Below are 72,089 nucleotides of genomic sequence, written 5' to 3' on the forward strand. Positions count from 1 at the left end.
TGGTGTTTTTAAAGGCTGGTGTTTTTAAAGGCTGGTGTTTTTAAAGGCTGGTGTTTTTAAAGACTGGTGTTTTTAAAGGGTGGTGTTTTTAAAGGGTGGTGTTTTTAAAGACTGATGTTTTTAAAGACTGATGTTTTTAAAGGCTTGTGTTTTTAAAGACTGGTGTTTTTAAAGACTGGTGTTTTTAAAGGGTGGTGTTTTTAAAGACTGGTGTTTTTAAAGGGTGGTGTTTTTAAAGGCTGGTGTTTTTAAAGGCTGGTGTTTTTAAAGGCTGGTGTTTTAAAAGTCTGGTGTTTTTAAAGGGTGGTGTTTTTAAAGACTGATGTTTTTAAAGACTGATGTTTTTAAAGGCTTGTGTTTTTAAAGACTGGTGTTTTTAAAGACTGGTGTTTTTAAAGGGTGGTGTTTTTAAAGACTGGTGTTTTTAAAGGGTGGTGTGTTTAAAGACTGGTGTTTTTAAAGGGTGGTGTTTTTAAAGACTGGTGTTTTTAAAGACTGGTGTTTTTAAAGGGTGGTGTTTTTAAAGGCTGGTGTTTTTAAAGACTGATGTTTTTAACGGCTGGTGTTTTTAAAGACTGATGTTTTTAAAGGCTTGTGTTTTTAAAGACTGGTGTTTTTAAAGACTGGTGTTATTAAAGGGTGGTGTTTTTAAAGGCTGGTGTTTTTAAAGGCTGGTGTTTTTAAAGGCTGGTGTTTTTAAAGACTGGTGTTTTTAAAGGGTGGTGTTTTTAAAGGGTGGTGTTTTTAAAGACTGATGTTTTTAAAGACTGATGTTTTTAAAGGGTGGTGTTTTTAAAGGGTGGTGTTTTTAAAGGGTGGTGTTTTTAAAGACTGGTGTTTTTAAAGACTGGTGTTTTTAAAGGGTGGTGTTTTTAAAGACTGGTGTTTTTAAAGGGTGGTGTTTTTAAAGGCTGGTGTTTTTAAAGGCTGGTGTTTTTAAAGGCTGGTGTTTTAAAAGTCTGGTGTTTTTAAAGGGTGGTGTTTTAAAAGTCTGGTGTTTTTAAAGACTGGTGTTTTTAAAGGGTGGTGTTTTTAAAGGGTGGTGTGTTTAAAGACTGGTGTTTTTAAAGGGTGGTGTTTTTAAAGACTGGTGTTTTTAAAGAGTGGTGTTTTTAAAGGCTGGTGTTTTAAAAGTCTGGTGTTTTTAAAGACTGGTGTTTTTAAAGGGTGGTGTTTTTAAAGGGTGGTGTTTTTAAAGACTGGTGTTTTTAAAGACTGGTGTTTTTAAAGGGTGGTGTTTTTAAAGTTTGGTGTTTATAAAGGGTGGTGTTTTTAAAGGGTGGTGTTTTTAAAGACTGGTGTTTTTAAAGGCTGGTGTTTTTAAAGACTGGTGTTTTTAAAGACTGGTGTTTTTAACAGGTGGTGTTTTTAAAGGGTGGTGTTTTTAAAGACTGGTGTTTTTAAAGGCTGGTGTTTTTAAAGGCTGGTGTTTTTAAAGACTAGTGTTTTTAAAGGGTGGTGTTTTTAAAGTTTGGTGTTTTTAAAGACTGGTGTTTTTAAAGGGTGGTGTTTTTAAAGATTGGTGTTTTTAAAAGGTTGTGTTTTTAAAGGCTGGTGTTTTTAAAGACTGGTGTTTTTAACGGGTGGTGTTTTTGAAGGGTGGTGTTTAAAAAGACTGGTGTTTTTAAAGACTGGTGTTTTTAAAGTCTGGTGTTTTTAAAGGGCAGTGTTTTTAAAGACTGGTGTTTTTAAAGGCTGGTGTTTTTAAAGGCTGGTGTTTTTAAAGGGTGGTGTTTTTAAAGGCTGGTGTTTTTAAAGACTGGTGTTTTTAAAGGGTGGTGTTTTTAAAGGGTGGTGTTTTTAAAGACTGGTGTTTTTAAAGACTGGTGTTTTTAAAGTCTGGTGTTTTTAAAGGGTGGTGTTTTTAAAGACTGGTGTTTTTAAAGGCTGGTGTTTTTAAAGGCTGGTGTTTTTAAAGACTGGTGTTTTTAAAGACTGATGTTTTTAAAGGCTGGTGTTTTTAAAGACTGATGTTTTTAAAGACGTGTTTTTAAAGGCTGGTGTTTTTAAAGACTGGTGTTTTTAAAGGCTGGTGTTTTTAAAGACTGATGTTTTTAAAGGCTTGTGTTTTTAAAGACTGGTGTTTTTAAAGGCTGGTGTTTTTAAAGGGTGGTGTTTTTAAAGGCTGGTGTTTTTAAAGACTGGTGTTTTTAAAGACTGGTGTTTTTAAAGACTGGTGTTTTTAAAGGGTGGTGTTTTTAAAGGCTGGTGTTTTTAAAGACTGGTGTTTTTAAAGACTGGTGTTTTTAAAGGGTGGTGTTTTTAAAGGCTGGTGTTTTTAAAGACTGATGTTTTTAAAGGCTGGTGTTTTTAAAGACTGATGTTTTTAAAGGCTTGTGTTTTTAAAGACTGGTGTATTTAAAGATTGGTGTTTTTAAAGGGTGGTGTTTTTAAAGGGTGGTGTTTTTAAAGGCTGGTGTTTTTAAAGGCTGGTGTTTTTAAAGACTGGTGTTTTTAAAGGCTTGTGTTTTTAAAGACTGGTGTTTTTAAAGACTTGTGTTTTTAAAGGGTGGTGTTTTTAAAGGGTGGTGTTTTTAAAGGGTGGTGTTTTTAAAGGCTTGTGTTTTTAAAGGGTGGTGTTTTTAAAGACTGGTGTTTTTAAAGGGTGGTGTTTTTAAAGGGTGGTGTTTTTAAAGGGTGGTGTTTTTAAAGGGTGGTGTTTTTAAAGACTGGTGTTTTTAAAGACTGGTGTTTTTAAAGGGTGGTGTTTTTAAAGGGTGGTGTTTTTAAAGACTGATGTTTTTAAAGACTGATGTTTTTAAAGGCTTGTGTTTTTAAAGACTGATGTTTTTAAAGACTGATGTTTTTAAAGGCTTGTGTTTTTAAAGGCTGGTGTTTTTAAACGGTGGTGTTTTTAAAGACTGGTGTTTTTAAAGGGTGGTGTTTTTAAAGTTTGGTGTTTTTAAAGGGTGGTGTTTTTAAAGACTGGTGTTTTTAAAGGGTGGGGTGTTTAAAGACGTGTTTTTAAAGGGTGGTGTTTTTAAAGACTGGTGTTTTTAAAGGGTGGTGTTTTTAAAGGCTGGTGTTTTTAAAGACTGGTGTTTTTAAAGACTGGTGTTTTTAACGGGTGGTGTTTTTAAAGGGTGGTGTTTTTAAAGACTGGTGTTTTTAAAGACTGGTGTTTTTAAAGGGTGGTGTTTTTAAAGACTGGTGTTTTTAATGGCTGGTGTTTTTAAAGACTGGTGTTTTTAAAGACTGGTGTTTTTAAAGGGTGGTGTTTTTAAAGGGTGGTGTTTTTAAAGACTGGTGTTTTTAAAGGGTGGTGTTTTTAAAGATTGCTGTTTTTAAAGGGTGGTGTTTTTAAAGGGTGGTGTTTTTAAAGGCTGGTGTTTTTAAAGACTGGTGTTTTTAAAGGGTGGTGTTTTTAAAGTTTGGTGTTTTTAAAGGGTTGTGTTTTTAAAGGGTGGTGTTTTTAAAGACTGGTGTTTTTAAAGGCTGGTGTTTTTAAAGACTGGTGTTATTAAAGACTTGTGTTTTTAAAGGGTGGTGTTTTTAAAGATTGGTGTTTTTAAAGGGTGGTGTTTTTAAAGGCTGGTGTTTTTAAAGACTGGTGTTTTTAAAGGGTGGTGTTTTTAAAGGGTGGTGTTTTTAAAGACTGGTGTTTTTAAAGTCTGGTGTTTTTAATGGGTGGTGTTTTTAAAGACTGGTGTTTTTAAAGGCTGGTGTTTTTAAAGACTGGTGTTTTTAAAAGGTGGTGTTTTTAAAGGCTGGTGTTTTTAAAGACTGGTGTTTTTAAAGGGTTGTGTTTTTAAAGACTGGTGTTTTTAAAGACTGGTGTTTTTAAAGACTGGTGTTTTTAAAGGGTGGTGTTTTTAAAGACTGATGTTTTTAAAGACTGGTGTTTTTAAAGGCTGGTGTTTTTAAAGACTGATGTTTTTAAAGGCTGGTGTTTTTAAAGACTGGTGTTTTTAAAGGCTGGTGTTTTTAAAGACTGATGTTTTTAAAGGCTTGTGTTTTTAAAGACTGGTGTTTTTAAAGGGTGGTGTTTTTAAAGGCTGGTGTTTTTAAAGGGTGGTGTTTTTAAAGGCTGGTGTTTTTAAAGGGTGGTGTTTTTAAAGGCTGGTGTTTTTAAAGGCTGGTGTTTTTAAAGACTGGTGTTTTTAAAGACTGGTGTTTTTAAAGGGTGGTGTTTTTAAAGGGTGGTGTTTTTAAAGGGTGGTGTTTTTAAAGGCTTGTGTTTTTAAAGGGTGGTGTTTTTAAAGGGTGGTGTTTTTAAAGACTGATGTTTTTAAAGACTGATGTTTTTAAAGACTGATGTTTTTAAAGACTGATGTTTTTAAAGGCTTGTGTTTTTAAAGACTGGTGTTTTTAAAGGCTTGTGTTTTTAAAGTGTGGTGTTTTTAAAGGGTGGTGTTTTTAAAGACTGGTGTTTTTAAAGGGTTGTGTTTTTAAAGGGTGGTGTTTTTCACTGGAAGTCTTTTAAAGTACTAAATGGCACATTAACACTGCTTCATTGATGTTACTGATTTTTTTTTTCATCACACCTTTTCAGCTGTTCATCACACCTTTTTCAGTTGCCTACACAGGTGTATAAGTTGGATAACTATATGGATATCATCGATGGACAGTACAAAAGTTATGGTCCATTGATGTATCATTTTTACCTCCACGAACGAAGGGGGGCGAATGTTGTTTCACACCTGTGCCTGTGTTTGTGAGCATGATACCTCAAAAAGTTGTGGCCGGATTCGGACGAAATTTGGTGGACAAGTTGGGTGTGTGACGCGGACGAAATGATTCGATTTTGGTGAAGATCATTTTCCGGATACGAAGTGATTCGTCACCATTGAGAGATAGGGCCAAAACTGATGATATTTCAAAAAGTTGTGGACAGATTCAGATGAATCATGGTGGATGGGTTGGGTAGGTAATAAGAACAAGCGGATTCGATTTGGGTTCAGGTCCGAATCTAGATCCGGCCTATCAGTGGGATACAAAACGTGACCTGTTCCGCCTGGCAGAGGTATGCGCCTACCGAGTGCCCTTCTTGTATTAGTAAGGGCATTTTATGAGATATTTCACAAATCTGTTAACTAAATTGTTACCAAAAAATTTCTTCACCAATGTTTGTAAAGGTGTGTAATAACATGTGTTAAAATGTTGAAGTTCAACTCCCGTGGGAAACCCAGAAAAAAAGCTGTTGAATTCGGGTACCGAAAAATTATTTTCGAGAATTTTTATTTTTTTTAATGGGCCCTTAAGTAACTTATGAGGGGTCAAATAAGGGTTTTTCATGATTCTGAGTTGATTGTTAACATTTATATTTTCACTTTTACATTTACACACAAAGTAGCTTTTATTTCACATACATATATAATACTCAAGAGTTATTTCTCATTCACAATGTCAGAAGTTTCAACAGTCATTGTCTATGTCTTCTTCAGACTCAACAACATCATGACTGCAGTTTCTGCATGTAATGCCATTACAGACTCCACAGGCCGAGATGCACGTGACCCCATTCTTCTTGCAGCTGCATCGCCGGTTGCTGCAATCTCCATGACAATTACAGCTCGTGAACTGCAATAGCTCCTCAGGAGCCGTGGGGTCCAGTGTTGGAACTGGCTCATACCCATGCACACCTATTGTCCATCCATAGTCACTGGGGTTCAGAGACATGCTCTGTAGAAGGATCCAGTCCCGGGTCTGCAGGTAGGCACGGAGTGAATGTTGTGCAGCTGCACCCTCTGTTGGAGGTAGAGTCTCTGGTTTGATCACTCCTGCCGCTGCCTTCCTTGAGAACATGTTGTACCGAATTTCACCCAATGTAGTATCTCGTCCATGGTAAATGTACTTGAAAATCGCAGTACCAGCCTGAATCACTGTTTCCTTGGTGGCTTCTGTGTCAAGGAAGATGTCGATGTACTCAGCCGCGTCCCTGTGTGTGGTGGGGTATGACTTTGGACCTAAATCAATCAAGGCAATATCATTGGATATGAACTTGAGTGCCGTCTTTATGATCTGAGTCTTCTCATCTCCATGGTCAAGATTAGCATGATGCACTCGCAGAATATTGTCGGTGCCATCTTTGAGACAGAGTACATCTGCCCTTCTTTCCTGTGTTGTGAAATACAAGGTGTCTTCGTATTTCTCTAGAAGTTTTATCTTTAGCCAATGCTTTGAATAAGAAAGGCTCTTCTCTGGTGACTGATCAAACTCCTGCAGCTTTTCATGGACTTGGTCCATGTTCATTACCCCATGCTCTAATTCTGAGTCTAACCATTCGCAGAATTCAATAAAAACTGCCTCTCGCTCCTCATCAATACTCCTCTGTCCTCTCTTCCTTTTTCCTTCCTCATCAGTCTTGGACAAACTGTCACCTCTCGCAAACATAAGTTTGCATCGCAAATGGTACAGTGTTTCTTCTGCTACCAAGTCGTTGATCCCTTCCAGGCGTCCAGTGACTTCAGTGCCCCAGTCATCCCCGCGACTCCGTGCTGTCTTCAGCAAGCTTGCCTTCAGTGTATCTGCAGGCAAATTATCTGGCACTCTGTATTTCTTTCTAGCTTGTGCTGGATTATTTTTGTAGAGCTGGGCTGGTTGGTTGCAAAGAATGCATACATCCTTATACAGGAGGTCAACTGACTGTGATCTTCTAGAACTGCAGCCAGTTGATGAACTGAACTCACAAGTAGTGCGTCTTCTCTTCAACTTTGATGACTCTTTCTCTGCCTTTGATGCTTGAGCTGACTTCTTGGTGGTTGCAACAAAGTTGTTGTACAGATCATTTTTACACTTCTGGTGGTACCTCAGTTTTCCTTCCTTTTGAGCCTCCTTCATGTCATACGTTCCACAACAGTAACATTTTCGACAGTTTCTGCTTGTTTCAATAAAGTTGAGTATCCCTTTGGAGTTGCCTGTATGAGCCTTTCAGCTGGTGTATCCGAGCGTGCACAGATGAAGCAATTGAGCACAGGTGGAGTAACGTCTTCATCCATATTGCTAGACTCCATGTCCTGCAAAGTAGAAAATGAGATATATTTAGAAATTATTTTTCCACAAAGGAGTGTCTGTGGTGAAATATAAATGTTAACAATCAACTCAGAATCATGAAAAACCCTTATTTGACCCCTCATAAGTTACTTAAGGGCCGATTTAAAAAAATAAGAATTCTCGAAAATAATTTTTCGGTACCCGAATTCAACAGCTTTTTTTCTGGGTTTCCCACGGGAGTTGACCTTCAACATTTTAACACATGTTATTACACACCTTTACAAACATATTGGTGAAGAAATTTTTTGGTAACAATTTAGTTAACAGATTTTCATATGTTTCCCTTACTATAACTGTCTCCCAGTCTCTGACATCGACTGGGAGAAATTTTTGCCCACTCCTCCATGCAGAATTCTTTCAGCTGTGTGATGTTCGAGGGGTTTCTTGCATGCACAGCTCGTTTCAAATCCCCCCACAACATCTCGATGGGATTTAGATCCGGACTTTGACTTGGCCATTCCAGAACCCTCCATTTCTTTCTTTTCAGCCATTCCTTTGTGGATTTACTGGTATGTTTAGGGTCATTGTCATGTTGCAAGGTCCACCTTCGGTTGAGCTTCAACTTTCCGACAGATGGCCTCACATTATCCTCAAGCACCCTCTGGTACAATGAAGAATTCATAGTGGATTCGATGATGGTGAGCGGCCCAGGCCCTGATGCAGCAAAGCTGCCCCAAACCATAATATTCCCACCACCATGCTTTGCATTTGGTATCAGGTTCTTATGGTCAAATGCTGTCTTTGGTTTTCGCCAAACATGTCTTCTGGTACTGTGGCCAAATAGCTCGACCTTTGACTCATCTGTCCAGAGCACATTGTTCCAGAAGTGCTGGTCTTTGCGTTGGTGTTCATTGGCAAACTTTAGTCTTGCCCTGATGTTCTTTCTGGACAGCAAAGGTTTCCTCCTGGTACACCTCCCATGTAGATCAAATTTGTGCAGTCGCTTTCTAATGGTAGACTCGTGCACTTTGACATCAACAGTGGCAAGAGCTACCTGTAGGTCCCGTGATGACATTCTGGGGTTCTTAGAGACTTCTTTCAGCATCTTGCGGTCTGCTCTCGGGCTGAACTTCCTGGGGCGGCCTGGCCTGAACAAGTTGGCAGTTGTTTGGAATCTTCTCCAGTTGTAGATGATCTTCCGGACAGTCGAATGATTGATTTCAAATTGTTTGGAGATCTTTTTAAATCCCTCCCAGACTCGTAGGCATCTATAACCTTCTTTCTGAAGGCCTCAGAGAGCTCTTTTGATCTAGGCATGGTGACGTCACACACTTCAACAACAAAGGTGTGCTGTCCAGGTGTGCTGTTCGCCCCGCCCCCATTATCTCCTTGCCATCCACCGTTTGCCCTGTTCACGTGACTCGTGGCGGTCCCTCTCGGCTCTCCCCCCGTTGGTATTTTGTGCATATAAGATTGTTCACGGTTGTGTTTAAATATTATTTAAATATGTTTAACCTTTCCCCTTCAGTGTTTTATTCAGTGGTATATTACAACACGCTCTTTTTCTTCCTATTTAAAAGGCTTTTCTCAATTTCCTCTCCAACTCATTCCACTTCAAAAAAAAGAAATTCAATCTCTTATACGTCTCCCTCACTACATGGTCTAAATTCACATTCATTCCATCCCTCCTCCATCGTTCTGAATCGGATTGCTAACTTGAAAATCACAACAAACCCAATTTGTTATCAATGTTCGTCTTTCATTAATCATCCACTTTCTAAACTCCCCTCTTGCCCCTCCCATCCAAATCCCCCCCCTTGCACCTACACTCCTAAACTCCCCCCTTGCCCCTCCACTCTTAAACTCCCCCCTTGCCCCTCCACTCCTGAACTCCCCCCTTGCCCTTCCCCTCCTAAACTCCCCCCTTGCCCCTCCCCTCCAAATCCCCCCCTTGCCCCTCCACTCCTGAACTCCCCCCTTGCCCCTCCCCTCCTAAACTCCCCCCTTGCCCCTCCCCTCCAAATCCCCCCCCTTGCCCCTACACTCCTAAACTCCCCCCTTGCCCCTCCACTTCTAAACTTCCCCCTTGTCCCTTCCCTCCTAAACTCGCCCCTTGCCCCTCCCCTCCTAAACTCCCCCCTCAATCCTCCCCTTCAAAACTCCCCCTCAATCCTCCCCTTCAAAACTCCCCCCCAACCCCTCCCATTCAAATCTCCCCCCATATCATTCCTCTCCAATTCTCCCTCCTCCCCCCTCCTCCTCCTCAAAGCTGCCTCCTCCCCACTTCGTCTCCCTTCTATCTCATACCTCCACCCCCCCCAACCTTCTACTTTCCTCTGCCCCCCCTCAAACAACCCCTCACTGTGCCTCATCCCTTCACCATCAAACCTTTCATCCTCCTCATCCTTCCCTTTCTTGGAACTCTTCTGCAATCTCTGACACACTATCAACTGCTCTCCCTACCTCCCCCTCTCATCCTTCATCTTACCCTACTCCTCCCCTCCCCTGTCCTGTACCCGATGCTCCCCCTCTCTCTTCATTAACGGTATGGACCTCAAACATCCGGGGCCTTCGCTCAAACCTGACTGATCTCTCCATACAGGTTGCTTCTAACAATCCAGACTTGATCTGCTTAACAGAGACTTTCCTCCTTCAAGATGTCTCTGATTCCTTAATATCTCTTCCTGGTTACTCCCTCCTCCGGTATGATAGACCTGAGCCTCGGCCTGGTGGTGGGGTGGCTATCTTTATCAAAAACTGTCTTCCTCACTCTCCTTGCACTGCCCTCTCTCCTCCTCACCCCCAGGAGTACCTCTGGCTACGGCTTCCTCTCCGCTCCCACCTTTTGTTCATATGTGTTCTGTACCGTCCCCCAAACAGTGATGACTCCATCTACATTTCACTGTCTGACAACATGGACCAACTTCTATCCACTCATCCCAACTCTCTCTTCCTCATATGTGGTGACTTCAACTGTCATCATGCCACCTGGTTGGGTGTGGGTTCCTCTCTCACCAGTCATGGCACCTCAGCAAAGGACTTCTGTGACTCACTGGGATTGACACAACCTGTCAATTTCCCGACCCGGATAAGAGCCAACGGAGCATCTTCTCTTCTTGACTTGGTTATGACAAACTTCCCTGCTAATGTCTGCTGCTCTTCTTCTGCTCCAATCGGTTCTTCTGATCATGTGCTTGTCAAAGTGGACATCTCTCTGGCCATTCTCAGAGAGCCTCCTCAGCGTCGACGAGTCTGGCATTTCACTCAGGCCGACTGGGACGGTCTTCAAGCAGCCATCAATCGTCTGGATTGGTCTCCCATCTCCACTGCCTCTGACATCAATTCTTCCTGGGAATTCTTCCAAAGCAAACTGATCTCTCTCATGCACAGATTTATCCCATCTCGCCTTCAGTTGTCTTACCCTTCCTCCCGTCCATGGTACACTGAATCTTGTGGTGAGGCAGTTGCCCTGAAACAACTTGCCTTTGCCTCTTGGAAGGCTAATCCAACTGAAGGCAATCTCAGTTCCTTCCACCAAGCTCGGAACAAGTGTGTGTCTACCCTCAGGAGTGCCAGGAAGCACTATCTCTCCTCACTCAAGAATGAACTCTCAAACCTGTCTCCTTCCTCCAAATCCTGGTGGCGTCTGGTCAAATCCGTTTCTGGTGTTTGTTCCCCCTCCGTCCCCTCCCTTTCTTCAAATGGCCACACAGTTGACATCGCACATGACAAAGCCGAATGCCTCAACTCTGTGTTTGCCTCAAAATCCTTAGTCCCAAACCCATCTCTCTCTGTTCCCACCTTTCCCAGTCGAACCCAACTGCTCCTGGACTCTGTGTCCTTCTCTCCTGACAAGGTGGAGGAGTTTTTGTCAATCCTTGACTCTGATTCTGCAACTGCACCAGACGGCATCAGCCCACGGGTCCTAAAATCCTGCTCTGCCGCTCTATCTCACCCTCTCTCTGTTCTTTTCACCCTATCTTTTGCTCAAGGTCGTCTGCCAGCATCCTGGAAATCAGCAAACATTACCGCTTCACACAAAAAAGGTGCAAAAACAGATCCTTGCAACTACAGACCAATCAGCCTGCTCCCAATTATCAGCAAAGTCATGGAATCCATCATTGCTTCGGATATGAAGTCTTTCCTCTTCTCCAATGGCTTGATCTCTGATCATCAATTTGGTTTCAGACCAGGTCACTCTACTCTGGACATGCTGCTTCTGCTGTCTCAACAATGGATGGAGGTCCTCAATGCCAAACAGGAAATCAGAGCTGTCTCCCTTGACATATCACGTGCCTTCGATACGGTCTGGCACCCAGCTCTGCTCACCAAACTCTCCTCCTATGGTATCCATGGAAATCTCCATGCATGGCTTGCGGACTTCCTCTCTGGTCGTAGTCAACGTGTGGCCCTGAATGGATTTCTCTCATCTCCCCTTCCTGTTCAGGCTGGAGTTCCCCAAGGCAGTGTGCTGGGCCCTGTGCTTTTTCTGGTCTTTATCAATGATCTCTCCGACTCTCTGGAAAATCCTCTCTATCTCTTTGCTGATGACTCCACTCTCTGCCGCTCCATTCCTCTTCCCTCAGATCGGCAGTCTGCAGCCTCCTCACTCTCTGAAGACCTGGACAAAATCACAGACTGGTCAAACAAGTGGAACATGTCTTTCAATCCTGACAAATCTCACACTCTTACTATGTCTCTCCGAAAAGATCGACTGGACAACCCTCCCATCTACTTTCTCAACAATCATCTCCAAGAAGTTCTGTCGCTCAAGCTTTTGGGTCTCACTATCTGCCATGATCTTTCTTGGGAAAACCACATTTCCAAGCTGGCCTCCAAAGCCAGTCGCCGACTGGGCATCCTCCGTCGTGCGAAGTCCTTCCTAGGCACACCTGAGCTCCTCACCACATACAAGGCTTTCATCCGCAGCTCAATGGAATACTGTTCTCCCCTATGGGCTGGTGCTCCTGCCTCACACCTGGCTCGGCTTCACGCTGTTGAATCCAAAGCTTTCAGAATCATTGGAATCTCCCGCGATGAAGCTATCTCTGAGGGCCTTTCACTCACTCACCGCAGGCAGGTAGGTGGTCTTTCCGTCTTCTACCGACTCCTCTCCGGCCTTGCTCCCTCAGCTCTCTCTGTGCTCTGTCCCCCAAATATTCCTACAGGTCGCACAAGATCTGCCAGCAACCCTCTGATGGTTAAACTGCCGAAATCTCGGCTCTCTGCTCACCTTCACTCTTTCATTCCTCTTTTCTCCCGCCTCTGGAACAAACTCCCACACTCCCTTCAATCCCACTCCTCCCTCCAGGTCTTTAAAACAGCTGTTCACCACCATCTCTTATCTTCCTCCATCCAAAACCTTGATATTTTCTACCCCCACTAATTCACCCCAGATCCACCTTGTTTGAAATTCCAACTTCTTTCCTGGAAGTCCTGGCAGCGTCCATATGTTTTATGCCTCTCCCACCCCCCCCCCTTCCCATGCCTCCCCCCCTAAAGCCCTCTCCCTCCCACAGATCTCTCGATGTCTCCATGTCCCTGCTCTCAAATGTTGTGTTTGTGTCCTTCCCCCTCTCTCCCCATCTTGTCTACCGCTCCCGATGTTATTTGTTTTATGTGTCTGTTTGTCTTTCTGTGTGATTAATGTTCGCTCTTTCACGAGCCTCGATCTTGTATACAAAAAAGAAAAAGAAAAAAAAAAAGAGCAAACCAAACGAAATGTCTGAGGTTTAAATAAGACAGGTTCCTCCAAGATCCTCTCTAACGATGTTCTAATCATTTGCACCTGAGCTGGTGCACCTGATTCTAATTTTAGGTATTTGAAGTAGTGATAAATGTAGGGGTGTACTTACTTTTTCGACATGCGAAATTTGCATTTATGTTTATTTAAATTATACAATGGACTACAAAATGTAAATGTTTCATGATATTTGTTATATTATATCACCTTTATCTGTCAATATTGTTGAAATGAAGATCAAATAGCTGTATGTTGAAAAAGTCAAAACTTTACATGGAGTGTACTTACTTTTTCACGTGACTGTACAATCATTAACATCGTGTTTCTTCAAGCAGTAAACTCTGCTTGCAGAGGGGGATATACTATTCGTATTCATTTTGTTTTGTAATAACATTATGCTTTTGTTATTAGAAGCAGCCTTGGAAAAATGCCACGATAAAGCTATCTTAACATGGATATACACCTTGACTCACAACCCCATTGACGGGGAAAACCCCTTTGCTCCCTTGGGGAGGGGCGCAAATGAATTCGCTATTACCTTCACTGGGTGACCCTTGGTCCTCCTGTTAAGTTTGGTTGAGATTGGATAATTACAACCGAGTGTATCGTGGTCAAAAATTGTCAAATTGCGTATATTAGTATGATAATTAAAAATGAAAAGCTGAAACGTCTCGAGTCAATAAGTATTGAAGCCCTTTGCTATGGCACTCCAAATTGAGCTTGGGTGCATCCAATTTCTTTTTGATCATTCTTGATATCTCTGCAAAATCATGTCCAATCAATTGAATTGGGCACAGGTGGACTCCAATCAAGTTGTAAAGAAACACACCTTTCCATAAAAGGTCCTACAGTTGACAGTGAATGTCAGAGCAGAAACTCCACCATGAAGTCCAAGGAACTGTCTGCAGAACTCCGACATAGAATTGTGAGGAAACATAGATCTGGGGAAGGGTAGAAAACAATTTCGAGAATGTTGAAAGTTCCCAAGAGCACAGTGAGCTCCATCATTAGGAAATGGAAAGAATATGGAACTACCCAGACTCTTCCTAGAGCTGGCCGTCCAACCAAACTGAGCAACCGGGCAAGAAGGACCTTGGTCAGGGAGGTGACCAAGAATCCAATGACCGCTCTGACAGAACTACAGAGTTCCTTGGCTGAAATGGAAGAACCTGCCGGAACTACACCAGCCTCTGCAGCACTTCACAAATTTTGGTTTAATGGGAGAGTGGCCAGACGGAAGCCACTCCTGAGAAAAGGGCACATGACAACACACCTGGAATTTGCAAAAAGACACGTGAAAGACACTGAGAGTATGAGGCAAAATATTTTGTGGTCCGATGAGACGAAAATTGAACTCTTTGGCCTGAATGCAAAGCGCTACATATGGCGAAAACGGAGTACAGCTCATCACCCATCTAACACCATCCTTACAGTGAGGCATGGTGGTGGCAGCATTATGCTATGGGGATGCTTTTCAGCGGAAGGGATTGGAGACTTCTAAGGATAGAGGGAGCAATGAATGGAGCAAAATACAGGCAAATCCTTGAGGAGAACTTGCTTCAGAGTGCAAAAGAAGTTGGACTGCGGTGAAGATTATTATTACGTTCTGACAGGACAATGACCCCAATCATACAGCCAAAATAACACTGGAATGGCTTCAGGACAAGAATGTGAAAGTCCTTGAGTGGCCCAGCCAAAGCACAGACTTGAATCCCATTGAGAATCTGTGGAAAGACTTGAAGATTGCTGTTCACTGATGCTCCCCATCCAACTTGACAGGGCTTGAGAAAATCTGCAAGGAAGAATGGGAGAAACTCCCTAAATTCAGATATGCAAAGTGGATACAAACATACCCCAATAAGAATCGAAACTGTAATCACTGCCATAGGTGCTCTATGAAGTATTGACTCAGGGGTTTCAATACTTGTGTAAATTAGATATTTCTGTATTCCATTTTTAATTACTTTGTAAAAGTTCTACAAAAAAAAACAATTCCACTTTGACATTATGGGGAGTTATTTGTAAATCAGTGACAAAATTCTCAATTTAATCGATTTTAAATTCAGGCTGTAACACAACATCATGTGAAAAAGTCAAGGGGTGTGACTGCTTTCTGAAGGCACTGTACATGTCAACGATACTTCCTGTATATGTATTGAAATCTGGATGTAGTACTAAGTGGTCTGGAATTGTTATTGATAACATTGGTGAGATGATGTTCCTTGTGAAGTTGTCAGATGGTAGATGCATACGTAAACATGTTGATCAACTCAGGTTACGTCATGGGGAGCCAACCATTGAACCAGCTCACATGCCTATGTCACCCACTCCTGTATTAACACCACCTGTATTTGAACCTGAGATGCCTCCTCAGGTAAGCCTTTCACCCGCCAATGTATCTGAACCTTCTCTTGACCCTGCACTCTCAATTCAAAAGCCCACAGCAGCCGCAAGCAAGGACAGCCCTCCACTGACCCTTAGAAGGTCAGCTCGTGTCCTTAAACCTCCCGAGTGACCTCCTGAGATTTGCAGGGAGCGGGAGGAGATGAGATGTATCGAGTAGTTTAAATACCAATGTGCATACGGGTGCTGTGGATGTGGAAAAAGGCGTCATGTGACCCGTTCTTGGTCCGTTGCCGTACCGAGCCTGAGTGAACTAAACCAAGGCTATCATTGTCTCGTCAGAGTCTCCGTCTCTCTCTCGAGTACATTACATCTATTTGGCTTTCGGCATATTGGGTGCTACTCGTCGCTAGCGCTGCTCGTGGCAGTTCTACCTCGTCTTTCCACCGACTTTGTCACTGGCTCTCGTCTCGCACCTGGTTTCCAAAGCGGACTACATTGAATCCTGTGTCCACCCTGCACATCAGAGAGAAAAGGGAAGTCCCTGTCTACATTCTTACCTTGTATAAGTGTGACCTGTGGTGCCTAGTGTGTGAGGATTTGCTTTATTTATCATCATTATTTATAAATAAGTTTGCATATTCCCATTTACCTCTTTGTGTCCTTTTTTCATTCACTTGGTTCATACCATTTATTATGAGCGTCTTGTCAACTCTCTTCCCTGTACTTTTTCGATACAAAATAAACCTTTTAAAGGGTAATACAACATGTTGGAGCCGATTGCTTTTCGTGTGTGTTTGCCGTCGATTTGAGCCCAATCGAATGAACCTTGGGGGAAACGGTAAAGTTGCAGAATTTATTGAACGCAGTGCAATAAAAGACCGTTGGGCCATCTGCCGGGACAAAAGGTCCTGGTGTTGAGGGTACTGTGTTAGAGGAACCTCAGACATGACAATATCTATAACATGTATGTGTTAGTACTCTGATAACCTGCTTGACTCCTCTATGTCTATACATGTATGTGATAACTTTGATACATCGTGTTTAATCATTTGCACAACAAGCATTTTAATGCCAGTAAACTTTTGTGTGTATTTTTAGACCTGTTGGTTATAAAATTGCACAAATAAGTGTTGATGTTACATTCCTTTAAAATAACATAAAAGTTCAAGAATGGTTGGACTCTAATGATCAATCGTTTTTTTTTTTTAGTGACCATTGGTGATGATGCGAATGAATGGAAAAGGAGCGATCGGTGGGTTTAGCCGAGAAGCCGGTTCATTTCACGCGCTGCTCGGTGCACAGAAGGGAAGTGATCGAGGCTTTGCGTGGACAGGGTGACCGTGGGAGATTAGACCAGGAAACTGGCCACGCGGTGTTCGTTCTGCTCGCGAACTCCGAGACAATGCACAGCTCCAGCGAAACGACAGCATAGCTGCCATTATCGCACGTCCGTTACAATTCCCCTGCCGGTCGTCGTTGCATCCGTTTTAAATGTTTGACCCTCGACACAAATGATCTCCGGATTGGCTGAAAAAACAGCAACTAAATGGATATCCTGGTCAGTGCGACAGCGTGGGAAGGTCATCACAATCAGAACGATATCCAATCATGGTGTCGTTAATTCTTTAGTTTGGGATTTGAGTTCAAATGTCGATGAAAACCGTCAGTAAAGCCAGGTGTCTAAGGATGGACAAATCACTCGCACGCCATGCATGTTGGTCGGACACTCAGATTTGTCTTCCAGGAGGAGAATGTTGCTACTATTTCCCTCTTTTCTGGTCCAGGGATTTTTAGCAGTGTTGTATTTTCAAAGATGGCATTTTAATGCCCATCAACAGTTTCCCTGAGAGGATGTTCACAGTCGACCGCAAAGTGCGGAACGGCATCACCTCGAGATGAAAGCAGGCGAGCCAGGGAGATCGCCTTCCCCACGATCGTCATTAATGAGCCAGCTGGGTTTTTCACCAGTAATTGCACAGCAATGGCAATTCATCTGAGACGAGCTTATTTTCAATTGACGTAGAATCTAAATCCTCAATACTGCGACCTTGTGGCTGGGATTGAACCCAAACCCATTGGGATGCCGGTCCGCTGTCCTTATCCTTCGACCCACATATGTCAGGATTAAAGTGTTTCAGGAATAGCTGGCGGATTGTCTATCGCCCGATATTGAACTTAACTTTAAATGTTGTTACAGTAATTCATATTTCAAGATAATTCTTATAATTCACTTAACCATTAACAGGCATTCATACATTATGACCTGGCTAAGTTCTGAAATAGTTACCCTTATTAATGACATCATGTCATATGACAAACACAGATTTTGCTATATAATGAGTTTTGTCATCATTTTCACAATGCACATTAGCCAGTAAATACAAATTTGTATTAATATTGTATTAATACACTATTATATGCATGTAATCCCGTATTAATATATGCATGGAATCCTGTATTAATACACTATTATATGCATGGAATCTTGTATTAATACACTATATATGCATGGAATCCTGCATTAATACACTATTATATGCATGGATTCCTGTATTAATACACTATTATATGCATGGAATCTTGTATTAATACACTATTATATGCATGGAATCTTGTATTAATACACTATTATATGCATGGAATCTTGTATTAATACACTATATATGCATGGAATCCTGCATTAATACACTATTATATGCATGGATTCCTGTATTAATACACCATTATATGCATGGAATCTTGTATTAATACACTATTATATCCATGGAATCTTGTATTAATACACTATTATATGCATGGAATCTTGTATTAATACACTATTATATGCATGGAATCTTGTATTAATACACTATTATATGCATGGAATCTTGTATTAATACACTATATATGCATGGAATCTTGTATTAATACACTATTATATGCATGGAATCTTGTATTAATACACTATTATATGCATGGAATCCTGTATTAATACACTATTATATGCATGGAATCTTGTATTAATACACTATTATATGCATGGAATATTGTATTAATACACTATTATATGCATGGAATCTTGTATTAATACACTATTATATGCATGGAATCTTGTATTAATACACTATTATATGCATGGAATGTTGTATTAATACACTATTATATGCATGGAATGTTGTATTAATACACTATATATGCATGGAATCTTGTATTAATACACTCTTATATGCATGGAATCTTGTATTAATACACGATTATATGCATGGATTCTTGTATTAATACACTATATATGCATGGAATCTTGTATTAATACACTCTTATATGCATGGAATCTTGTATTAATACACTATTATATGCATGGAATCCTGTATTAATACACTATATATGCATGGAATCCTATATTAATACACTATATATGCATGGAATCCTGTATTAATACACTATTATATGCATGGAATCCTGTATTAATACACTATATATGCATGGAATCCTGTATTAATACACTATTATATGCATTGAATCTTGTATTAATACACTATTATATGCATGGAATCTTGTATTAATACACTATTATATGCATATAATCCCATATTAATACACTATTATATGCATGGAATCTTGTATTAATACACTATTATATGCATGGAATCCTGTATTAATACACTATATATGCATGGAATCTTGTATTAATACACTATTATATGGATGGAATCTTGTATTAATACACTATTATATGCATGGAATCTTGTATTAATACACTATTATATGCATGGAATCTTGTATGAATACACTATTATATGCATGGAATCTTGTATTAATACACTATTATATGCATGGAATCTTGTATTAATACACTATTATATGCATGGAATCTTGTATTAATACACTCTTATATGCATGGAATCTTGTATTAATACACTATTATATGCATGGAATCCTGTATTAATACACTATATATGCATGGAATCCTATATTAATACACTATATATGCATGGAATCCTGTATTAATACACTATTATATGCATGGAATCCTGTATTAATACACTATATATGCATGGAATCCTGTATTAATACACTATTATATGCATTGAATCTTGTATTAATACACTATTATATGCATGGAATCTTGTATTAATACACTATTATATGCATGGAATCCTGTATTAATACACTACATATGCATGGAATCGTGTATTAATACACTATTATATGCATGGAATCTTGTATTAATACACTATTATATGCATGGAATCTTGTATTAATACACTATTATATGCATGGAATCTTGTATGAATACACTATTATATGCATGGAATCTTGTATTAATACACTATTATATGCATGGAATCTTGTATTAATACACTATTATATGCATGGAATCTTGTATTAATACACTCTTATATGCATGGAATCTTGTATTAATACACTATTATATGCATGGAATCCTGTATTAATACACTATATATGCATGGAATCCTATATTAATACACTATATATGCATGGAATCCTGTATTAATACACTATTATATGCATGGAATCTTGTATTAATACACTATTATATGCATGGAATCTTGTATTAATACACTATTATATGCATGGAATCCTGTATTAATACACTACATATGCATGGAATCGTGTATTAATACACTATTATATGCATGGAATCTTGTATTAATACACTATTATATGCATGGAATCTTGTATTAATACACTATTATATGCATGGAATCTTGTATGAATACACTATTATATGCATGGAATCTTGTATTAATACACTATTATATGCATGGAATCTTGTATTAATACACTATTATATGCATGGAATCTTGTATTAATACACTCTTATATGCATGGAATCTTGTATTAATACACTATTATATGCATGGAATCCTGTATTAATACACTATATATGCATGGAATCCTATATTAATACACTATATATGCATGGAATCCTGTATTAATACACTATTATATGCATGGAATCCTGTATTAATACACTATATATGCATGGAATCCTGTATTAATACACTATTATATGCATTGAATCTTGTATTAATACACTATTATATGCATGGAATCTTGTATTAATACACTATTATATGCATGGAATCCTGTATTAATACACTACATATGCATGGAATCGTGTATTAATACACTATTATATGCATGGAATCTTGTATTAATACACTATTATATGCATGGAATCTTGTATTAATACACTATTATATGCATGGAATCTTGTATTAATACACTATTATATGCATGGAATCTTGTATTAATACACTATTATATGCATGGAATCTTGTATGAATACACTATTATATGCATGGAATCTTGTATTAATACACTATTATATGCATGGAATCTTGTATTAATACACTATTATATGCATGGAATCTTGTATTAATACACTATTATATGCATGGAATCTTGTATTAATGCACTATATATGCATTGCATGGAATCCTGTATTAATACACTATTATATGCATGTAATCCCATATTAATACACTATTATATGCATGGAATCCTGTATTAATACACTATTATATGCATGTAATCCCATATTAATACACTATTATATGCATGTAATCCCATATTAATACACTATTATATGCATGCAATCCCATATTAATACACTCTATATGCATGGAATCCTATATTAATACACTATATATGCATGTAATCCTGTATTAATACACTATTATATGCATGTAATCCCATATTAATACACTATTATATGCATGTAATCCCATATTAATACACTATATGCATGGAATCCTGTATTAATACACTATTATATGCATGGAATCCTATATGAATACACTATTATATGCATGGAATCCTGTATTAATCCCATCAGCCAGCTCTTTTTGGTTGGTATCCTGATTCCTATCCATTTTAAGACTTTTAATTGCACCAACACAAAGTCATGGACATAATTCTGATTGTCTGTTATCTTTGGGTACAAAGTGTCCACCAGTCTTCATTTTTGTGTCTCTTTCACTTTGTGCATTTTTATTACCAACAACCTCCATTTTGACTCTCCAAGGTCGTATTTTGCAAGTGTGCTTGTTATTAACTGTATAAATTCGCTACTTCTACTCCATCTGTGACATTTAAAACATCTTGCGTTTGAAACCTCTTGGGTACAACTCTTTATGAACCTTGACAATTGGATAAAATATAAAAATATGACTCTAAGATAAATATTGAAGACAAGCTTAATCTTATTTGTGTACTGACCCTTTAAAACATAAAAAGCTTGCTTTCCGTTTTTCTCCAACATGATCACAAACAATTTCATTTTTATCTAAACAGGCAATTGATGTTTTCCGTTGCTTGTTGTCTCTTTGTCCATCTGCGTTGTACGCATCATTTGCAGGCCCCTGTTTTTCATAAACGTTGTCTTCCTGCAAGCAGAATAAGCATCATCAATGCAATAAAAGTAACTACAGCTGTTATTATTATTATTATTATTATTATTATTACTACAATAATTCCAATCATATTGTGGTGTATGAATCATATTGTGCTATATTTATCTTCATTATAATTTCTGGCCTATTAATTAATGAAAATTCAGTGAAGCTGAATATTGCCCTTGTGAATCTTTATCTAGACTTCTGTAGAGCGCACCAGCTAGGGCTCTCATCTGCACCAGCTAGGGCTCTCATCTGCACCAGCTAGGGCTCTCATCTGCACCAGCTAGGGCTCTCATCTGCACCAGCTAGGGCTCTCATCTGCACCAGCTAGGGCTCTCATCTGCACCAGCTAGGGCTCTCATCTGCACCAGCTAGGGCTCTCATCTGCACGAGCTAGGGCTCTCATCTGCACCAGCTAGGGCTCTCATCTGCACCAGCTAGGGCTCTCATCTGCACCAGCTAGGGCTCTCATCTGCACCAGCTAGGGCTCTCATATGCACCAGCTAGGGCTCTCATCTGCACCAGCTAGGGCTCTCATCTGCACCAGCTAGGGCTCTCATCTGCACCAGCTAGGGCTCTCATCTGCACCAGCTAGGGCTCTCATATGCACCAGCTAGGGCTCTCATCTGCACCAGCTAGGGCTCTCATCTGCACCAGCTAGGGCTCTCATCTGCACCAGCTAAGGCTCTCATCTGCACCAGCTAGGGCTCTCATCTGCACCAGCTAGGGCTCTCATATGCACCAGCTAGGGCTCTCATCTGCACCAGCTAAGGCTCTCATCTGCATCAGCTAGGGCTCTCATCTGCACCAGCTAGGGCTCTCATCTGCACCAGCTGCTGCTCTCATCTGCACCAGCTAGGGTTCTCATATACACCAGCTTGGGTTCTCATCTGCACCAGCTAGGGTTCTCATCTGCACCAGCTAGGGTTCTCATCTGCACCAGCTAGGGTTCTCATCTGCACCAGCTAGGGTTCTCATCTGCACCAGCTAGGGCTCTCATCTGCACCAGCTAGGGTTCTCATATGCACCAGCTAGGGCTCTCATATGCACCAGCTAGGGCTCTCATCTGCACCAGCTAAGGCTCTCATCTGCATCAGCTAGGGCTCTCATCTGCACCAGCTAGGGCTCTCATCTGCACCAGCTAGGGCTCTCATCTGCACCAGCTGCTGCTCTCATCTGCACCAGCTAGGGTTCTCATCTGCACCAGCTGCTGCTCTCATATACACCAGCTTGGGTTCTCATCTGCACCAGCTAGGGTTCTCATCTGCACCAGCTAGGGTTCTCATCTCTACCAGCTAGGGTTCTCATATGCACCAGCTAGGGTTCTCATATGCACCAGCTAGGGCTCTCATCTGCACCAGCTAGGGCTCTCATCTGCACCAGCTAGGGTTCTCATATGCACCAGCTAGGGTTCTCATCTGCACCAGCTAGGGCTCTCATCTGCACCAGCTAGGGCTCTCATCTGCACCAGCTAGGGCTCTCATATGCACCAGCTAGGGCTCTCATCTGCACCAGCTAGGGCTCTCATCTGCACCAGCTAGGGCTCTCATCTGCACCAGCTAAGGCTCTCATCTGCACCAGCTAGGGCTCTCATCTGCACCAGCTAGGGCTCTCATATGCACCAGCTAGGGCTCTCATCTGCACCAGCTAAGGCTCTCATCTGCACCAGCTAGGGCTCTCATCTGCACCAGCTAGGGCTCTCATCTGCACCAGCTGCTGCTCTCATCTGCACCAGCTAGGGTTCTCATCTGCACCAGCTGCTGCTCTCATATACACCAGCTTGGGTTCTCATCTGCACCAGCTAGGGTTCTCATCTGCACCAGCTAGGGTTCTCATCTGCACCAGCTAGGGTTCTCATCTGCACCAGCTAGGGTTCTCATCTGCACCAGCTAGGGTTCTCATCTGCACCAGCTAGGGTTCTCATCTGCACCAGCTAGGGTTCTCATCTGCACCAGCTAGGGTTCTCATCTGCACCAGCTAGGGTTCTCATCTGCACCAGCTAGGGTTCTCATCTGCACCAGCTAGGGTTCTCATCTGCACCAGCTAGGGTTCTCATATGCACCAGCTAGGGCTCTCATCTGCACCAGCTAGGGCTCTCATCTGCACCAGCTAGGGCTCTCATCTGCACCAGCTAGGGCTCTCATCTGCACCAGCTAGGGCTCTCATCTGCACCAGCTAGGGCTCTCATCTGCACCAGCTAGGGCTCTCATCTGCACCAGCTAGGGTTCTCATATGCACCAGCTAGGGTTCTCATATGCACCAGCTAGGGCTCTCATCTGCACCAGCTAGGGTTCTCATATGCACCAGCTAGGGCTCTCATCTGCACCAGCTAGGGCTCTCATCTGCACCAGCTAGGGCTCTCATATGCACCAGCTAGGGCTCTCATCTGCACCAGCTAGGGCTCTCATCTGCACCAGCTAGGGTTCTCATATGCACCAGCTAGGGTTCTCATCTGCACCGGTCGCTCCGCTCCTCTGCTCTTCACAGGCCAGGCCTTTCCAAGCTGTTGGTTGGATTTCGGCACATTTCGGGTGTCTATTTTCCACAAGAACAGCCTGGTCTTATTCCGATACTCGGCTCCATGATATCAGGACAAACGTAAGTTGAGCCCAGATTGCTGGCCAAGCTTCCTGCCTTGGTTGTCCGTTTTATTTACTTTGAAAAGGAATGCAAAGAAAAGCAGACAAAGGAAAAGTTAATTTCTGGAAAAATCGCCATCATTCGTGTATTGCATTTCGGAAAGCTCAAGAACAGTTATAAATAAGTATCTGAAAGGCTCCAATGAATTAAAACAGTGATATGTAATAGATGGACAGGTAAAGAAGAGTATTCATTACTTTTTATTTGAGTAGTCAGTGAGTGGCATTGTGAGAACGAATTCAAACTGATAGAGACAAACACCCAGGGATGAAAGACAATGCAGACAACAACAAAGCACCTGCCTATCTGTTTGTCTTTGGAAAAATCTCTACCTTTCAATTCCAACCGTCTCTCACCACCTGGATTATCAGGTAATGCAAATTATGGAGATCAAACAGTTGTCGTATGCATGTTGAGAAGTCATGAAATGTTTCTTGAGGATTGACTTGTAAAAAGATAAAATGTTTATGATTATTTCTAATAAAGTCTTTGTTTCGATTAGATAATGGTTTAACTATCTGACAACCAATGCGGGATACAGGTGTACCTGGAATCATGATGAACTTGAACACGTTTTGTCTGAACGGTTGGAAAAAGGTTAAATCACAGTGTTGATGTTGATATCCTTTTAAACCTTTCTCTCTTATGTATATCATCCAGTCAAGCTCAGGTAGCACCTCCAACCTGAAACTGTCTTACCTACTCTTTGTTAAACTCACCTCTCCCTCCACCACCCACACCATTACCAATTTATTCTGCAGTACCTGTATAATGATCCTATCACCTGGCAGGACAGTTTAGAGGTACGTATATTCGGCTTTGAGCTGTCTCGCCTGGGTCGGAATCCTGATCCACCTATAAACCATCCTATTGTGTTTTGCATGTCATCCGTTAGAAGGACGTTGTGAGACCAGAGGACACCTGTCCTCTGCATTGGTCGTTGGTGGACGTTAAAGATCCCAAGGTGTGTGGTTCACGAAGGGTAGGCGAGCTATTACCGGCACCCTGAACAAATTCCTGCCCTGATTTACAGCGGGGAAGGTAGTGGTACATCACCCAGTGTAAATCTTGCCAAACATTGCCTCAGAAGCTCTGGCACTTCATAGTGGCCACAAAGGTTTTTATACAAGTTATGGGTTTTTATACAAGTTATGGGTTTTTATACAAGTTATGGTGGCCACAAAGGTTTTTATACAAGTTATGGGTTTTTATACAAGTTATGGGTTTTTATACAAGTTATGGGTTTTTATACAAGTTATGGTGGCCACAAAGGTTTTTATACAAGTTATGGGTTTTTATACAAGTTATGGGTTTTTATACAAGTTATGGGTTTTTATACAAGTTATGGGTTTTTATACAAGTTATGGGTTTTTATACAAGTTATGGGTTTTTATACAAGTTATGGGTTTTTATACAAGTTATGGGTTTTTATACAAGTTATGGGTTTTTATACAAGTTATGGGTTTTTATACAAGTTATGGGTTTTTATACAAGTTATGGGTTTTTATACAAGTTATGGTGGCCACAAAGGTTTTTATAATAAGTGATGGGTTTTTATACAAGTTATGGGTTTTTATACAAGTTATTAGTCTAGTAGGAAGACTAGGTCCCCCTGCACCCCCCGGAGATATACTTCTAATCAGTGTTTCTAGATTGGACAAAATGTGTAGAAAATGACTAGCTATGGCCCCAAGCTGAAAAAATGTCCCACATACCATTTTTATGCAAATTACTGCTGCAAATTTTATGCAAAATTATGCAAATTTTATGCAAATTTTTGATGAGGAGTAGAGTTGAGGGGTCTTTGAGGGCTTCATCGAGGTGCTCTCGGTTGCAAGACTGGGTCATTCTGAGAAGCACAGCAGGGTCAGAGATCATGATGTTCTCCTCCTCAGTGAATCTCTCCATCAACAGCCTCTCCATTGCCTCACACACTGTTTTGAGGCAAAAGAGGGACTTTGCGTAGGCCTTTCCACTGAGAACACCTTTGAGAGATCCACTTGTTACTAGTTGTGCCTCAAAGAGAATCTCTGCATATCCAGAACCACGCATCTTGTGTCCAGTGAGCATCCCGATGTAGTTCATGGATGTGTGGAAGGGTCCAATCGTTACTACATGACTAGCAAATTCATTTGGCCAGCGCCAGATGATGGGAAGGGCTTTCATGCAGACACCCAGATCAAATGTATTCAGGACCCATCTCTGACCCACCTCAGCAGTTGCTGCCTCGGAACGCTTCAGTAGCTCACGAACAACTGCGTTGTCTGTGATCGGTCTGTGCCTGGTGCCTGCATGGCATGGCAATGGCCTGCAGCCTGTGCCTGGGCTAGGGGGTTTCACCTCTGCAACTGGTTCTCCCCCACCCAGCAAATCAACAGTCGACTACTGCACGCCTATCCACCAACCGATCACAGACAACGCAGTTGTTCGTGAGCTACTGAAGCGTTCCGAGGCAGCAACTGCTGAGGTGGGTCAGAGATGGGTCCTGAATACATTTGATCTGGGTGTCTGCATGAAAGCCCTTCCCATCATCTGGCGCTGGCCAAATGAATTTGCTAGTCATGTAGTAACGATTGGACCCTTCCACACATCCATGAACTACATCGGGATGCTCACTGGACACAAGATGCGTGGTTCTGGATATGCAGAGATTCTCTTTGAGGCACAACTAGTAACAAGTGGATCTCTCAAAGGTGTTCTCAGTGGAAAGGCCTACGCAAAGTCCCTCTTTTGCCTCAAAACAGTGTGTGAGGCAATGGAGAGGCTGTTGATGGAGAGATTCACTGAGGAGGAGAACATCATGATCTCTGACCCTGCTGTGCTTCTCAGAATGACCCAGTCTTGCAACCGAGAGCACCTCGATGAAGCCCTCAAAGACCCCTCAACTCTACTCCTCATCAAAAATTTGCATAAAATTTGCATAATTTTGCATAAAATTTGCAGCAGTAATTTGCATAAAAATGGTATGTGGGACATTTTTTCAGCTTGGGGCCATAGCTAGTCATTTTCTACACATTTTTTCCAATCTAGAAACACTGATTAGAAGTATATCTCCGCGGGGTGCAGAGGGACCTAGTCTTCCTACTAGACTATATGGGTTTTTATACAAGTTATGGGTTTTTATACAAGTTATGGGTTTTTATACAAGTTATGGGTTTTTATACAAGTTATGGTGGCCACAAAGGTTTTTATAATAAGTGATGGGTTTTTATACAAGTTATGGGTTTTTATACAAGTTATGGGTTTTTATACAAGTTATGGATTTTTATACAAGTTATGGGTTTTTATACAAGTTATGGTGGCCACAAAGGTTTTTATAATAAGTGATGGGTTTTTATACAAGTTATGGGTTTTTATACAAGTTATGGGTTTTTATACAAGTTATGGTGGCCACAAAGGTTTTTATAATAAGTGATGGGTTTTTATACAAGTTATGGTGGCCACAAAGCTTTTTATAATAAGTGATGGGTTTTTATACAAGTTATGGGTTTTTATACAAGTTATGGTGGCCACAAAGCTTTTTATAATAAGTGATGGGTTTTTATACAAGTTATGGGTTTTTATACAAGTTATGGTGGCCACAAAGGTTTTTATAATAAGTGATGGGTTTTTATACAAGTTATGGTGGCCACAAAGGTTTTTATAATAAGTGATGGGTTTTTATACAAGTTATGGGTTTTTATACAAGTTATGGTGGCCACAAAGGTTTTTATAATAAGTTATGGGTTTTTATACAAGTTATGGGTTTTTATACAAGTTATGGTGGCCACAAAGGTTTTTATAATAAGTTATGGGTTTCTATACAAGTTATGGGTTTTTATACAAGTTATGGGTTTTTATACAAGTTATGGTGGCCACAAAGGTTTTTATAATAAGTTATTGGTTTTTATACAAGTTATGGGTTTTTATACAAGTTATGGGTTTTTATACAAGTTATGGTGGCCACAAAGGTTTTTATAATAAGTTATTGGTTTTTATACAAGTTATTGGTTTTTATACAAGTTATGGGTTGTTATACAAGTTATGGTGGCCACAAAGGTTTTTATAATAAGTGATGGGTTTTTATACAAGTTATGGGTTTTTATACAAGTTATGGTGGCCACAAAGGTTTTTATAATAAGTGATGGGTTTTTATACAAGTTATGGGTTTTTATACAAGTTATGGTGGCCACAAAGGTTTTTATAATAAGTTATGGGTTTTTATACAAGTTATGGGTTTTTATACAAGTTATGGTGGCCACAAAGGTTTTTATAATAAGTTATGGGTTTCTATACAAGTTATGGGTTTTTATACAAGTTATGGGTTTTTATACAAGTTATGGTGGCCACAAAGGTTTTTATAATAAGTTATTGGTTTTTATACAAGTTATGGGTTTTTATACAAGTTATGGGTTTTTATACAAGTTATGGTGGCCACAAAGGTTTTTATAATATGTTATTGGTTTTTATACAAGTTATTGGTTTTTATACAAGTTATGGGTTGTTATACAAGTTATGGTGGCCACAAAGGTTTTTATCCAAGTTATGGTGGCCACAAAGGTTTTTATACAAGTTATGGGTTTTTATACAAGTTATGGTGACCGCAAAGGTTTTTATACAAGTTATGGTGACCACAAAGGTTTTTATACAAGTTATGGTGGCCACAAAGGTTTTTATACAAGTTATGGTGGCCACAAAGGTTTTTATACAAGTTATGGTGGCCACAAAGGTTTTTATACAAGTTATGGTGGCCACAAAGGTTTTTATACAAGTTATGGTGGCCACAAAGGTTTTCATACAAGTTATGGTGGCCACAAAGGTTTTTATACAAGTTATGGTGGCCACAAAGGTTTTTATACAAGTTATGGTGGCCACAAAGGTTTTTATACAAGTTATGGTGGCCACAAAGGTTTTTATACAAGTTATGGTGGCCACAAAGGTTTTTATACAAGTTATGGTGGCCACAAAGGTTTTCATACAAGTTATGGTGGCCACAAAGGTTTTTATACAAGTTATGGTGGCCACAAAGGTATAATTTTATGATGGTAAATTAGTTCTGGCAACAATAATCCATCATTTCAATCCATAGATGGATTGAAACTGAAGTTGTTTGGGTTCTCAAGCTGTCATGATATACCGACGTTGCTCCTGTGCCATCCCTGTGGCTTCGACAAATCCCTCGCAGCCCGATAAGATTTGTTTGTAACTTCACAAGAGCGTAATATAAATCTGTGGCTCTAAGCAGGCACTTAAGATACACAGCTCGGTTCCAGATGAAAGGCCTTCGTCGGTTGGCAACATCAAGTTCTCCCTAGGCACCGCCACAAGCTGACGTTGGTTCGACTCGCAACGATTCGAGGTTGGCGACTAGAGATTTGGGCACGCATAGGGCACAAGATAATAAACAATGGTGCCCGCTATTAGGCCAGCAATTCCCATAATTGCCAAAGCATCTGCCTCGACTGTTATTGCGTGACAAGCAGGCTCCCAAAATCTTCTTTCCCTGCTTCAAATATCCAGAAGCAAACAAAATGTGTGACACGACATCAAGGACGACAACTCCTATTCTTACTGAAGTGCAACTTGTGCTTGCTTCGAGCCTTTACCAGTCATGAATATGCTGGAAGAGTAAGGAAACGGAAGCCATATTTCGAGCACCTGATCTTCGGGAACATGTACATACTTCTCAAGTCCATAAATACAGATGAACCACCTTTAGAGGCCATTTTTCCCCGCAGAGCAGAGGTTGGCCTTTTTTGGGCACCATGGTCCCCTTTTTGAAGTAATGTTTTATGGCCGGATGCCCTTCCTGCCACCAACCCTGTTAGTCGCCTCTTGCGACACACAGGGAATTACCAATGAACTGGTACTCAATTTGCCGACTTCGGAAGGATGACAAGTCAACCCACCTGGTGTTAATTCAGCGATCGACCGGGATTCGAACCCAGGATCCTAGGATCCCAAGCCGGCACCCTAACCGCTAAGATTTGAACCCAGGATCCTAGGATCCCAAGCCGGCACCCTAACCGCTAAGATTTGAACCCAGGATCCTCGGATCCCAAGCCGGCACCCTCACCGCTAAGATTTGAACCCAGGATCCTAGGATCCCAAGCCGGCACCCTAACCGCTAAGATTTGAACCCAGGATCCTAGGATCCCAAGCCGGCACCCTAACCGCTAAGATTTGAACCCAGGATCCTCGGATCCCAAGCCGGCACCCTAACCGCTAAGATTTGAACCCAGGATCCTCGGATCCCAAGCCGGCACCCTAACCGCTAAGATTTGAACCCAGGATCCTAGGATCCCAAGCCGGCACCCTAACCGCTAAGATTTGAACCCAGGATCCTCGGATCCCAAGCCGGCACCCTAACCGCTAAGATTTGAACCCAGGATCCTAGGATCCCAAGCCGGCACCCTAACCGCTAAGATTTGAACCCAGGATCCTAGGATCCCAAGCCGGCACCCTAACCGCTAAGATTTGAACCCAGGATCCTCGGATCCCAAGCCGGCACCCTGACCGCTAAGATTTGAACCCAGGATCCTCGGATCCCAAGCCGGCACCCTAACCGCTAAGATTTGAACCCAGGATCCTAGGATCCCAAGCCGGCACCCTAACCGCTAAGATTTGAACCCAGGATCCTAGGATCCCAAGCCGGCACCCTAACCGCTAAGCCAACACCAGGCCAAGTCCATAAATACAGATACAAACTCAAAACTAATCCAACACCGACCTCCACATGTAGTGGAACGGGAGAGGGTAAATCGATTGATTGTGTCTCGAGAAGATTAGTAAAGTTAAAAGACACAGCGTAGGCATGACGGGTGAAAAGGCCTAAATCCCACAGGTTGGAATGATATAATTTACCTTGCAAGGTGAATGGTCATGACAACATTGCACGAACTATACATATAACGAATGTAAGTACAATATTAAATATTCTTTAAATAAAAAAAACACGATAAGCTGATCAATTCCAGAAATTACAATTTAAATAAATATATAAAATGTTGTGGAAAATGCTATATATAATGTATATATCTAGCGGCAGTGTTGTCCTTTCATTTAACATACTATATAACGAATATATAAAGCTATTTCTAACCACTGACTGATATTAATGCACCGTCCGGTGCCGGGTGTTGGAGAAAGCTGAAATTTGGCGAGCGGATGGATATTGAAGCCGGTACACCGGGAATTTTTTTTTACAAACCGTCGCAAAGTGTCCGTAAATGAATTACGGACAGAACCATCGGAAAGTGTCCGTAAATGAATTGTGGACAGAACCATCGGAAAGTGTCCATAAATGAATTACGGACAGAACCATCGGAAAGTGTCCGTAAATGAATTATGGACCGAACCATCGGAAAGTGTCCATAAATTATTTATGGACAGAACCGTCTGAAAGTGTCCATAAATTAATTACGGACAGAACCGTCGGAAAGGATTGATATCCAGCATCAGGTCAGTGATGTTTGCCGATAATCATAAAACTTATATTTATTATGTACCTACATATGAAGCACAATTTGTTATTGCTTACAACTGGCAGTTTGGAACGATTGCACCTCACCACCATGTAATTCAAAACACTTCACCACCACGTAATTCAAAACACCTCACAACCACAAAATTAAAAACAACTCACCACCACATAATTAAAAACACCTCACCACCACGTAATTCAAAACACTTCACCATCACGTAATTCAAAACACCTCACCACCACATAATTCAAAACACCTCACCACCACGTAATTCAAAACACTTCACCACCACGTAATTCAAAACACTTCACCATCACGTAATTCAAAACACTTCACCATCACGTAATTCAAAACACCTCACCACCACATAATTCAAAACACCTCACCACCACGTAATTCAAAATACCTCACCACCACGTAATTAAAAACACCTCACCACCACATAATTCAAAACACTTCACCACCACGTAATTCAAAACACTTCACCATCACGTAATTCAAAACACCTCACCACCACGTAATTCAAAACACTTCACCACCACGTAATTCAAAACACTTCACCATCACGTAATTCAAAACACTTCACCACCATGTAATTCAAAACACTTCACCACCACGTAATTCAAAACACCTCACAACCACAAAATTAAAAACAACTCACCACCACATAATTAAAAACACCTCACCACCACGTAATTCAAAACACTTCACCATCACGTAATTCAAAACACCTCACCACCACATAATTCAAAACACCTCACCACCACGTAATTCAAAACACTTCACCACCACGTAATTCAAAACACTTCACCACCACGTAATTCAAAACACTTCACCATCACGTAATTCAAAACACTTCACCATCACGTAATTCAAAACACCTCACCACCACATAATTCAAAACACCTCACCACCACATAATTCAAAACACTTCACCACCACGTAATTCAAAACACTTCACCATCACGTAATTCAAAACACTTCACCATCACGTAATTCAAAACACCTCACCACCACATAATTCAAAACACTTCACCATCACGTAATTCAAAACACCTCACCACCACATAATTCAAAACACCTCACCACCACGTAATTCAAAATACCTCACCACCACGTAATTAAAAACACCTCACCACCACATAATTCAAAACACCTCACCACCAAGTAATTCAAAACACCTCACCACCAACTAATTCAAAACATCTCACCACCAACTAATTCAATTGGCCTTCAGAAAGAAGGTTATAGATGCCTACGAGTCTGGGAAGGGGTTTAAAAAGATCTCCAAACAATTTGAAATCAATCATTCGACTGTCTGGAAGATCATCTACAAGTGGAGAAGATTCCAAACAACTGCCAACTTGTTCAGGCCAGGCCGCCCCAGCAAGTTCAGCCCGAGAGCAGACCGCAAGATGCTGAAAGAAGTCTCTAAGAACCCCAGAATGTCATCACGGGACCTACAGGTAGCTCTTGCCACTGTTGATGTCAAAGTGCACGAGTCTACCATTAGAAAGAGGCTGCACAAATTTGATCTACATGGGAGGTGTGCCAGGAGGAAACCTTTGCTGTCCAGAAAGAACATCAGGGCAAGACTAAAGTTTGCCAATGAACACCGAGGGAAAGACCAGCACTTCTGGAACAATGTGCTCTGGACAGATGAGTCAAAGGTAGAGCTATTTGGCCACAGTACCAGAAGACATGTTTGGCGAAAACCAAAGACAGCATTTGACCACAAGAACCTGATACCAACTGTAAAGCATGGTGGTGGAAATATTATGGTTTGGGGCAGCTTTGCTGCATCAGGGCCTGGGCAGCTCACCATCATAGAATCCACTATTAATTCTTCATTGTGCCAGAGGGTGCTTGAGGATAATGTGAGGCCATCTGTCGGAGAGTTGAAGCTCAACCGAAGGTGGACCTTGCAACATGACAATGACCCTAAACATACCAGTAAATCCACCAAGGAATGGCTGAAAAGAAAGAAATGGAGGGTTCTGGAATGGCCAAGTCGAAGCCCGGATCTAAATCCCATCGAGATGTTGTGGGGGGATTTGAAACGAGCTGTGCGTGCAAGAAACCCCGCAAACATCGCACAGCTGAAAGAATTCTGCATGGAGTGGGCAAAAATTTCTCCCAGTCGATGTCAGTGACTGGTAGACAGTTATAAGAAACGCCTACTTGAGGTTGTTTCTGCCAAAGGGGGCAATACCACCGATTAGAGCCAAGGGTGTACTAACTTTTTCCACATGCGAAATTTGCATCTATGTTTATTTAAATTATACAATGGACTACAAAATGTAAATGTTTCATGATATTTGTTATATTATATCACCTTTATCTTTCAATATTGTTGAAATGAAGATCAAATAGCTGTATGTTGAAATATGTTGAAAAAGTCAAAACTTTACATGGGGTGTACTTACTTTTTCACGTGACTGTATTTATTTATATGTATGTATGTGTGTGTGTGTGTGTGTGTGTGTGTGTGTGTGTGTGTGTGTGTGTGTGTGTGTATATATATATATATATATATATATATATATATATATATATATATATATATATATATACACACATACATACACATACATGACTGGTTCACATCTATAGATGTACACACCAGGTATCTATCTACCTGACGACGTCATCAGCCCTCATCATACATATATAATAAATAAATGGCTCCTTACCGGAGTAGATGGATGGTGAAGATGCAAAGCAAACTTGTTAGGAATCCAATGAAAAGTCCCATTGTGAAAGACAGCTTGGATGAACCTGATGGGATTAGACAATAAGTCAGTGAAGAGCAAAATGTGTTTTTTATACAAGTCATCAATATACACTTCAAACCGTCTATAATGCTTCGTTACATCAATGTAAACTTGTATAATTGTTTTAAAATGGGTGTCTGACTTCCACACTCAACCAACAACATGAGGTGTGCATCATATAGTCACACATGTGTACAACACAAGTTATGAGGTTCTGTTGTTATGGAAATAAAGGAAAATGAAGATCTTGTCTGATTTTCACAGAGGCGTCCTTAACCTACTGAAGCCTGATTGGTGGTGTCCATGACAATCCACCACAATGTGGCCAATTTGTTGGTAAAGACAATGGAAATTACCGAAATAAAAGGAAAATTACCATGTCTCCTACGTGTAATCATCATGGCTGATTTTACAGTTCTGTCCAAATAGTCCTAAAGAAAAGAGATGAATGAAGAGTAGGACGTGGACTTTCTATACACACAGGTGATGTCACCAACTCTCCAATATTGACCTCTATGGTCATACTGTGATGGAGTTGCAGTTCTGGGAGCTCGTTGGCCTTGCAATCCACCATTTCTGGGAGCTCCTTAGCTTTGCATCTACAATTTCTGGGAGCTCATTACCTTCGCAAAAGCGGAAGGTTATGTTTTGATCGCTGTGTATTTATTTGTATGTCTGTGTGTGTGTGTGTGTATGTTATTCGCATAACTCAAAAAGTATTCAACCGAATTGCATGAAATTTGGTGGGATGATTGGTTATTATACGGGACACATTTGATTAGATTTTGGGAGCAATCGGGTCAAAGGTCAAGGTCAAGGTCACGAAAAGGTCAAAATCGTATTTTTACCAAGTACAGAACAGTAGCTGCGGCGAAGGTATGCGCTCTACCGAGTGCCCGTTCTAGTTGGCCTTGAAATCCACCATTTCTAGGAGCTTCTTGGCCTTGCAATCCACAATTTCTGGGAGCTCCTTGGCCTTGCAGTCCGCCATTTCTGGGAGCTCCTTAGCCTTGAAATCCACCATTTATGGGAGCTTCTTGGCCTTGAAATCCACCATTTATGGGAGCTTCTTGGCCTTGAAATCCACCATTTCTAGGAGCTTCTTGGCCTTGCAATGCACCATTTCTGGGAGCTTCTTGGCCTTGAAATCCACCATTTATGGGAACTCCTTGGCCTTGCAATGCACCATTTATGGGAGCTTCTTGGCCTTGAAATCCACCATTTCTAGGAGCTTCTTGGCCTTGCAATGCACCATTTATGGGAGCTTCTTGGCCTTGAAATCCACCATTTCTAGGAGCTTCTTGGCCTTGCAATGCACCATTTATGGGAGCTTCTTGGCCTTGAAATCCACCATTTCTAGGAGCTCCTTGGCCTTGCAGTCCGCCATTTCTGGGAGCTTCTTGGCCTTGAAATCCACCATTTATGGGAACTCCTTGGCCTTGCAGTCTGCCATTTCTAGGAGCTTCTTGGCCTTGCAATGCACCATTTCTGGGAGCTTCTTGGCCTTGGAATCCACCATTTCTAGGAGCTTCTTGGCCTTGCAATGCACCATTTATGGGAGCTTCTTGGCCTTGAAATCCACCATTTCTAGGAGCTCCTTGGCCTTGCAGTCCGCCATTTCTGGGAGCTTCTTGGCCTTGAAATCCACCATTTATGGGAACTCCTTGGGCCTTGCAGTCCGCCATTTCTGGGAGCTCCTTGGCCTTGCAATCCACCATTTCTGGGAGCTCCTTGGCCTTGCAATCCACCATTTCTGGGAGCTCCTTGGCCTTGCAATCCACCATTTATGGGAGCTTCTTGGCCTTGCAATCCACCATTTCTGGGAGCTCCTTGGCCTTGCAATCCACCATTTCTGGGAGCTCCTTGGCCTTGCAATCCACCATTTCTGTGATCTCCTTGGCCTTGCAATCCACCATTTTTAGGAGCTCCTTGGCCTTGCAATGCACCATTTCTGGGAGCTTCTTGACCTTGAAATCCACCATTTATGGGAACTCCTTGGCCTTGCAGTCCGCCATTTCTGGGAGCTCCTTGGCCTTGCAATCCACCATTTCTGGGAGCTCCTTGGCCTTGCAATCCACCATTTCTGTGATCTCCTTGGCCTTGCAATCCACCATTTCTGTGATCTCCTTGGCCTTGCAATCCACCATTTCTGGGAGCTCCTTGGCCTTGCAATCTGCCATGACCTGTTTTAGGCTGATCACATTTCCAAACCGGCTTTCGGTGTCATCCAACACCATTGAATACTCTGTGGAGATCGTTGGTCCTCCTCTGGCTGTTATGAGCTCCTAATAGTGTACAAGGTATTTATCCTCAATGCCATGGAGTATGGCTCCCCATTCCATGGGCGAAGATGCTTCATCTTTCTCTCCATCTTCATCTATGTGGTGTAATGGTTAATAGAGCGTCCACTTTGAGTCTGGGAGGTCGGTGGTTGAAACCAACCAAGTCATACCAAAGACTCTAAAGAATGGCACGTGTTACTTCCTTGTGTAATGCTCAGCATTTAAAAAGTATAGAGCACGGACAAACAACCATATGTTGGCAATCATAACGCAGGCTCAATGAGCCTATTAATGGCCTCCTCCTGTGTTGATATTCCATGTTAGGGAACTCATCTCTCTCTCTCATCAAGCACCTCTTCAATGAAGGCTGCATTGGTCCATGGTAGCCTGGTAGGTATAGTTACGCCAGGAATTTGGAATTTCTTCAGGGTGCCGATGATAACTCACCTGGGCTACTCTTCATGAAGGACACCGTGTGATCTTTACCCTGCACCAGCTAATGCTAGCAGACGGGACACCCAGCTTAACGTCGGATTTTCCCATCCGAGAGACGGTGTACATAATTTATTCCTCAACCTGCGTGTGAACCACAGATCTGACATTTTATAGTCAGGATGGGAATCAAACCAAGACCAGGAAGCTCAAAGGAGACTTCACTACCTGTGAGCTATATTTATTGAGTAGGCTAGACTACCAGGTGTACCTGGTACCTGATTAGAACAGCCCGGTGCTGTTCTAATCCTGTTTGCATTTTGAAGAAATATTTTCGGTGGGGGCGAAAACACTCCCAAAACCCACTAAGGGTTGGGGTTGGGGATCATTTAATATTACCTTTCACGTCGCTACAAAGGCTGAGGCACTATAGAGCGGTTAAACTAAATCCAAAAATAATCAAACTTTTTTTTCTTCCAAATTTTCAAAAACTTTTTTTTGCCTAAAACACTCAGCGGCACTCAATGATGAACCTCTCAAGTTTGAACCAAACAACTCAAGTTTGAAGAAGATCCGTTAGGCCATCGCTAATAAAAATGACAACATAGACAGACACACATCTCTGCTATAGTATAGATAACAATTTACTACTATGTCCTTTGATAACCCTCATTTCCACTTCTGAACATCAAATCCAGAAAGAAACTGAGCAGCAAGATATTGATTCTGCAGTTGGGATTATTAACGTGGAATGTGATGTGATGAGGATGGTGTGTAGTTGTTGAATTGAATAAAACGCTAAACCTGTCGCGAATCAGCAAAAACCCACAAGATGATTTGTTATCTTCACGCAGTTACAGTCTCAGCACCAGGCTTCAAACAACGATTTGGTATATTAGTGCCAAACCAACAGAGAACGAGACCGAGCTGAACCAACAAAGAGAGAACTAGACCGAGCTGAACCAACAAAGAGAGAACTAGACCGGGCTGAACCAACAAAGAGAGAACGAGACCGAGCTGAACCAACAAAGAGAGAACTAGACCGAGCTGAACCAACAAAGAGAGAACTAGACCGGGCTGAACCAACAAAGAGAGAACGAGACCGAGCTGAACCAACAAAGAGAGAACTAGACCGGGCTGAACCAACAAAGAGAGAACTAGACCGGGCTGAACCAACAAAGAGAACGAGACCGAGCTGAACCAACAAAGAGAGAACTAGACCGGGCTAAACCAACAAAGAGAACGAGACCGAGCTGAACCAACAAAGAGAGAACGAGACCGGGCTAAACCAACAAAGAGAGAACGAGACCGGGCTAAACCAACAAAGAGAGAACGAGACCGAGCTGAACCAACAAAGAGAGAATTAGACCGGGCTAAACCAACAAAGAGAACGAGACCGAGCTGAACCAACAAAGAGAGAACGAGACCGGGCTAAACCAACAAAGAGAGAACGAGACCGGGCTAAACCAACAAAGAGAGAACGAGACTGGGCTGAACCAACAAAGAGAGAACGAGACCGGGCTAAACCAACAAAGAGAGAACGAGACCGGGCTAAACCAACAAAGAGAGAACGAGACCGGGCTAAACCAACAAAGAGAACGAGACCGAGCTGAACCAACAAAGAGAGAATTAGACCGGGCTAAACCAACAAAGAGAACGAGACCGAGCTGAACCAACAAAGAGAGAACGAGACCGGGCTAAACCAACAAAGAGAGAACGAGACCGGGCTGAACCAACAAAGAGAGAACGAGACCGGGCTAAACCAACAAAGAGAGAACGAGACCGAGCTGAACCAACAAAGAGAGAACTAGACCGGGCTGAACCAACAAAGAGAGAATTAGACCAGGCTAAACCAAAAAAGAGAGAACAAGACCGGGCTAAACCAACACAGAGAACGAGACCGAGCTGAACCAACAAAGAGAGAACTAGACCGGGCTAAACCAACAAAGAGAACGAGACCGAGCTGAACCAACAAAGAGAGAACTAGACCGGGCTAAACCAACACAGAGAACGAGACCGAGCTGAACCAACAAAGAGAGAATTAGACCAGGCTAAACCAAAAAAGAGAGAACAAGACCGGGCTAAACCAACACAGAGAACGAGACCGAGCTGAACCAACAAAGAGAGAATTAGACCAGGCTAAACCAAAAAAGAGAGAACAAGACCGGGCTAAACCAACACAGAGAACGAGACCGAGCTGAACCAACAAAGAGAGAACTAGACCGGGCTAAACCAACAAAGAGAACGAGACCGAGCTGAACCAACAAAGAGAACTAGACCGGGCTAAACCAACACAGAGAACGAGACCGAGCTGAACCAACAAAGAGAGAATTAGACCAGGCTAAACCAAAAAAGAGAGAACAAGACCAGGCTAAACCAACACAGAGAACGAGACCGAGCTGAACCAACAAAGAGAGAACTAGACCGGGCTAAACCAACAAAGAGAGAACGACACCGAGCCAAACCAACAGAGAACGAGACCGAGCTGAACCAACAAAGAGAAAATTAGACCGGGCTAAACCAACAAAGAGAGAACAAGACCGAGCTGAACCAACAAAGAGAGAATTAGACCAGGCTAAACCAAAAAAGAGAGAACAAGACCGGGCTAAACCAACACAGAGAACGAGACCGAGCTGAACCAACAAAGAGAGAATTAGACCAGGCTAAACCAAAAAAGAGAGAACAAGACCGGGCTAAACCAACACAGAGAACGAGACCGAGCTGAACCAACAAAGAGAGAATTAGACCAGGCTAAACCAAAAAAGAGAGAACAAGACCGGGCTAAACCAACACAGAGAACGAGACCGAGCTGAACCAACAAAGAGAGAACGAGACCGGGCTAAACCAACAAAGAGAACTAGACCGGGCTAAACCAACAAAGAGAGAACTAGATCGGGCTAAACCAACAGAGAACGAGACCGAGCTGAACCAACAAAGAGAGAACGAGACCGGGCTGAACCAACAAAGAAAGAACTAGATCGGGCTAAACCAACAAAGAGAGAACTAGACTGGGCTAAATCAACAGAGAGAACGAGACCGAGCTGAACCAACAAAGAGAGAACGAGACCGGGCTAAACCAACAAAGAGAATGAGACTGGGCTGAACCAACAGAGAGAACAAGACCGGGCTAAACCAACACAGAGAACGAGACCGAGCTGAACCAACAAAGAGAGAACTAGCCTGGGCCAAACCAACAAAGAGAGAATGAGACCGGGCCAAACCAACACAGAGAGACTGAGACTGGGCCAAACAACAGAGAGAGAACGAGACTGGGCCAAACCAACAAAGAGAGACCGAGACTTGGCCAAACCAACAGAGAGAGAACTAGAACGGGCCAAACCAACAAAGAGAGAACAAGACCAGGCCAAACCAACAGAGAGACCTAGACTCGGCCAAACAAACAAAGATAACTAGTCCAGGCCAACCAACAAAGAGAGAACTAGGCCGGGCCAAACCAACAAAGAGAGAACTAGACCGGGCCAAACCAACAAAGAGAGAACTAGGCCGGGCCAAACCAACAGAGAGAGACCTAGAACGGGCCAAACCAACAAAGAGAGAACTAGACCTGGCCAAACCAACAAAGAGAACGAGAGCGGGCCAAACCAACAAAGAGAGAACTAGACTGGGCCAAATCAACAGAGAGAACTAGACCGGGCCAAATCAACAGAGAGAACTAGACCGGGCCAAACCAACAAAGAGAGAACTAGACTGGTATTCGGTAGAGCGCACACCTCCACCGGGATGAAGAGTTTACATTTTGTAGAGAAGAGTTTACCACTGATAGGCCAGATCTGCATTCGAACATGAACCAAAATCGATTCGGCTTGTTCATTTCACCACCAACTCATCCTCGAAGTTTTGTAATAATTCGTCCATAACTTTTTGGAATAAAACAACAACAACAACATGCATTTTAAGGCCATTTTCCCTGCCAGGGCGGGGGTTAGCCTTGCGGTCCCCATGACAATCGTCTCCATTTTGCCCTATTTTCTGCATCTATCCTTGTTAACCCCCTTGCCCGCATTTCTTCTTCCACCATCTTTAGCCAAGTCTTTCTCGGTCTTCCCCGTCCTCTACTTCCTTCTACATTCATTTCCATCACTCTTCTCAACCAGTCACTTTCATCCTTCCTCAACACATGACCAAACCATCTCAAACTGTTTCTCTTCACAGCATCAATCACAGGCTCTATTCCCATCATGTTTCGCAATTCATCATTTGTCTTCCTCTCTCTCAACGATACTCCGCACATCCACCGAACCATTCGCATTTCCACCCTTTCCAGCCTTCGTTGCTGCTCTACGTTCATTACCCATGTCTCGCTCCCATAAATCATAACACTTCTCACACATGCAGCATACACCTTTCCCTTCAGCTTCAACGACACTCCCCTCCTCATCAGCACGCCACTCAGTTCCCGAAACTTCTTCCATGCACATCTCACTCTAGCAACCGTTGCCGAGTCTGATCCACCTTCTCGATTCAGCATGTCTCCGAGGTAGCAAAATGTTTTCACACCTTCCAGCTTCACGCCGTCTCCAAGATCCAACTCAACATTTCCTCCATCTGCAGCTCCCTCTGTGCACACCTTACATTTGAATGTAGCTGCCATACTGGTTAATGACCCTCTCAAACCACTACATTTTTGATGAACCCACTCAGCGCACATTGTACATTGAATGGAGTTCACTCCAACACCCTTCCTGCACACAACACATGGCCACTTCCCAGTTCTTTCCACCTCACCACATGCTTTACCACTTGCCATCACCTTCGTCTTTCCGACATTCACCTTCAGACCTTTTGTCTCCATACATTCCTTCCACTTGTTCATCTTCTCCTGACGTCCATCCATACTTTCTGCAATCGACACCAGATCATCTGCATACAACAACTCCCAAGGTAAACCCTCCTTTACTTTCTGAGCCAGCACCTCCATCACAGCTACAAATAGTAGTGGTACCGACCCTGATGATTGCCACCTTCACCTCAAACTCACCACTGTTCCCGTCCTTCGTCCTTACAGCTGTGCGCACTCTTTTGTGCATTGCCATCACTACTCTGATCAACCATTCCTCCACTTCTAACTTCCTCAATGCCCATGTCAATACTTCATGTGGAACCCTATCGAATGCTTTCTCCAGATCAACAAACCAAGAAACAACTTCTTCCTCTTCTCCATGTACTTCTCCTGCTTCTCCTTCTTCTTCTCTTTTGAAATATCATGCTATATATCATTTATGGCCCTATCACTCAATGGTGAAGAATCACTTTAAAAATCTCGTATCCGGATCTGAATCTTCACCAAAATCTAATCAATTCATCCTTGTCACACACCCAATATGTCCACCAAGTTTTGTCTGAATCCAACAATAACTTTTTGAGATATCCGTCTCACAGATATATAGACAAACAGGGGCTGAAAACATAACCTCCATTCACCTGCGGTGTTGGAGGTAATTAGAAGAGAGTTAATAGACCACCTTACCCCATGCAACCTTGAGGAAATGACCATGGGAAGGGTCTTTTCAACTCTTGCTTTGCATTTCTGTGCATGATCTATATTAGCTTTGCTCATAACCTTTGAACAGCAGGAGTGATGGCAACCATACAAAGCAGATGGGTCAAACGGAACTAAACCTTCCGCCAACTATTCTCAGAGAAAGACGCCGCCATCTTCTCTAAATTGTGCTGTTACTCCGCCCGCATAGATTTTTGATTGGTCGAGATGACATGAATATTTCCCCAAGTATTGCTAAACTAAAGGCTTTGGGAAGTGCAAATAAGGCAATTTGTGTTCTACATTGTTCAAATATATCATTCAATTGAAATTGAATAAAAAGTTTTAAAAGCTGTAGAAAAAAAGCAACATTGAACCAGAAGTTTGCTGCCGATTATGCAGCGTCTTCTACACCACCTTATTTAACACGTTACATTAGTTCTTTTGTGCTTGCTGTTTGTGTCCTTTATGACGTCCTTAAAAACAGTACGTTTCCTGTTTGGAATGATTTTCAATTTTGTTTGACTGCCAGACTGACTGAAGCCATTGATTTACCGTGAGTGTGAATCCGCGCTTCAGATGAGACTCCGTACAATTTGCCAAATTCAGGGCCAAAGTACCGGCAAACTCCAGGTTCGTGTTCCAATTCATGTTCTGATTCGTATTCGACAGTGTTCAAAATATAAAATTCAATTGAAACTAAGTAGTTCTTCGATCATGGATCGATGGAAATATAGGAAATGCAAGAAATATCCATATCGGGTTCCTACCATTTCCTATTAATACAAGTGAACGGCCACAGTAGATTATACATGTTAAAAAAACAAAAACAAATACACATGGACACTTCTAGTTTTAGCCATACATGCATACATATAGGATAATTTATTTTGTGGCCCCGGAACAGAAACAAATTTGAAACAGGCCTCCCACCTCCCCCCTCCAAACATGATTAATAGTAAATATCATAACTTTAAACTTACCCTGTACATTCATCGGCCCAGCCCATCAGTGTTCAGAAGCACCCAAACCAGATATGGTGTCTTCCTCAGGGAAATCTACCTGATAAATCCAGCTCCCATGTAAATACTAGCTGGTACAAGCTGTGTATTTTCATGTCACGAAGAGTTGGTTACCATTATTTGATAATAACGCACAGCTCCATCTTTCGAATTGCAGATATCCTTTAAATAAATCACTAAGCCTGCTACATTCACAGGAAGCACTCCCACAAGGTTCAAGGTCCAATCACTGGTGGCGATTCGTCGGGGTTTGTGTAGCACACGCTGGCTTACTTGGGCCTTGCACCTGCCCACATCGTCGGGAGTTTGCAGTGCAGGCAGCCACCTGTTCAGTGAGCTCATGAAGTTCTCCAAGTGTTTTATTGTGCAGAGGCCTCGCCCTTTATTTCAGGTACTTTTCCAAGTATTTTAAGTTTATTTTAGAAGCTTTGTGAGCCATTTTAGGTAACAATCATCTCACACACATGATATACTTTATGGTGCCCCGAACAGCGCCATTTCTAGGGGTTTCTGCGCATGCGCACTGAGAATTCTGGAGCAAATTTTTGAACTCCGCTTTGAATTTGAACATGAGCAAGGTAAAAACGTACCTTCATGGTCTGATTTTCCTTGATAGCGTTCAGTCTTGTCTGGGACGGTTGGACATTCTACCCTATTCTCAACATCCTGTTGGCTCCAATCATGCGAAAGATCATCGGGCCATGGTAGAGCTGTTGGAGTGCTTTCAAAATCTCGCAGAGCTCCCCGAAATTTTGCAACCACCTGTGAAATGCATCGCATTTGGGCTCATATACTTATTAGGTATGCATGAGGGGTTGAGGTGGTTGTTTTCTGGTCAAGGTCATGCAAGTACCTGATATATCCCAACAGTATCGCTCATCTTCATGATGCTAAAGTCACCCTCTCGATCTCCATTTGAATTGATTGTGACCGATCCCAGTGCACCTGTAGATGGTGGATAAACACAAGGACAAGCAAGCAGGTATAATTTCCATTTTGTAAGGATCACCTTCATTTATAGGTGCAGATCGTCTTTGAGGCCTCCAAAAGATCTATACCCACAAATGTATTTTTTCTCTCTCATTTAAGAAAACAAATAAGAAAAAGTGTCTTTGAAGGGTTTTGAAGGATTATTATCTTTGAAATAGGTAAGAATAGAGTAGGGAGAAATGGTGAAAGAAAGGGTGAAGGTTACTGGTTTTAAGTTGACTGTAAAGGTGCAGGTGATGTGTTTGCAGCTGCAGAGGTGTACAGGTTGGACGTTGAGCAAAGGTGACTCAATAAAATCCACAAGAAGGAAAGGAATAAGGTGATGTATGTCTCATGTTTTTGGCATTCTCCGCTGTGATTCCTCACAATTTGTTGATTATACAGCAGTAGACTACTTGTGTTTAGATTTCGTTGTTTACGTTTGTTTACTTTTGTTTAACTTTTCCCATTAGTTTGCTGTTTGTTCACACTCCCCACTCATAATTAGAATTTCTTATGATGTTCTTATACACAGTTTGCATTGTTAGAATTTGCTCCGTTAGTGGACAAATTATGGGATAGCATATACATCATATACATTGTATGTTCGACATTGAAATAATAATGTACTTTTTGAAAGATAAATCCATAACATATTTTCATTTCATCGATGATGCAAAGCATGCTGAAGTGAAAATGATTGGATACGATCAGTTGGTCTATCTATTATACCTGCGTGACCCTAACCCTTACTCTTATGGCTGACGCAACCCTAACCATCCCTATTATGGCCGACGCAACCCTAACCATCCCTCTTATGGCCGACGCAACCATAACCATTGCTCTTATGGCCGACGCAACCCAGCCATCCCTCTTATGGCCGACGTGACCCTAACCCTCCCTCTTATGACCAACGTGTTCTGGGGGAACTGTGGAGGGGACTCTGGGAGACACCCGTGGGGAGAAATTAGAGGGAAGCACTGGGGGAAGCACCCATGGCAAAAAACCCATGTTCAGTGTTTTAGAATAACAAAATAAGAAATAACAACAAGAAAGAGCAATCAAAGACTGCAGACCCTCACCAGGACATGTTTTCAGTGTTTTTTAAAGGCTTTTGTGTTAAAACAAATATGGCGGCCGAACCACGTGACCGATGACGTCATCATTATTTTATTTCTAAACTAATTTATTCCTAGATTATGCTCAAGAAATTTCATCTTTATCAGATGAAGTTTTGTACTTGTCGAATTATGACGTCATAATGGAGGCGCCTATGACATCATCATTAACATAATTTATTCCCCATGGAGAGTTCTTTACAATGAGCCATGTCTCAATTTTTTCTATTCAGCGCTTTCAGAGATATAGGGGTGCAAAAAATTTCGATTTTTCCAAGATGGTGGCCGAAACACGTGACCTGTGACCTCATAATTATCATTATAAAATTCTACAGGTGGAGTTGCACCTATGGTGAAAATTTCCTATCAATCGGACCAACGGTTGCAGAGAAAATCATATTTATTCTGTGCGGACAAACAAACAAACAGACAAACAGACAAACCGACTCAAATGCAATACCCTCTCCTCTGGCGAGGGTAACGAGAACGGCACTCGGTGGAGCACATACCTCCGCCAGGCTGAGCAGTTTATGTTTTGTATCACACTGAAAGGCTGGATCTGGATTCGGACCTGAACCAAAATCTAATCGGCTTGTTCTTGTCATCTAACCAACTCGTCCACCAAGTTTAGTCATAACTGGTCCATAACTTATTTAAATATCATGTTATATATCGCTTTTCGCCCTGTTACTCAATGGTGAAGAATGACTTGAAAATTAAATAATTCTCGTATCCGAATCCATATTGAGATCTTTACCAAAATTGAATCGATTCGGTCTTGTCACACACACAACCTCTTCACCAAGTTTTGTCCAAATCTGTCCATAACCTTTTGAGATATCATGCCATATATCGTTTTTGGCCCTATCTCCTAATGGTGAATGAATGAATGAATGATCGTTTTAAGGCCATTTTCCCCGCTGGAGTGGGGGATAGCCTTGCGGGCCCCATGACAATCATGGTTCCCTGTTTGAGGCAATGTTTTTACGGCCGGATGCCCTTCCTGACGCCAACCCTTGGTCGCCTCTTACGATGCGCAGGGATACGGTGTACCTATTCTAAGCCGGGGTACACACCGTGATCATTCATCCCAGCAAGCTGGTACTCATTTTGCCGACCTCGGAAGGATGACAGGCTGAGTCAACCCCCCTGGTGTTAATTTAGCGATCGACCGGGATTCGAACCCAGGATCCTCGGATCCCAAGCCGGCACCCTAACCGCTAAGCCAACACCAGGCTTATCTCCTAATTGGTGAAGAATCAATTAAAAACTCTAATTGCCGGATCCGAATCAGGATCTTCACCAAAATCTAATCATTTTGTCTTTGTCATATACACTACCTCTCCACCAAATTTCGTTTGAATCAATCCACAACATTTTGAGATATCTTGTTCACAGACAAACAAACAAACAAATGAAAAATCACTCGTAGAGCGACACTTGGCAAAACAGAACAAAGTGGAATGCCACTCAGTAGAGCATCCTTTTGACCTCAAAAACAATTGGAGGTTTTATTCAGTTAGCTGATATGAAAATCCAATTCAAATTTAAAGTCAATCGGATGAAAATTGAGGATTTTAGAAATTTGAAAAAAAGTGGTTGACCTTTGTCCTATGTTGACCTTTTGACCTAAAAATATATAGGATTTTGTCGGACCGCGAATTCTACCGTTTGGTGAAGTTTTGTGAAGATCGGTTTAAAATTGTTACCTATAGGCAAGTATAAGTGAGCGAACAGACAAACAAACACACACACGAACACACAAACCGGAGTGGTCAACATACTTCTCCAAAAAAAATTTTTGCCAAGTAATAACGCACAAGACCAACCAATACACTTGAAAATCTTCGATTTTCGCAAGTAACTAACAGACAGGGGCGAAAACATAACATCCATACACCTTCGGTGGCGGAGGTAACTACCGTACCATACGTCTCATATGAAAGTTATTGAGGGAGGATCCTTTTTCTGCGAGAGGGGGGAACTTCGATATTGTGTCGTCCATCGAGAGTGTTTCAAATCATGTTGAATTTTAAATAGAACAAATACCCTTAATAAACAGGTATCCGGGAATTTATAATGTAATTATACTTTAATTAATGATAATGTAGTGTCTGTGTTGTGTTGTGTTGTATTGTCACTGAACTACTCCCTCAAACCTTTGTGAAATCGTACCAAACTTCTGGTATGCACCTATCTCTCCCGTATGTATTTTTTTACCCAAGGGTATTTTTTTGTTAATTTTTTTGAGAAAAATGTCTTTTTATTTTTTTGAAAATAATGTTTTTTTTCAACTTAAATCTTCAACTTCAATTGTTTATAAAATGTACTATCACGTATATTACAAATACATTTGTGCAAAATAATTGTATTATGATTTGTGTAAACTATGACAAAACAGCAACTCAGGTACAGTCATCGATCTATATATCAACATATCTGGGCAGTGTCTGTGTTGTCACTGAACTACTCCCTCAAACTTTTGTTTCCATGTCACTGAAGTCCTAATATGCCCCAGACAATATTATTGGCACCTTTTAGAAGTCGTTAGAAATAATTTGATTTCAAGCAGGTGATTCTCCTTTACTTTAGAATTGAACTCACCTGTGCTGAGTTGCAGGTGCCTGCGATATTTAAAAAATCACTCATTCAACCAGTTTGAACAGAGAAAAGGAGTCATTCTGCTGTTTTGTGTCACTGTGTGTGGAGATGAAATGACATGGAGCATGAAATATGAGCATGGAGAAAAGAAAGAAAACCAGAGAATTGTCTGAGGAGGTCAGACACGAGATTGTAGCCAAGCATAGACAATCTCAAGGATACAAGTCCATCTCCAGAGATCTTGATGCTCCTGTGTCCGCCGTACGCAATGTTATCAGGAAGTTTAAGACCCATGGCACTGTAGGCAACCCTGCTGGACGTGGCCGCAAGAGAAAACTTGATCAAAGATTGTAGCAAAGGATTGTTTGAATGGTGGAGAAAGCACCTCGATCAACTGCCAAACATTTTGGTAGGAGACCCAGGAGGACCCCACTGCTGAGAGAGAGACAAAGAAAGCCCAACTGGAGTTTTCCAAAACACACCTGAACGAGCCAAAATCCTTCTGTGAGAATGTCCTACTGACAGATGAGACCAAATTATACCTTTCTGGTAAAGCACATCATCTCTATGTTTACAGAAAACAAAATAAAGCCTTCAAAGCAAAGAACACCTTCCCTACAGTCAAATATGGAGGAGGTTCAGTGATGTTTTGGGGTTGCTGTGCTGCCTCTGGCACTGGGTGCCTTGAATGTGTGCATGGCATCATGAAATCAGGAGATTATCAAGGCATTTTGGAGCGCAATGTTCAACCCAGTATCAGAAATCTGGGTCTCCGTCGGTTCTTGCAGCAGGACAATGACCCCAAAGACACTTCAAAAGGCATCCAGGAATGGTACAAGACAAAACGCTGCACTGTTCTGAAGTGGCAGCAATGAGTCCAGATCTAAATCCTATTGAACACCTGTGAGGAGATCTGAAAACAGCAGTTGGGAGAAGGCACCCTTCAAATCTGGAAGAACTGGAGCAGTTTACACAAGAAGATTGGGCCAAACTGCCAGTAGTGAGGTGTAGGAAGCTCATTCATGGCTATAGCAAGCGTTTGACTGCAGTTATTTTGTACAAAGTCTGTCCTGCCAAATATTAAGTCTTGGGTGTCAATAATTTTGTCAATGCCATTTCTTTTTATTTTCTGATTTAAAAGGATATATTAAGATCTGAATCAAAAATAAAACTTTTTGTTAGAGAAAATTGTGAGTTATTTTTTTAAAGTGTCAGGGTGCCAATATTTTTGGCCACGACTGTATATGTACTACGTGGCCAAAAGTATGTGGACACCCGAACATCACACCCGTATGTGCCCATCAAACATCTCATTCCAAAATCATGGGCATAAATATGGAGGTGGTGCCCCCCACCACCCACCCCCCACCACCCCCCTTTGCTGCTGTAACAGCCTCCGCTCTTCTGGGAAGGCATTCCACTACATGTTGCAACATTGCTGCAGGGATTTGCTTCCATTCAGCCACAAGAGCATTTGTGAGGTCGGGCACTGATGTTGGGCGATTAGGCCTGGCTCGCAGTCGGCGTTCCAATTCATCCCAAAGGTGTTTGATGGGGTTGAGGTTAGGGCTGTGCAGGCCAGTCAAGTTCTTCCACACCGATCTCGACAAACCATTTCTGTATGGACTTCGCTTTGTGCAAGGGGGCATTGTCATGCTGATACAGGAAAGGGCCTTCCCAAAACTGTTACCACAAAGTTGGAAGCTCACAATCATCTGGAATGTCATTGTATGCTGTAGCGTTAAGATTTACCTTCATGGGAACTAAGGGGGCTAGCCCGAACCATGAAAAACAGCCCCAGACCATTATTCCTCCTCCACCAAACTTTACAGTTGGCACTATGCATTCGGGCAGGTAGCATTCTCCTGGCATCCGCCAAACCCAGATTCGTCCGTCGGACTGCCAGATGGTAAAGCGTGATTTATCACTCCAGAGAACGTGTTTCCACTGCTCCAGAGTCCAATGGCGACGAGCTTTACACCATTCCAGCCGACGCTTGGCATTGCGCATGGTGATCTTAGGCTTGTGTGCGGCTACTCAGCCATGGAAACCCATTTCATGAAGTTCTCGACGAACAGTTGTGCTGACGTTGCTTGCAGAAGCAGTTTGGAACTCGGTAGTGAGTGTTGCAATGGAGGACAGACGATTTTTACACGCTATGCGCTTCAGCAGTAGGTGGTCCAGTCCTGTGAGCTTGTGTGGCCAACCACTTTGCGGCAAAGCTGTTGTTGCTCCTAGACGTTTGCACTTCACAATAACAGCACTTACAGTTGACCGGGGCAGCTCTAGCAGGGCAGAAACTTGACGAACTGACTTGTTGGAAAGGTGGCATCCTATGACGGTGCCACGTTGAAAGCCACTGAGCTGTTTAGTACGGTCCATTCTACTGTCAATGTTTGTCTGTGGAGATTGCATGGCTGTGTGCTTGATTATATATACCTGTCAGCAATGGGTGTGGCTGAAACAGCCGAATCCACTAATTTGAAGGGGTGTCCACATACTTTTGGTCATGTAGTGTCTACACATATACATACATACATACATACATACATAATATATTTATATATATATGCAAGTCTCAAACACCAGGGAACAACTGTCGTGCTGCATAAACATGTGAAACGTCGTCCTGTGTGAAATCCCTGTTTTTTGAGGTTCAAAAGAAGGGCCTGATCGGAAATTGGCCCTTTTACCTCTTTTGCAGTGGAATAGCACATGTGGTACTGCATCATTGAATTCAGCAGGTCTGAAACATTAGGATTCGCCCAATTCCACATATTTCCCAGAATGTTCTGATGGAAGTCCATTTCTGGACACATTTTGCGCTATGAGCTCACAGCCTACTGGTAGGAAAGGTCCAACACATTACTGTTCTCTTAAGGAGCAGAGTCAGAATGTATGAAAATAAATAAATGGACAAACAACCATGCGAAACATGCTCTCCTTCCTTCCCCCATACCCTGAAAGGTGGTGTTCCACAAGGTACTTGCTAGAAATGCTGTGTTATTGCGGGCATGTGGTTGGCTGGCAGCCATGGCATACAGGAGAAGGGCATCATGGAATCCTGCAGCAAAAGTCACAGCCTGTGAAAGAACAGACCAAACAGAGCACAATGTTAATTACAAGAATTGCTCTCATACCACTGTGAGGGGCATCTGAGGTGACTACAAGTCGGTCGAGAACATTTCCATCGCCCAGAATTTATCCTAGCCAGATCATCATGGGGGTACTCCCTGAACAGGGCAGAAATTTGCTATTTCACCAAGGCACACAATGACCTACTGTTTTTGAAAGGCCTTATGGGGTATTCAACATCCACTTGTGAATGCTAGTCAATGGGATGGGCGGATGAACCTCATATTCAAAGGACGGCCTATTTCATTGATGTAATGTCCTGAATGCATAACACCAGCATGGCGGTTTGTAAGTTGGATCGGGCATCAACTCAGACTATTGGACTTCTCATAAGCGAGTACTCTACCTCTGATCTACTCAGACTATTGAACTTCTCATAAGCGAGTACTCTACCTCTGATCTACTCAGCCGATTAGACTTCTCAAATGTGAGTACTCTACCTCTGATCTACTCAGACTATTAGAATTCTCAAAAGCAAGTACTCTACCTCTGATCTACTCAGACTATTAGAATTCTCTAAAGCGAGTACTCTACCTCTAATCTACTCAGACTATTAGACTTCTCACAAGCGAGTACTCTACATCTGATCTACTCAGACAATTAGACTTCTCAAAAGCAAGTACTCTACCTCTGATCTACTCAGACTATTAGAATTCTCAAAAGCGAGTACTCTACCTCTGATCTACTCAGACTATTAGACTTCTCACAAGCGAGTACTCTACATCTGATCTACTCAGACAATTAGACTTCTCAAAAGCGAGTACTCTACTTCTGATCAACTCAGACTATTAGACTTCTCAAAAGCGAGTACTCTACCTCTGATCTACTCAGACAATTAGACTTCTCAAAAGCGAATACTCTATCTCTGATCTACTCAGACTATTAGACTTCTCAAAAGCGAGTACTCTACCTCTGATCTACTCAGACTATTAGACTTCTCTAAAGTGAGTACTCTACCTCTGATCTACTCAGACAATTAGACTTCTCAAAAGCGAATACTCTATCTCTGATCTACTCAGACTATTAGACTTCTCTAAAGTGAGTACTCTACCTCTGATCTACTCAGACAATTAGACTTCTCTAAAGTGAGTACTCTACCTCTGATCTACTCAGACAATTAGACTTCTCAAAAGCGAATACTCTATCTCTGATCTACTCAGACTATTAGACTTCTCAAAAGCGAGTACTCTACCTCTGATATACTCAAACTATTCGACTTCTCACAAGTGAGTACTCCACCTCTGATCTACCTTGCCAATCCCAAAGTTCTAAGTTGGACCACACGTGTTTTGCATTATGTGTGTTTACGACATTCACACAATCTTTGGCATAATAATCCCTATTCTAATCTTTCAGTTGTTCCCATAACTATTTCCCAATAGCGACCAACACAAGGCAAAGCAATTATCAACAGGAGAGTGCAAAAGTTTTGGGTCAACAAAAAGTACAGCATACAATTGCACCTCGCCAACCCGCACACGCAACTGAAACACACCTGCTCATCCCACTGCAGTGTGTCCGTGTCATTCCTGGCAGAGGTTTCCAGATCCCTGACAAACTTCTCACGCTCCAAATTCTCCATCCAAAGGTTGACCACGTACAGAGATCGCAAGGACCCACGCGTTCCAGGTTCCCAGCGTCGTGGGTCACCTGCACACATCATGCATAGGCTGAGTGAGCTCTCTCATTCGTTCTGATGTTCAACTCCTTACCACGTCATGTTGGTGATGTGGGTGAAACGTGACATACCGTGCACACTGCCGGTGAGGAGCTCGATGCTGAAGAAGATGTGGCCATTGTTGGTTAAATTAAGCTCCTGAGTTGTGCGCATGAAAAGTTCCAGAACCATCTCCGGGGCGCACAGGATGACAACTGCAGAGCACGTGGTCAAGAATACACCTTGTACATCGCAGTACATAACATGTACATAGCCACCAATGAATGCAAACACCGTTTGTAGAATGTTTAGATGTTGTTGTCAAAGAAAAACAAATAACAAAGCAGGATTAGAATCAATATGAATTTGGTGCAGTATTCCAACTTTACCGTATTCCCTCACCTGGAGCTTGAGCAACAACTTCAGCCACACTTTCCGTCCAGTCTTCATCTGGACGAGGGTCTTCAGGGAGTCTGATGTGGTGGATTTCTTTACCGTGTTTTGAGAAGGTTAGGAAGATCCCTTCAACAGTAAAGTAGCAAGTTCTGTCTCCAAGATGGTCGTCGGTGTAAGCCAGTACAACAGATCTGTCGCCTAAACGTTCTAGAAGTTGCTCGAAGACCCTTCCAAGCTGGATGTAACTCGGCAAAAGCCGAGTAAGGAAACCGTACTCTGACTGCTTATCATCAAAGCCCACGGCCATTGCTCCAGCGGTTAGGAGAGGGATCTTCCAGTGTGTCGCTAGGCGAGCGATGGGAGCGGCCGAGTACTCGCAAACTGGGCCCAGGATGGCATCTGGATGATTGTCGACTGTTCGGTCGACCAATGTAAAAAGAGCCGAATTACCACATTCGGAGTCCAAGTAGTTGAGTTCAACTGAAAGGCCTTGATCATGATGGATTCTTGCTGAAGCAAGATGGACAGCTGGAAGGACGTGATCAATGGAGAACGGGTATCGAGTGTCCGAGGGAAGAAGCAGAACTATGTTGAGAGGTGCTTGGAGAGGTCTTTGGGAAAGTTTGGTGGGATTTGAGATTGACCACGAGGGGGGATGAGGAGAAGGTGATGAAACAGATGAATCATTCGATGAGGCGGTGGAAATAATGTAAGCAGAAGAGAAGACAGAAGATTTGGGAGGTAAACCTGAGTGAAGTGAGGATGAGGAGTTGATGGAAGAGATAAACAAAGTGATTGTGGATAAAGTTGAAGAAATGGCAGGAGTAGAGGAAATTGAGGAGAGTTCAGCAGGAGGAATAGGAGGCAGGCTTGAGGGGGTAGGAATAAAGGAGGAACCAAAGAAGAGGTTAGGTGAAGAATTTGGCAGAAGAGCCGTTGGGAAAGATTGAAATTGTGAAGAATTGGAAGAAAGGAAAGACGGAGACAGATAGTCTTCAATGCCTCTTAAGGAAGTGGAGGAATTTGATGTTGGTTCTTCCAGGGATCTTCTGGCATAAAGAATGAAGAGACCGAGTAGAAACGCGGAGGACATGATGGATGAGGCTCCGCTCTCGGAATCGTTTGGAGGTTTTTACGCAACAGCAGAAGCAGGAATATGATGTCGGTGTCGTCCGCACCTTGAGGATGGCTTGGCTAAGTGGTGAGCCGGGCTTAGGGAAACATGGAGTACTTGTGGGAGGGAAACAAGCAAATGAAAGAATAGTGAGGGGAGGGAAAGACAGGAGATGTAAGGAGAGGGAGGAGGACACGAGGGAGGAAAAACGTTGGCAAGACAAATTAGCCTTTTGGTTCAACAGTTTGGACGGAAAAGGGTAACAATGCAAGGCAGGTCAACTAGACTTCAAATACAATATTTTATTTCACTTTTAAACTCATTTCAATATTCTAAATACAAATCTGTAATATATGTTAAGTTCAGGGTAAACTGTACCTTAAATAGGGTGTAAAGTTTGTTTTAAAAACCCCTTCCCTCTCCTTCCATCAAATGATGGCGTAGATCACACAAAACCTTTTCATTATAAAATATGGATGTACACCTGGATAAGGAGGTTATGTGCCTCAGGATAACAACAGGTATGCACACTCACCTTTGAGCTTCATAAACTGGGTTCGAATCTCGACACGGCTATAAACGGCCACCCAGGTGTTTCCCATGTGGGGAGATGCATCTGTGGGTGACCTCCCTCGGATCAGGTGTTGTCAGGTGCCCATCAGGTGATCAGGTTCAACTTGGCGTCCCATCTGCCAGCTTTCGTTCTTTTTTAATCTCCTGTACAAGTGTGAGGTTCATGGAGGAGCAGGTCAAATTGGCGGTGTGGTCGTGGGGCAACAATTGGGCACAACCAGCGAGGGGATAAATAGACAGGAAAGGAAGAGAAAGAGAAGGTGAGGAAACACTGCAATCAGCAAGTAAGGGTGTTGGGCCTGAAGGGTTCATGGGGGGGTAATACAGATCATGGGTTAGAGCGGTGCGCGGCCTGCTTGACGCCCTGGATGAAAAGTAGGAAAGAATGGCTATGGGAAGGCGGTTCCATTGGCAGGAGAATCAAACAACAAAGAAGTTGAGATGTGGAGTCAGCCTGGATTATGGAAGTTTACCCAGGAAAGGGTAACTGGAGGAACGGATGCATCCTGGAGTTGCTGCGGAAGGCCAGAGAGCTGAGAGTGGCGGAGAATAGAAGGGAGAAAACAGAGACCATCGACCTTCCTGCAATGAGAAAGCAACAGATCTTGTGTTTGGGCCTAGTTGTGAGAGATTCCGATAATGTGGAGAGCTTTCAAGTCCATAGAATCCAAGAGAATTACAAGGGTGCCAGCCCATATAAGAAGCTGTACCAGAGACGGACTTGACAAGGCGCCACCATGACTCGGAGGGAGGACACTCACTGGTTGGAGAGTTGAGCCTTGAGATTTGCGAGATGGTGTTCACCTGGCATGTCTCAGGATGGGCACACACCTGTTGCGAGCCTTATTAAATTATCAAGTTATCCTCCATTGGATTAGCTTTCCATTTTGAGAAAGTAAGCTGCTTGATCACAACCAACCACCTCTTCACATGATCCAGTGTACCAGGGCCTAGAGGATGGATAGGAAAGCTGTTGCTGGGATGGGATAAACAGGTGCATAAGAGAAAGTAGGATTTTGTGAAAGTAGTCCCAGGCAGAATCAATATCAACTGCTGTGGAGATGGTGGTCTAGTCCTTTTGTGAGAGGTGGAGGTTGGTGGTCCTCAAGGATCCCAAGGTGTCCTTTTCAAAAAGTATAGGTGAGATATGACCAGCACACTGAACAAATCCCAAATCCTGCTCTCACCTACAGGGGGCACTGCATCATTTGCACAACCGTGCTTCCCCAGCATGGTCCGCAATTTATAATGGCAAGATCAGGATCTAAAATAGGTTCTGATTATAACCAGTAGAGAAAGTCCTTCCATGGCACCTCCTCAACTATCTCATTATACGAGGCAGTTATAGTAGTCCAATGGAGTATTGCTGGGCTGGCGGGATGCTTTAGACCAATGGTTTTGAACTTTTTTGTACATACGGACCCCCAGATCCTCAAATATTACCCATGGACCACAGTAAGTTCCATCATCAGGAAATAGAAAGAATATGGAACTACCCAGAATCTTCCTAGAGCTGGCCGTCCGACCAAACTTAACAACCGTGCAAGAAGGACCTTGGTCAGGGAGGTGACCAAGAACTCAATAACCGCTCTGACAGAACTACAGTGTTCCTTGGTTGAAAAGGGAGAACCTGCCGGAAGGAGAACAGTCTCTACAGCCCTTCACAAATCTTGGGTTTATGGGGGAGTGGCCAGACGGAAGCCACTCCTGAGAAAACCTATGTAAATTTATGTAAATCTTGTGCCAAACAGTTCAATCTTGGTTTCATCAGACCACAGAATCTTGTTTCTCACAGTCTGAGAGTCCTTCAGGTGTTTTTTTGCAAACCCAAGCGGCCTTTCAAGTGTCTTTCACTGAGGAGAGGCTTCCGTCTGGCCACTCTGCCATAAAGCCCAGATCGGTGGAGTGTTGCAGTGATCGTTGTCCTTCTGGAAGTTTCTCCCATCTCCACACAGGATCTCTGGAGCTCAGCCAGAGTGACCATCGGCTTCTTGGTCACCTCTCTCACCAAGGCCCTTCTCCCCCGATTGCTCAGTTTGGCCGGGCGGCCAGCTCTAGGAAGAGTCCTGGTTCCAAGCTTTCTCCATTTAAGAATTATGGAGGCCACTGTGCTCTTGGGAACCTTCAATGCAGCAGAGATTTTTTTTGTAGGCTTCCCCAGATCTGTGTCTCGACACAATCCTGTCTCTGAGCTCTGCAGGCAGTTCCTTCGACCTCATGGCTTGGATTTTGCTCTGATATGCATTGTCAGCTGTGAGACCTTATATAGACAGGTGGGTGCCTTTCCAAATCATGTCCAATCAATTGAATTTACCACAGGTGGACTCCAATCAAGGTGGAGAAACATCTCAAAGATGATCAAGACAAATGGGAGGCACCTGAGCTCAATTTCAAGTGTCATAGCAAAGGGTATGAATACTTATGTCAATGTGATATTTCAGTTTTTTCTTTTTAATAAATTTGCAAAACTTTCTAAAATCCTGTTTTCTCTTTGTCATTATGGGGTATTGAATGTAGATTGATGAGGAAAAAAATGAATTTAAACAATTTCAGCATAAGGCTGCAACATAACAAAATGTGAAAAAAGTGAAGGAGTCTGAATACTTTCTGAAAGCACTATATATATATATATATATATATATATATATATATATATATATATATATATATATATATATATATATATATATATATACATACTAGCCGAAACCCGTGGAACATCCACGGAAGGGAGGATGTGGTGTATGGATAGAGTGTACCATTATGGATGGCATAGGGGATTTGCTTGTCCGAGTAAGAGTTAGGAAGAAAGATGAGAATGAAGAGTGCGTATATGAACAACGTATTTATTGCAATCTACTTAAATGACAACGCTACGATATACTTTTGAAAAATGAATGGATTCGTAATAGGAATCGGCATAGCACCACTCTGGGATTGTCCACTCAGTGGACGGCTTGCTTTCGCCTTCACCTGTCCAATCAGCGGACGGCTTGCTTCGCCTTCGCCCAGCAGACGCCAATACGATGGCGTCGTATCGGCAGTTAATCGGATGCTTTTGGGCCCCAACGTCGGCTAATTCAGATTTTTCGAGTATGGCTGTACGTGATAAACAAAGAGCGCGGTTCGTAGATCGTAAATCCATTAGTGCCGTGGGCATCGGGTCACTGGGTGTGGCGTAAAAGGGATAACAAAGTCGAGTCCTTACGCTATTATTATATAGCTATATATATATATATATATATATATATATATATATATATACAGTATATATTGTTGCGGTTTTGAGAACCCCTCACTTGTAAATACTTGTAAATAATAACTCTTGTAAATATCCTATCATTTAATAAGGTCGCACCCATAGTTAGTCCACAAGCAACACGTAGGACACCATGGGACTTTCAGTTATTTCCTTAGTCTATGTTTAGTTAAGGCTGTGTTCCCAATAGTTGAATCTTCGTTGCATTAATCAAATAAGATAGGCCCCATTCCGTTCATTTTGCACGGAACTAAATTGGTTACGCGGCCTTGCCAGCAGCGTTCGCTGCATTGAGCCTTCGCTGCCTTAAGCGCTCGCCCCGGCCGCCATTACGCACGCGGTCAAGCCGGAGAAGAAGGGGGCGGAGCGCCAAGAACGAGGCGTGGCCCTGTCAATGAACCAACCAGGGCTGAGGTGAGCTTACTGGTGGGCGTGGCGTGGCTTGATCTCTAAGCGCACGCACCAAGCCCTTTCACGGACTGCGCCGGGATGGCTGATTGTGTAAGGACTGTGCAGGGAGCGATCGATGATTACAAACTTCTTTCAGCGGGCTCCGGTTTCATGAACTCGTTTGAAAGGCGCTTTATGAATATTGAGAGAGAGAGAGAGAGGCAGCAGGCGCACATATTACGTATGCAGCAGTCCAGCCCTCACATATGTAAAGGTCCGGTCGCGCGCCAACGACACGTGAAGCTGCCGGCCGTTCTTCGCCGCGGACCCGGAGCCAGACTCGAGTGGACCGGAGCTGGATCCCATCGCCTGGACCATCTGCTCGGACCTTCCTCCCCTACCCATCACCATCCCGTGTAAGTCTGTCTGTTCGTCCTGGGGTTAAGTAAGACTGTATAGATAAGCTTGCTCTGTGTCCTGCTTCTTCTTCTTCTTGTACATTCTTCCCTTTCGTTTCCTCTTCTTTGGTTGTTGTAATAAATCCTTTGTTCTTCCTTACCTTTTGGTTTCCTCTCCATTCGATCGTCTTCGTCCTTTCTCTCCATTGAGTACCTGTGGCACGATTTGGGAAACCGCTCAGGATCGGGTTTAGTCCTTTGTTAATGGCTCGTGCTTCGGATTGCTAAACCGCTCGGCAATTTCCATCTTGTCCACGGTCCGAGCGGGAGTTATCTCCCTGCTTTGCGGTCGGATTGGCACTCAGGTATTTGGGACTCCATTGACCAATCACCCTGGCAAATCTCGACCGGAAAGGAGTGTTATAATTTCCAGGATTGGGTGACGGCCAGCTTAAAAGACAAGGGGATTAACCCCCCCCCCCCTTGGCAAGGGGAGTGCCGACCCCCCGAATCCGCAACAATATATATAGTTCTTGACATGGGTTATACTGGGTGGTTTGCCATTATCTTCCCAGTGTTATTTCCCCATGTTCTATCCTTAGATATACTGAGTGCGTCAAGGAAAGAAGCAGCAGGTTTGTAGAAGCAGCACCATTTTAAAGTCTTTGGTATGACTCGGCCTGGGATTCGAACCACTGACCTCCCAAACTCAGATGGATGCTCCAACCATTACACCACCGAGTCTGGTCGATATAAACGTCACTTTGTGAATGTTTATAATAAGCATTAAGTAATTAAATGGGGGATTCGACATGCGTCGCTTAAATGTATATTAGTTAGATATCGTCAAGCCCTCAGGGGTGTGTGTGTGTGTGTGTGTGTGTGTGTGTGTGTGTGTGTGTGTGTGTGTGTGTCTAAAACCACCATCCCATTTGACCTTTTATTTAATGTGTTACCTTCTGTTATCTCTCAGGTATGTCTCTTTTTAGTGTTCTGGTAGGACTTGGAGTGTGAGTTGGCTCATGAACGTGTATCAGTTAGGACTGCGTTGAGAGGTTTTTATTTTACATACTGGTTACCGTGATTGCTTCTTTTGTTTTCTACACCTGAACCACCATATCTTTATTAAATACACCGTCTCAGGAGCGAATTCTCTCTGTGGTGTGTTACGGATTCGTCACTTCCGTCTTTGTGGTTTTCATCCACTGGAAGCATTTTTCGTTTCATATACTATTATTGTTATAGTTTGGTGTGAAATGGAGATAACTGTCTTCAAAGGAAAAAATTAGTGTTTCAAAAGAAAAACGAAATGGATCGGGAGAAACCGGAAGAGGAAGAAGAAGAGGCTGAAGCGGATCCAGTGAGATCGGGAAAGAAAGGCCGATCTGCTTCGAGGTGTCGAGCGGACGCTGGTGGACGTTGGTCAGAAGCGAATATTGGTTTCCTGTGAAAGGGATTCCTGTGACAGTATCGTTATTATTGTAGCAGATAAACCTGCGTGACGGGTTTTGCTGTTGGTTCCGAAAGTGAATCATTGTTGGAGAGCAGGTACGCCTCCATTACGGGCCCGTCCGCCATTTCACCTCGCACCAGCCATTTCAGCTCGCACCAGCCGTTAGCCTGGTTCTTGTGTGTGTCGTGGATTTCGATTGGGAATTCGCGGTTCTCCGCTTGGGAACTGCTGCTCGTTCATGTCAGCGTCATTGTCTGGTGAACCGAAGGTGTGAATTCCCAGTTGCCTTTTGGGTGAACTTTTGCCTGACTGACGTCGGCCCGACACCTCACCAAGCGGCTCTTCGGCAGCATCGACTGTCAGCCGTCCTGGGTTCAGGTCTCAGTACGACCTGTTTTCGTGTGATCACCGGAGCGTGGATCGACTTTGGCCTGGTGTCGTGACAGTGACTTTGGGGGTGTTACAGTTCACTCATGTGGAGAACCGCGAGTTATTGAGTTTAGAAACTGGTAGTACCATCATAGGAATTATATGGTATTTGTTGTGCAATTGAGGTTTTATTGTACTTGTGCAAGTTGTTATTATTGTGTGATATTAATACAATACACTGGAACCCCGCTATAACGAACACTAGTATTACGAACTTCTGGATATAACGAACAACTTCCCGTCCCTGCATATTTAATGAGATTCTATTGTTTAACGTAAGGAAATCAAGATTGCAAGATTATGGGTGGACGTTGATGAAGACGTTCCCGTGACCAGTTCGATGACCGATGAAGAAATTATCGCCTCCGTTCGTGAAACAACACTGCAGTGTGACATCGAAAGTGACTCTGATGACACCAATGAACCACAAGAAGTTCCAGCAACATCTGATGTAATTGCCGGACTTGAAACAGCACTTTCCTGGTTTGAAGGGCAACCAGTCGACAGCATTAAAGTTTTACAGCTCCGTCAGCTATTATCTTATGCACGCAAAGAAAACGCCACCTCCAAGAGTAAACAATCCAAGATTACCAGTTTCTTCACGCAGTAAATTGAACATTCGGTAAATATTACATGTACTTGAACATTTTATTTATACATGAACTTTTAAACAATGACACAACAGCAATGCTTTTTAAGTTTTTTATTCATACAATCGAACAATAAAATGTACATGAATGAACAATACAAAGAGTTTGTTGTTTTGCATATGAATAGGTGTGATAGTATGGTGATTCGTACGTTATTCAGTATTACGAACACTTCAAAATAACGAACTTTTTTTATGTCTCCCAAGCAGTTCGTTATATCGGGGTTACAGTGTACTTTGGTTTTGTAACGATTGATTGGTGTGGTTTCACCATTGGTCATTGGCACACATAATAGCACATCTTTCTGCCGTGACTCCTTTTGGGGCTCGGAGGTACACCGTGACCAGGGTTTGGGGAGGAGCACGTAACAGGTGGCTGCTGCATTTGGTGATTTATAAAGACCTGTTAAGGGACCATTGGTCACAGTCTCCAAGCCACCTTTAAAAATGCATCACGTGACTCAGGTTGCTCGGCCTGAGATTACATTCAGTCACATGATGCATATTGGTGCAGCATTGGGCCTCTTTAAAACCTCCAATCTGCAAGGTAACTCGGTCCACAGAAGCAGATCCGGCAGGAAGGTCTCAAAACGGGCGACTGCTGCAGTCGCTTTGACGTGACCCTCCGGATTCAAACCGGGCAACCGGAACGAACCAGATGGCTGTTACAATATTTACCTGATGCACCATGTTCTGTTACGGAGCGTCGGTGATGCTGGAGCAGTTTCTGGGCAAGGTTCATCCTGGGCGGTTTGCCATCCCTCTCCCAGCAGTAGTCCGGGTAAGCATTTGTTCATGCTTCCGCCCATAGCTCGCCGACTCTTTGGGAAGGATACCCTGAGATCTTTAATGGCAACTAAAAGACCGTGAAGACCATTAAAGACCCAGATGACCGAAAAAACCCCAAAATACCGAAAGACCCAGATGACCCAAAAGAACCAGAAGACCCAAACGACCCTGAAGACACAAATACTCCAAAGACCATAAAAGACCATGAGGATCTTTAAGTCCCCAAAGACCTGTAAGACCCTTTAGACACATTAGACAGCTTGGGCCCTTGTTCATTTCAAGTTTTACACCACTTGGACCTTTTTTTATTACAAATAAATTACAAATAAATAATATCACCAATATTACAAATAAATTACAAATAAATAATATCACCAACATTACAAATAAATTGCAAATAAATAATATCACCAATATTACAAAGAAATAATATTACCAACATTACATATAAATTACAAATAAATAATATTGTTGTAAATTGTAAATAAATTGTAATGTAAATAAATGTAAATAATATTACAAATAAATAATAATATCACCAACCTGTTGAAACCAAAGCTTTCAGAATCATTGGAATCTCCTGCGATGAAGCTAACTCCGAGGGCCTTTCACTCACTCACCGCAGGCAGGTTGGTGGTCTTTCTGTCTTCTACCGACTCCTCTCCGGCTTTGCTCCCCCAGCTCTCTCTGTGCTCTGTCCCCCCAAATATTCCTACAGGTCGCACAAGATCTGCCAGCAACCCTCTTATGGTTAAACTGCCAAAATCTAGGCTCTCTGCTCACCTTCACTCTTTCATTCCACTTTTCTCCCGCCTCTGGAACAAACTCCCCCACTCGCTTCAATCCCACTCCTCCCTCCAGGTCTTTAAAACAGCTGTTCACCACCATCTCTCATCTTCCCCCATCTAAAACCTTGATCTTTTCTACCCCCGCTAATTCACCGCAGATACACCTTTTTCGAAATTCCAACTTCTTTCCTGGAAGTCCTTGCAGTGTCCATATGTTTTATACCTCTCCCTCCCCCCCCCCCCAAGCCCTCTCCCTCCCACAGTTCTCTCGATGTCCCTGCTCTCAAATGTTGTGTTTGTGTCCTTCCCCCTCTCTCCCCATCTTGTCTACCGCTCCCCTTATTTTGTGTTTTATGTCGGTTTGACTTTTTGTGTGATTAATGTTGGCTCTTTCACGAGCCTCGATCTTGTAATGTATATATATATATATATATATATATATATATATATATATATATATATATATATATATATAGATATATATAGATATATATATATATATTGTTACAGACGCGGTTTTAGATGTTAGTTTACCGAGCGGTTTGGTATTACCGCGTCCGAACAGTTACTCCCCGATTAGAACCCTATCCCGCCCGATTCCACTCGAACGTTGGCCGAATCGCGCTACGCTAAATCAATGAAGGAAAGGACACAACGGCTGGGATAAATGCAACGACACAAGAGTAGGTGATAAATGTTGCTTCTGGGACACCTCCGTTTAACATGGGAAATCCCTATCTAATGTCATTTACCCCTTGTCTTTTTCAAAAATCATAAACACCTCTATTTCTCCCTCTATGAACCTATAATCCTTCTCACCTTATGAACCTATGATCCTTCTCGCCTTATGAACCTATGATTTTCTTCCTTTATGAACCTATAATCCTTCTAGCCTTATGAACCTATGATCATTCTCACTTCCATGTAATTTTCCCTCTCACCATCACTTTTCTTCATTTCCCCTTAACACCTCTATTCCTGACCCCCTTGGTCTTATGGGCCTTTTTCTCTTACTATCAATGATCATTGTTGTTCATTGATGATTGATTATGTTCGGGTCCTGTGCCACACACTTTTTGTTAAGCTCCGCGCCACTTTTTGCTAAGCTCCGCCCACTTTTTGTTAAGCTCCGCCCACTTTTTGTTAATCCCCGCCCCGTTTTGGTAGGCCCCGCCCACGTTTTACTAAAGCCCACCCACTTTATAAACTCTCCAGCATTACATTATTTTTAGTTAAGACATTACATCATTTTCTGTTGAAACATTACATCATTTTCTGTTGAAACATTACATCATTTTCTGTTGAAACATTACATCATTTTCTGTTGAAACATTACATCATTTTCTGTTGAAACATTACATCATTTTCTGTTGAAACATTACATCATTTTCTGTTGAGACATTACATCATTTCCAGTTAAGACATGCCCAGACTTGCCCAGACTTGCCCACACTTGCCCAAGGGAATTTCCACAGGAAATGACACACCCAGTCTTTCTTATAAAAGGCACTAACCACACAGGCCTTTTCAAACACACTTTCTGCTTCACTTGAGAATGGACTACTATGCTGAAAAGGAGTTGGATAACTTTGACATTCCTTGGAGTCCTACTACCTGTGTGGAGCTCAACCTTCAGATTGATGAACTGGACTCGAACCTCTTATCAATGGAGGTAAGTTTATTTATTTATTTATTTATTTATTAAATTATTTTTTTTTTTGTATTTTTTTTTTTGTATATATATTTATTTTTTTTTTGGGATATTTTTTTATTTATTTTTTTTTTTGTATATATTTTTTTTAGTATTTTTTTTTTTATTTTTTTTTTTTGTATATTTTTTTTTTTAGTATTTTTTTTTTTTAGTATTTTTTTTTTTTTTTAGTATTTTTTTTTTTTTTTTAGTATTTTTTTTTTTTAGTATTTTTTTTTTTTTTTAGTATTTTTTTTTTTTTTTTAGTATTTTTTTTTTTTTTTTTTTTTTTAGTATTTTTTTTTTTTTTGTATATATATATTTTTTTTTTTTTTTTTTTTTTTTTTTAGATAAGACTCGTGCAAGAGTCAACAAAGTTTCTTTTAATATTCATAGAGCTTGATTTATATAAATAATAATATTGTATTAAATTAATGCGTTGTTATTTTCTCTCACAGGAAATTGTATCTGAGATACAAAATGAAAATACCACTTTTGCCACAACCTGGGGTGAAATGATGATTGATTTGTTTGAAGACCTTTTGAACAACCAAGACCCACAGAACGAGTTCTACCTTGATGACCCAGCCAAAGAGTTATACCGTGGAGACTCACTAAATTTGGGAAAAACAAATTATGAGGTCTGCCTAGATGGTTCTAACTGTGGAGCCTACCTTGGAGACTCACTAAATTTGGGAAAAACAAATTATGAGGTCTGCCTAGATGGTTCTAACTGTGGAGCCTACCTTGGAGACTCACTAAATTTCATAAAATTAGGAAAAGAGTTTTACCTTGGAGACTTTGAAAACTGGTTTCGTTTTGGAGACTCTAGCTGTGTGGAGCTAAACCTTCACCTTGATAAACTCGATTCAAATTTCTCATCAATGAAGGTAATATTTTATTTTAATATACATATAATAATTGTGTATTAAATGTAAAAAATAATTAATTAATACGTTGTTATTTTCTCTCACAGGAAATTGTATCTGAGATTCAAAATGAAAATACCACTTTTGCCACAACCTGGGGTGAAATGATCGATTTGTTTAAAGACCATGACCAAGAGAACGAGTTTTACCTTGATAATCCAACGAAAGAGTTTTACCTTGGAGGCTCTTTGGATTCTAAAGCAATGAACAATGTTCTTTCTTTAATGACGTTTGATTTAAGGTAAGTTCAGTTGATTAATAATCAATTAAAGTATATGTTATTTCATTCAATATTAGATAAGTAATATATTTCTTTTTTACATGTATTTCAGCAATATCAAGAAAGTTCGGGGAAGAAGATGCTGGAAAATACTTTCTTCCCATTTCTACTTTTTCCAACTTGAAAGCCTTGAAAGACAGAATTGGAGGAAGAGGAAAAATATATATATTGAAATACGTATTAAAAAACATTTTAAAAAAATATTGAAATACGTATTAAAAAAAGAAAAGGAAAAAAAGATTATGCTAGGGTTAGGGTTGGGATTTTGAATGTGAGGGTTAGGGATGGGGGTTGGGTTAATGGGTTGGGTTAGGGTTGGGATTTTGAATGTGAGGGTTAGGGATGGGTTGGGTAAGGGATGGGGATGGGTTAGGGATTGGGTTGGGTTAGGGTTCTGGATGTGAGGTGAATTTTTGAATGAATGTCAAACCTCACAGACTCATTTATCTTATATTATCATTGAATTGTTTTTAAAAAGTTGGGAAAAGATAAATAGAATTGGAAGGTCATACAAAGAGATGGAGTTAAGAACTTTTTTTAATGGTTGATGTAATGGATTCAGTTGTTTTGACTAACAAATATGGTGTTTTAATGTGGGGGTTGGGTTAGGGTTTGTACATTATTATGACCCACTCACACACACACAAAAGTTAAGCCCCAACTAAAAAGTTGTGGGATTCTGTGTTTGGGGTTCACAGATTTAAAAACGTATCCCCATGATACACACAAAAGTTAAGCCCCAACTAAAAAGTTGTGGGATTCTGTGTTTGGGGTTCACAGATTTAAAAACGTATCCCCGTTATACACACAAAAGTTAAGCCCCAACTAAAAAGTTGTGGGATTCTGTGTTTGGGGTTCACAGATTTAAAAACGTATCCCCATTACATTTTTTTATTTATTTATTATTTTCAAGGGTTATCAGCTTTGTTTTTTGTAATTCCTGTGAATAAAATGACCCTAAGATTTCTTCTCCATTTAAATCATATAATTTGTAGGTCCAAGGGACTGTATCCATTACATCAACGATTTTAAATAATTCATTAGTCCATTTTTTTGTATAACCTTTCTCAAAATGGCTTTTCCATCTGTATATTCTTACAATATCACCAACTTTGAACTTCGGTTTTCTCAAATTAATCTCCTTTTCATATTCTAATTTTGTAAATGATTCTGATGGTTTTGATTTTGTTGATGAATGAACGGTATTATTGTAATTATCTACAATACCCTGAATTAAATACACCCATTTTTGAGAACCGAGTTGTGTGAATTTTTTATATAGCCTCTCTTTCAAAGTACGATTAAAACGCTCAATAACAACTGCTTTTCCTTCATTAAAGGTGCTGTATAATTTAATACCCTCCCCCTTAAGAAATTTCATAAATATTTTGTTATAGAACTCTGTTCCCTCATCGGTCCACAGTTTCTTTGGTTTTCTTTTATCCCTATCAAATATTAGCTTAAAGGATAACATTAAAGTATCACCCTTTTTATTTTTTAAAGGAACAACCCAGGCAAATCTACTCCTCAAATCAATAACGGTTAAAGCATACCTGTATCCCCTGTCATTATTCAATTCAATTAAATCAGCGGACCATATGTAGTCAGTGTCTTTGGAATAAACCTTCCTTCTTTTAAACTTGGTGATTATAGGTTTGTGTAATTCTTCAGCCAAAAGCTCCTCAGTCTTGATGACATCATTAGAGCCTAATAGTTTTTTGAGGGTGAATAACCAAGACCAAGTTTCAATTTAGCATTTATCAAATTTCTCACAATAAACCTATCAACTTTCTCTCTCAACGTTGGATTTTGTATCAAAGACAAATTATACAACATTTCTCTGTCGGCTTTATGTTTTTCAGTCAACGTAGTGGTTTTCCCATAAGCAATATCATGCTTCATACACACTTCATCAACCCTATTTGTAGGTTTAGACCAAGGTTTAGGATTGTCAGCCTCATCTAATCTTTTATCCAAGTTTGTTCCTGGGCCACAGAAAGAATACCCTGGAAGGTGTAATTCCCCTGGAATTCCAGTTGTTGTAAATTTGCTACCTGACAAAAACTTTTGTATGTCTCCTCCACTTTTATGAGAGATGAATTGACACTTTTTAGAGCCACACACTTGACATATTCCTTTTTGATAAACTCTATTATTTTTAGCTTTAACATAACAGATATTTTTAGATTTAGTTTTCTTTTTACATTTGAGACAATAACTCATATTTATTTATGAGAAAAAGTCCTACATAGTGCCAAAACCTTTTTGGTTTTCAACATATACATTTCTATCTTGATTTTTAAAACATAAAGAATCCTTAGAAATGGCTTCACTCTCTCCTCCATTTATTTACAAATAAAACTAACTAAAGTCAATAACACCAACATCATCAACTATATGTTGTATATCTGCGCTCTGAATTCATTATAGCAAATTTAAAAACCAATAAGTTCGGAAGAGTCATTAATTCTTTATTTTCCTCTTCAGTGCGTTGAGATTTATTTATTTGCCGTAATACCTTCAATCTTTCATTAATCTCAGGAATGGTCATATTTTTATATTTTTCCACCCTCTCTCTTTCCTCCCTCTCCTCCTTCTCCTTCTCCTCCTTCTCCTTTTTCTCCCTTTCATCCCTCTCCTTTTTCTCCCTCTCCTCCTTCTCCTTTTTCTCCCTTTCCTCCGTCTCCTTTTTCTCCCTTTCCTCCTTCTCCTTTTTCTCTCTTTCCTCCTTCTCTTCTTCAACTCCTTCCTCATCCCTTGCTACCCTTGAGCTTGAGCCCCAAAGAATATTATACATATACTCATCTGGATTTTGAGATATTCTTGTATCTATAATTATTTTTCTCATAATAGGATACCAATAAGATTTGTTGACGATTTCTAAAAGAGTTTTATATTTCATAACTTTGAGAAGTTCATTTTTATTTAATATTTTAAACAAGTCTCTATTTGTGGGTTTAACAATATCAGTATAAGGCCAGTTTTTTATGACAAAATTCCCATGTATATGCTCCAAATCATAAGGTATGTAATACCGAGCACCCTTTTCTTGTAGGTATCCTTGAATACAAAAATTATAATTCTCTTGTAGTCTTCTTCCTGCCATTTATGTATCAGAAATATATGTGAGATTAATATTATGACAGGTAATACCACCCCATCTTCCCACTACCAAATCGGTTTGTATTCCTCGGCTTTCTATCCTTATCTCATTACCTTCCTTCTTTGTCATGCGAACCATCGCTATACTATCATATATTTTTCTTTTCTTAAAATCACGTATTTGTTGTTTACTAATTGTACTTCCACATAAATCCTTATCTTCACCAAGTGGATAATATTCTTCTTTACGAGACTGATTTAAATCATGTAGGTCTTCTATGTTTATTGAAAAAGACCAATTATACCCTAAATCAGGCATATCATACCCCCATTTATTAATTCGCATATTAACTAAATGTCCTTCTTTATAAAATTCAATTGTAAGCAGGTAGTTAAATTCAATGAGGAAAGGTGTATGGTCAGTATAACCAGGTGTTGTGGTTGTAAATTTTACTTGTTTAACAAAACGTGCTGTTTTCTTTAAAAATATATATTGTGATAAATCACTTAATCTAATTAAGTCATTCGCATCTGTAGGGTTTGGATAATTGATTAATTTATAAGTATTCTTCATATTAATATTTTTACTTACACTATATTTTTGTCGTTCAGCCTGTGCCTTTGTATAATAATTTGATAAATCAATATCCTGAGAGGATTTTCCAAAGATAGAACCATCTTTTCCAACATAAGTCATTTATATTAGATTAAAAATGATATCATAAAAATTTTCATTATTGTTGAGTTGAAATAATACATATAAACATAATTGACCACAACATTTGGAATTAATTTCTTGAACTTGAAATGTTTGATAAACACCATTCTGTAAGAATTGTATTACTTCAACAGGTGGTGGCATACCATAACTATCAAAATAATATTTATCCTGACTATTATGAATACAAACCCAATGAGAACCATTCTGTGTGTCTAAATTCATAATAATATTCTTTGTATTCTTATTTATATGTATTAATTCATCTCTCATACAAATAACCACATTATCAATTTTTAGTATTTTACAATACTTAGCTAGTTCTATATTTGACGTTGTATTCTTTCCAAATTGTTTAAACCATTTATCCATTTATTTATGAGAAAGATACAATCCATTACCCCGTTTAGTTAGTTTAACACCCGCTTGAGCGATAGAGGAAAGCATATCTCCAACTAACAATCTAGCTTTATCAGGTAGACTTTCAAGTTTTTGAGCAAAATCTACAATTACACCACTTCCACTAATTTGTTTCTCCAACTCCTTGTTATGTCTTTCCAATTCTTTTTGAGCTTTTAGTTGTGCCTTCCTTTCGTTAGCAGTTTTTATCGCTGCTGAAATACCACCAGTCAATGCTCCCGCCGCACTTAAACCAGCAAATAAAGGAATTAGAAATGGGAGAAATCCTCCTCTTGACTCGTCTATTGAATATTTCTTTAACATAGGTTTTGTCATTTTAATTTTAAGTGATCCAGCATCATTTAGTGTTTTCACCTGCTCTCTTGTGAGTAAAACATCAATTCTTACTGCTCCTTTTCTTTGAAATGTATTAACATTAATAATACAAGGCTTTTGATTTTGAATACAAGATGTTAATTTATCAAGATTGATTTGATTAACATATACCCCTACCATTTATTTATGAGAAAAAACCTATGTGATATTAATCATAACACCATTATCTGTATTAATCTGTAATTCTGTTTCCTCCAAAAGCAAACAATAAGCATCAACTTCTTCATTCTCTCCTCTTTCAATGTATAGAGAAGTATCCACTCTATTAGACTTTATAGTTTCCTTTTGAGAACTCAGGTCAATTGCGTAGATTGTATAAAGTTTTTGAAACGCAACCATATCCAAAATAGGTTCATTATTACCATTACTTTCACACACCTTTTGGTAGGACTTGTAGGCTTCCGCATAATCATTTTTTTCCCAATCAATTTCCAATCTATCTCGCGGATAAAATGTTCCATCAAGAGAAACCCGAAGTTGTTTCACCTTAGCATTATCACTCAGCGCATTATTCTTATTAGTACCCTCCTCTCCATCTGGTTTTTTAAAAATGAGCCAGAGGTATCGTGGCTTTCCTTCAAGAACACCCAAATTCCAAGTGTAGGTAGTGTGTTCCAGTTTAACGTGTTGACATCTTCTTTTAAGGTATGATACATTTAGCGGTTTCTTTGAGTTAAGTCTTCTATTTAACATCTCTTCCGTTTTAAGATTAGGAGTATATTCACTGATATACCAACACAAATCATTAATAACAAATTTATTATTTTCTCCAAAAGCATTTTCATCCCCAAAAAGCAACCTATTTACATTATCATTCCTTTGTAGTTGAAATCTAATTTTAAGGCCATACAAAACTTTATCATAATCACAAAATCCAAATATACCTTTCAGAGGTACTGCTACCGTAAAACTATTCTCTGCTTTTGTATCATCATTATACATTGACTTCCTTTGACTATAACCAGGGTCAGCATTTGTTCCCGTTGACATATCAGGAATAAAACCTTCAACAGCTCCCTTACCCATTCTATCACTAAACGAATATAGTGTAAATTTCATCATTTCAGATATAGCAGAGACATAATCAACCGCTTCAACCTCTTGTGTTCCAATATACAGGCGGACACTATCAAACATTTTCCAGAAGAAATCATTTACGAGTGTAGCATTAGTATTATTCGCAGCCTTAGTGAATTTAAATTTACACAGCAAGAAACTATCAGCTATATTCAAGTAAGTTTGTTGATTATTTATTTCAAAACTTTTTGTTCCGTTTGAATTCCAGTCTGTTCCTGTTATAGCATTTACCTTAAAATAG

At 41.3% G+C, this 72,089-nt stretch overlaps 2 protein-coding genes across 2 annotated transcripts; one reads left to right on the forward strand and one right to left on the reverse strand.

Annotated features, from left to right (window-relative positions):
- Positions 1 to 20,994: 20,994 nt before the first annotated feature.
- On the reverse strand, positions 20,995 to 54,602 carry LOC137434477 (atrial natriuretic peptide receptor 3). The gene is made up of 8 exons (XM_068127518.2): positions 53,422 to 54,602; positions 53,112 to 53,234; positions 52,858 to 53,012; positions 51,187 to 51,310; positions 44,393 to 44,484; positions 44,130 to 44,301; positions 34,223 to 34,307; positions 20,995 to 21,414 (listed from the first exon to the last, which is right to left on the reverse strand). Exons 1-8 carry the CDS (start codon positions 54,506 to 54,508, stop codon positions 21,315 to 21,317), a joined length of 1,938 nt encoding a protein of 645 aa, XP_067983619.2. The 5' UTR covers positions 54,509 to 54,602; the 3' UTR covers positions 20,995 to 21,314.
- Positions 54,603 to 64,763: 10,161 nt separating this feature from the next.
- On the forward strand, positions 64,764 to 66,425 carry LOC144893939 (uncharacterized). Its single transcript, XM_078785179.1, has 4 exons — positions 64,764 to 64,929; positions 65,406 to 65,837; positions 65,924 to 66,117; positions 66,209 to 66,425. Exons 1-4 carry the CDS (start codon positions 64,813 to 64,815, stop codon positions 66,423 to 66,425), a joined length of 960 nt encoding a protein of 319 aa, XP_078641305.1. The 5' UTR covers positions 64,764 to 64,812.
- Positions 66,426 to 72,089: the final 5,664 nt, after the last annotated feature.

This window comes from Myxine glutinosa, chromosome 10, assembly GCF_964187855.1.
Source record: "Myxine glutinosa chromosome 10, kmMyxGlut1.1, whole genome shotgun sequence".
Taxonomy (NCBI): domain Eukaryota; kingdom Metazoa; phylum Chordata; class Myxini; order Myxiniformes; family Myxinidae; genus Myxine; species Myxine glutinosa.

Excerpts from the sequence above, each read along its gene's own strand:
- LOC144893939 (XM_078785179.1), top strand. The coding sequence starts at position 64,813 with ATGGACTACTATGCTGAAAAGGAGTTGGATAACTTTGACATTCCTTGG. Across the intron at positions 65,838-65,923 it reads CAAATTTCTCATCAATGAAG|GAAATTGTATCTGAGATTCA; the intron begins GTAATATTTTAT and ends TTTCTCTCACAG. Across the intron at positions 66,118-66,208 it reads TTAATGACGTTTGATTTAAG|CAATATCAAGAAAGTTCGGG; the intron begins GTAAGTTCAGTT and ends CATGTATTTCAG.
- LOC137434477 (XM_068127518.2), bottom strand. The coding sequence starts at position 54,508 with ATGTCCTCCGCGTTTCTACTCGGTCTCTTCATTCTTTATGCCAGAAGA. Across the intron at positions 53,235-53,421 it reads AGTTGTTGCTCAAGCTCCAG|TTGTCATCCTGTGCGCCCCG; the intron begins GTGAGGGAATAC and ends CGTGCTCTGCAG. Across the intron at positions 44,302-44,392 it reads ATACTGTTGGGATATATCAG|GTGGTTGCAAAATTTCGGGG; the intron begins GTACTTGCATGA and ends TGCATTTCACAG.